This window comes from Muntiacus reevesi, chromosome 5 (assembly GCF_963930625.1).
Source record: "Muntiacus reevesi chromosome 5, mMunRee1.1, whole genome shotgun sequence".
Classification (NCBI taxonomy): Eukaryota; Metazoa; Chordata; class Mammalia; order Artiodactyla; family Cervidae; genus Muntiacus; species Muntiacus reevesi.
In genome coordinates this window covers 38322197-38391901 of record NC_089253.1, presented here as the reverse complement: position 1 = coordinate 38391901, position 69705 = coordinate 38322197, and the positions used below count along the sequence as shown (strand labels likewise).

Sequence of the window (69705 nt, the reverse complement as noted above, 5' to 3'; positions counted from 1 at the left end):
CAGTGGTAAATAATCCGCCTGCAAAGCAAGAGACTCAGGAGATGCAGGTTCAATCTCGAGATCAGGAAGATGCCCCGGAGGAGGGCATGGCAACCGACCCCAGTATTCTTGCCTGGAGAATTCCAGAAGAACCTGGCGGGCTATAGTCCACAGGGTCGCAAACAGTCGGACATGACTCAAGCCACTTAGCACACACTCCAGGTGGCAAGAAGGTTCAGCTGCCCTTCTCCCCTTGTTGGGATGAAGTAGCTGGAGACAGTGGCCTAGCCCTGAGCCCTGTCCTTGCTTTCCCTCCTAGGGGATCCTTTGTTGGCCTTCATCTTCCTCACCTCTCTGGGCGCAGCTGGGGCAAGCGGAGGTTCTAACCCACTCAATCCCCTGCTACCTCACAGGAGCTGAGACCAGGCGAGGGCCCAGGGAGAGGGTCAGGGGTCAGTAACTGACCAGTGATGGCAGCTAAAGACAGGGTGAGGGCCACGACTCTTCTCTCCTATTGCCCATGTGTGAATATGATGGGGCAGGGGCATCAGCAGCCATCTCCAGCTGCTTAGCTGCCAGCCACGCTCCTCTACCCCTACACACACTCAGGGAGGGGATTCCAGGACGCCTCAGCAGAGACAGCTCAGGCAGCCCTCAGCCGTGGTTTCCACAAGCTCTTACTGGTTGTCCTGGTAACCGAATGCAGGTGCTCCGGGTACCAAGGAGAACTCAAAGGCCTCTTCAAACCCGTCTTTGGACCCTGGCCAACCTGGTCCCACAAATATTACTGAGTGATTTCCTACGAAGTGTTAAATGAAAATAAAATGCTAGCACATCAGGAAACTATAGTTAGAGTTCTCAAAGTGTGTCCCCCAAACCAGAACGCTGGCATCAGCATCACCTAAGACCTTGTTAAGAAGCAATTCTCTGCCCCCAAAGCAGACCTGCTGAGCTCTCAAGCCCAGCAGTCTGTGCCTTAACACCCCCTCTGGTGATACTGATGTGGGCTCAGCTTTGATCCCTGCTGCCCTGCAGCATAAACCTTAGCCTGATTTCATGCCCTGTCAGGGGTGAGAAATTGTGTCAGGTGTGAATTCTTAACTTTTAGAAACAGGTATGTTTGTCTCCGGGGCTTGCCAGGTGGCTCAGTGGTAAACAATCCGCCTGCCATGCAAGAGATGTGGGTTCGATTCCTGGGTCAGGAAGATCCCCTGGAGAAGGGCAAGGTATCCTACTCCAGTATTCTTGCCTGGGAAATCCCATGGACAGAGGAGCCTGGCGGGCTACAGTCCACACGGGATTGGAAAACAGCCGGACGCAACTCAGCCACTAGACAACAACAAAATCTTTTGTCTCTGACAAATGACAAAGTGTAGGGGAGCAACCTACGCTCTGAAAAGGAATTTATTTTAAGTAAAAAACAGGGAAGGGTACTATAAGGAGCAAGCCAGCCAACTGAGCAACCACATCCGGTGAGTGACAGGACCCCACTCCCCGCTCCGGGGCCCCTGCTCTGGCCGGGTGGCCATCCCGCGGCCACCCCAACTCCGAATCTCCGAAGGCAGAAGGCCACTGACCTCCACAGATGGTCCCCCGGGGGTGGGGGTGGTCAGGCCAGTAACAGCCCCGACCGAGGGACCTCGCTGAGCGAATGCTGGGGACCCCGGGTTCGAGAGCTCTTTACTCTCGAGGTAGTGTACCTACCTCTGAGAGCTCAGAATTTAACGTTCCAGAGGGCGCAGCGGGAAGCCCATTCTTCGCAAACTCTAGTTCAGGGCCCCACCGGGAGCGGACCGGGCCCCCGAGGGCGCAGCGGACACCGGCTGCCGGCTTCACCTCCCTCCGGCCCCGCCCTCCCTGCCCCGCCGGGCACGAGCGGGGTTGTGCCGCTGCCCCCCACAGGCCAGGGTGTGGTGGCCGCGGAGCCCCGCGGGCGGAGCGCGCCCGCCTCGACGCCGCCCTCCCCGCCGACCCCGCCGGCGAGCTGCGCAGCCAATGGGGGCCGAGCCGCTGCGCCGGGATTGGGGCGGCGGCGGCGGGGGCCGGGGCGCGGGGAGGGGGCGAGGCGAGCGCTGTCAGCGCGGTTATAAGGGAGGGAAAAGTTGCCCGCGGACAGCCGGGCCGGCGCACGCTCGTACGGCGGCCGCAGCGGCAGGGCGGGGCCGCGGAGCAGCGGGTGGCGGCGGAGGAAGTCTCCGATCGCGGCCTCGCTCCCCTCGGGGTCTCCGCTCGGCGAGGTCCCGGGTTCGCCAGGACTTTTGCGCGCAGCCATGGGCGGCGTCGGGGAGCCAGACTGGGGACCTGAGCCGCGGGGGGCGCCGCTGCCCACCCTCCGCTGGGAGCAGATCCGCCGGCACAACCTGCCCGGCGACAAGTGGCTGGTCATTGAGCGTCGCGTCTACGACATCAGCCGCTGGGCACAGCGACACCCGGGGGGCAGCCGCCTCATCGGCCACCACGGCGCCGAGGACGCCACGGTAAGGCCGCCCACCGCCGGCCGGGTGGAGCCCGGTGCTAGGCTGGGGCCTGGTCGCCGGGCACCGTGCCCTGCTCCACCGCGGGTGGGAGCGGGAGGGGTGGGAGCCGGGTGGGGGCTTAGCATCCTTCCTACTCGCGCTGACCTTTGACCTCCTGGCGGGGGACCCAGAGTTGGGAGGGACTGACGGGGGGCCTGATGTGGAGTAAGAAGACCACAGCCCGGCAAGAGGACCCGCACTCCTGGGGGTGGACCCGGGCTGGGCTGCAGCAGATGTCTGTGGGAGGGAGGGGGTCTCAGAGGTGGGTGTGTCCGGGCAGACAGCGCTGGCCCTAGGTGAGGGGCCATGCTCTGGTGTTCCTCCGCTGGGTTCTGGGTCCCCCCCAGAGAGGGCTCTTCATGCTGGGTGCTTGCTGGATGCCAGAGGTAGGGCGGGTTCCCTAGGGGCTGGCAAGGATGTGCCCTCAGAGGCTGGAGGCAGGGCAGCAGAGCTTGGGCAGGGCCTAGAGGTCTGTGGCTTTCCCAGGAGCTGCTGTGAATGGCTCTGAGGGGCAGTGACTCACCTCTCCTGGGCTAGCAGCTGCGTGTGGGAGAATTTTGCCAGTCAGGCTGGGTGGGCCTCTTCGGAAAGCACAGTCACCCCAGGAACAGGCGGGCTCCTGTGGACCCCAGCTTCCCCTCTGCAGCCATGTCGAGACATTTTGGTCAAGGAGGAATGTGGTCTGTCCAGTGGGACCATTTGGCAGAGGAGCCATCAGGGTGAGACTCCTTACCAGCCCCTTTTCCCACAGACCGCCCACCGCCCCCAGCTGAACAATAGGACTTGGGGCCATGACGCTCTGTCCTTGACTATCCCAAATTCTAGGCTGATCACCCTGGGCACCAGGAAACCTTAGTTTCCTCATCTGTAAGATTCCAGGGGATGCATCTCTAACTGGCGGGGCTTTAGATAACAAAAGAGATTGTGTCCTGTCCCAGCCGGGTCAGTGGCCCAGTTGCCAGAACCATCTCCTCTCTGCCCACTGTCTTCTCTCGTGGGTTGGGCGATCTTCCCGGGACTCTTAAGGAAAAACTCTCTCTTCCTCACTTTCCCCGGAAGCTGAGAGGTTAGGGATCAGACATCTCCTGAAACTCTAGAAGGTGATAGAGAAACCCTTCTGCGCGTTGCCAGGGGGCCACGCGGTGGCCAGGGAGTGTGAGCTGACTGCGGGCTGGTGAGTGTGTGACCATCTCCAGGCCTATGCGTGTGTGACTGAGGCCTATGTGTGTGTACATGGTTACACATGCGCGTATTGCTGCCATGGCGTCAGGGTGGGGTGGGGGTGGGCTGGTAAGGAGCTGCAGCTCCTCCCTGCTTCCCTGGGCTGAGCGCTGGCCACCCCTCCAGGATCCTGGAGGTGGCCGCTCTGACCTGGCAGACAGGATGGAGGCTGGCGAGAGGAAGCTGATGAAGAAGGTTTGTGAATCACTTTTTCCTGCTTGGTGCCCAGGCGTGTGCTGGGGACCCTCCTGTGCGGGAACCCCATCATCCATTTAGCTGTAGACCCTGAGGCCCCACGTGACCACTTTCTCACTGATTCCTCACCAACAGGGTCCATTTTCCCATTTCTATTAAAAAACATGCTGTCTGTTCCCTGGGGCCATGTACTGGCTCTGCCATTGGAGGCTCTGAGTGACCTTGAACCAGGCATGTCACTCCTCTGAGCCTCAGTTTCCTCATCTGTAAAGTGGGGACAGCGGGGACAGACAGTGAGCCAGCTGAGGGCGGGACTGCGCCTTTGCAACTCGGTGGCCCCACAGCTGCCACGCAGTTGTTCCCAGTCAGCGTGTGTTGCTGGCTGATAAGTGTGAGTGTGCCCTGTAGACCGTAGAGTGCGGTGGACAGCCATGACATAGCCACCTCTTTGTCTGGTTCATTCATGTCTGTAACAGACTGTGATGTTAGGCCATCTCTAGCTTTCCTGAGGCCCCAGACACTGGGCTTGAGTTGCCACCAATACCTGGTCTGTTCAGGCCAAAGGGGTTATGAAGAGATTGGGGGTGGGGGACCCCAGTTTTTGTCTGTTGTGAGCCCACATGGCAGAGCGGGGCTCAGATCACCCAGGGCCCAGTGTGGTCCAGCCCAGACCCCCAGGCACCCCAGACCCTCCCCTGGAGCACTGGTGGGTGTGGGGTAGCCATGTCGCAGGGGCTATGTTCCCGCAGCCACCTCTTCTTACCAGCCCCTGCAGCCCATCAGCTGTTCTCCTGTTCAGGCCACAGAAGCCTTCCTGCCAGGAAATTCCCAGAGTTCCTGTGCCGTGAAGTCAGCCTGTGGCCATCCTGGGATACAAAGCCGGGTACCCTGGGGAGAGTGCTCTGGGCCCTGAGCCAGGTTTGTCTAAGAGTCATAGGCGGTCTGAGACTAGTGGAGCCAGCCAGGGAGGGGTGAGGCCCAGCTGCTGCTGGTCATAAGTTGACCAGGGCTGGGCGCTGAGCCCCTACTATGTGCCAGGCTCCGAACTCAGCACTTGATTTATAGACAGTCCCTCGTTGAATCCTCATGATACTTCTATGGGACAGGTACTGTTATTATTTCCATTTTACAGATGAGAAAACTGAGACTCAGAGGCAAAATGACTTGAAATTAAGTGATGGGTCTCGGATGTGAATCGACAACCCATGCTCTTAACCACCTGCCCCACTGCCACTTAGCTGTTTATTTCATTCATTCATTCTTCAATTATTAACTCGCTAGATTCAACAGCAGTTACCAGCAAGCATATCCTATATGCCAAACCTTGACCTAACCTCTGAAGATACTGCTATGAACAGAAAATCTGCTGGGAGGGACTTCCCTGACAGTCCAGTGGTTAAGGCTCCACACTTCCACTACAGGGGGCACAGGTTTGATCCCTGGTTGGGGAACTCTGATCCCTCATGCTGCATGAGGCAGCAGAAAAAAAATCTGCTAGGAGGATGTTCCTTGGTGGAGGGAACAGCTAGGGAAAGGCTCAGAGGTGGGGCCATACTCTGTGCGTTCGGGGAATAGCAAGACCATCAGCGTGGCTGGAGCCGAGCAGTGAGAAGGGCCAGCAGTGAGGACCGGAGGTAGCAGGGGAAGCAGGACTTTGGTTTTATTCTAACGGGAGAATGCAGGGCAGAACAGAGCAGACAGGGGAATCTGACATATCCATACATTTTAAAAGGATCCCTAGTGAGGAAGGGGAAGGCAGAGCCTCCCAGGAGAAGAGGGAGGTGTTAAGAGATGATGGGGACCTCCCGGCAGGGGAAGCCACTTGGGAGAGGTGGCCGTTCACCTGGGTCCTGAGATGCAGGTGTGTCCAGGGGAGAGGGCGGGTGATGCTGTGGGCTCAGGGACACCAACGGGAACCATTAGGATCTAACTCCGGGTGGTATTCAGACAATAAACTGCAGAGGTGATTCCAGTGTTAGCCCATTTTGCAGATGAGGAGACTGAGGCAGAATATGAGTGATTTAAAGGGACCTTCTTGGAACCCTCAAAGAGCAGGACCTTTGTCCTTGGGCTTGGAAGGTGGGGTTTGTGTCTGGGACTTGGGTAGGGGCAGACCTGAGCAGATCTGAGGCTCTGGAGTGAGAGTGGGGGACTCAGATGACCTGGCCCCAGGGCCCACACTGCTTCCACCTACCACGCTGGCTGCCTTGAAAGCTGCTTAATGGCCTCTTCCTGTGAAGCGTGCCCTCTCTGGGCTCTATAGGCGTTTTCTGCAATGTCTCCACCCACCCAGGCCCCTGGCGGGGCTGGGGGTGGGGCAATAGTGGGGTTGCCATGCCTTGGGGAGGTGTCAGGATTGTGTGGTGCTGGGCAGGAATGTGGGGATGCTAGCGGCCTAAGCACCCTGGCAGCCCGTTTGCATTTCCTCGTAAGGACACCCAAGCGGCAGTCATGGGTTTCTCAGGAAACAGCAGTGGGAAAGAACCAGAGCTCAGTGGTGGAAAGAGGACCCAGGGGTCCACTTCAGGCCATGGCTGAGTCAGCGGCACCTGTGAGGCCAAGGGTGCTGGATGGAGGAGACCGCCCCCTCCCAGGCCACTGCACTCATCACCAGGGACACCAGGGGTGCTGGGGGGATGGGGCAACTTCCTGGGGGCATCTGTCCTTGAGCGGGACTCTGCTGCTGGGGCAGGAGTTGGATACTCCTGTCCAGAGCTGTGTGCCTTTTGGCCTCAGTTTCCTCATCTATAAAATGGGGATACTGATGGTGCCTCCTCATTGGCTGGAAGGAGCATCTGGCCACTGGGAGTGAGATCCAGCTCTCCTTTCAAATCTTCCCACTCGGGAGGGAGGGAGAAACGAGTTCCTGAGTGTGTCCACCCCCATCCTCACAACCCACTGGCGCCTCCTGAGCCGAGGTTAAGAGGAGCAGACCCAGGCCACCTGAGCCCCCAGCTGCTCCACCCCTTTCTTGATCTGGAACATTCCAGATTCTTTGAAGAAGTGACCAGAAATGCTCCCCGCCCCCACCTTATCTCTGGGGTGGAAGGTGTCCTGCCTGCTCGCCTCAGGCTGCCCAGAACGTGACCAGCAGGGCGCACCTCCACCCTCCTGCCTCCCGCCCATGGGCCTGGATCTCTGGGTGGACCGCGGGGAAGGGCAGCTGAGGCCACGGGGACTGGATGCCGGGCCCCTTCGCAGTGCTCCACCTGCACTGACTCAGTCCTCCAGCAGCCCCGCGAGATGGGCACGAATGATTCCTGATTCACTGATGACCAAGTACAGGATGGAGCAGGGGTGTGATCTTTTCTGCGGCTCCACGGCTTGGCGTGGCTCATAAATGGCTCGGCTCCTACCCTCTGCAGGCTGCCTCCTGAATCTCCCCACGCCTGCCCTTAACCAGCTGCTCCCTGGAGTTCAAGGCAGGCGGGGCTGGGGGCCTGGGCAGGAGCCGCTCTGAGGCTTCCGGGCACTGAAGCTGGGCTGGGTGGGAGCTGTGCCCTGGGAGGGCATGAACCTCACAGGAGATCCCTGGCTCTGAATCCCCACTCTGCCACTGCAGACTCAGGGCGGGTGGCCCCACCATTCTGAGCCTCCATTCCCTCCCCGGCAAAATGGCTCAGACCCCTGTCTGGTGGGCTGTGGAGGGTCGGCTCTTGTCCACATGTTCACACCTGCCATCCTGACCCTGCTCTGTGCAGGGCTCCGAGGCCACTGCTGTGAACAGGGTCTGTCCCTGCCACCTGCAGTCTATGTTTAGAGACACCATTTTAGTTCTAGAAGTTTCACCCAAGTCTGTTCCAAAAACTAGTGAGGGGCCTAAATTGTCACCTCCGTGGGGGAAAGTCACAGGGTTTGCACCCGTGCAAACATCCTGAGAAGATGTTTCCAGGTGCTCCGGGGGTGGGGCGCAGTGTAAGGCTGGGACCTCCTGCAGTGCCCTGAGACTTGGTCAGTGCAGCCCCAGAAATGCCAGGACCACCCTCCTGACCCCCACACCCCGGCCTCTGAGCAGCCAGATCCTTGGTTACTCAGGGTGGTGACCAGCCTCCCACCTAGGAGACCCACCGTCTCCCCTCTGACCGGGAGTGGCCACCCTGAGGCCACAAGCACCATTTTACAGTCAGACCAAGTTCTGGTCCAGCCTTCATCAGATGGAGCTGTGTGACCTTGGGTAAGCGGCTCAGCCTCTCTGAGTCTTCTGCCCATTGAGATTCCTGAATGTTTAAACAGAGACCAAAGAGGACTGGGTCACACGGCCCCAGCCAATAGTCCAGGAAAAAAAAAAAGCAAAAACTGTTTGCTGAGGTTTGGGTCTGAAGCCAGGGATCTACTCTGTTGATGCTCAGACCACAAGAAGTGTAGGCTCTGAGTGCTCACCCAGCCCCAGGAACCTGAGCTGCTTTCCCAGTACCTACTGCAGCACTGCCTTCCCGCCCATCAGTTAGAGACTTGTCGGTGAGCTCCGGGATAGTCCCACCTGGACCTGAGGGGGCTCACCCCTTCCTTACTCACTGTAAGGGGCACGCCTGGCTGGAGGTCTCGGGCGGTCCTGGCTCTGGCCTCTCCTCGGGGCATCTCCAGGCCTGGCTTGGGTACATCTGGGCGAGGGGAAAGGAGTCGGGGAGGTGACCGGCTGCCCCAGCTGCTCGGCTCAAGAGCATGGCCTCGGAGCATCTGGGGTCTGCTGGGTCCTAGGGTGGCCCCAGAACAGACCCAGAGGAAAGGAGAGAAGGGGGACTGGGAGGGTGGACATGCTGGGGCCGTACCCACAGGACACACATCTGCTGTGTGTGTGTGTGTGTGTGTGTGTGTGTGCGCGCGCGCACGTGTGCACGCGCACGCCAGGCTGTGTCTCTCTGGGTGTCTGGGTGACTGCCCGTGTGCATTGTTCCCGAGCGTGACTATGAACCTTTGTGGGTTGGTGTCTGGTTGTGTAGAAGCACACGCTTATGGCACTGAATTTCTGTGACACCTGTGAGCCTCGGGTGTTACACCCTTTGTGAGCGTGCCATGTGCCTCTTTGTATGTGGGCTCCGTGCACCACCAGGGGGGTTTCAGAGGAAATGAGAATCAGAGTCAATGCTCATTCAGGCTTAAAACAGAAGGAAATTCTGACATGCTACACATGGATGAACTTTGAAGACATTATGCTAAGTGACAAGTCAGTGACAAAAGGACACAGACTATATGATTCCTCTTCTAAGTGTCAATACTTTTTTTTTTCCTGGCTAAGCTGCATGACTTGCAGGACTTTAGTTTCCTGACCAGGGATTGAACCTGTTCCCTGTGCAGTGGAAGCATAAAGTCCTAACGACTGAACCACCGGGGAATTTCCTTCATGTCAATTCACAGAGAGCAGCACCTATGGTTTTCAGAGGCTGTGAAGTGAGAGTCGCTCAGTCGTGTCCGACTCTTTGCGACCCCATGGACTATACAGTTCATGGAAATTCTCCAGGCCAGGATACTGGAGTGGGTAGCCTTTCCCTTCTCCAGGGGATCTTCCGAACCCAGGGATCAAACCCAGGTCTCCCACATTTCAGGCAGATTCTTTACCAGCTGAGTCACAAGGGAAGCCCAAGAATACTGGAGGGGGTAGCTTATCCCTTCTCCAGCAGGTCTTCCCGACCCAGGAGTTGAACCGGGGTCTCCTGCATTGCAGGCAGATTCTTTATAAACTGAGCTATGAAGGCTGGGAGAGGTAGAAATGGGGAGCTAGTGTTTCATGGGGACATAGTTCCAGCTGAGGTAGATGAAGAAGTTCTGGAGATGGATGGCAGGGATGGTTGCCCGACAATGTGAATACATTTAATGCCGCTGAACTGTACACTTCGAAATGGTGAAAATGGTCAATTTTATATATGTTTGACTATAATTAAAAAAAAAAAGTTAATGCTCTTGGCTCTAGAGCCAGAAAGGTCTGGAGTCTCATCCCTTGGATTTGCCCAGTTCCAGGCAGGAGAACAGACTCGTTCGGGGTCATGGTGAGCAGGGTCAGCCAAGCACAGGAGCACTCTTCCTCTTAGCTCCCCGGCCAACACTCCCCAGGTGGCCAGCGCCATGGCAGCTTCCTGGGGGGCCCCCTCCCCTCGACCCCCTGTCTCCCAGGGGTGCTTCCCCCGCCATCAGAGCTCTTCCAGTACAGCCCCATCCCCTACTGTGAGCTCCAGGGAAGGGCCCCAAGTCAGCCTTCCCAAGGACCTAGGTTATTCCAGAAGCTACAGCCTCGGAGCCCCCAGGTCCTCAGGCTGGTCCAACCCCCTGGGCCAGGAGGGGAGAGCAGCTAATAGGAAAGGGGAACCCCTCGGGTGAATCCTACAGGTGTGGCCTCTAGGCGGGGGCTGAAGGGGGCCTGAGGTTCTTCTGAGCCCGGCACAGAGTGGTGTGGGGGATGTCGTGCAGTAACTCCAAGGGGCCTGCCTGGCTGTTGGAACACCCACCAGGTGCTGCTAGGCTCATTAGCGAGAGGACAATAGCAGCCAGCAGTCACCTTCCCGGGGACACCCCCACCTCAACTGGCCCCAGGCACTGCTTCCACCGTCCAGGCTGCTGGTCAGCTGGGGCTGGCTCACTCAGAGAGCCTCTGCAAGTCCAAGGATAAAAACCTGTTTGTGAACGACAGAGAGCCAAGGACGAGGGCTAGATCAGGAACACTGAGCCCCAGGTGTGACGTTCAAGTTTACGCACAGTTCAGCGCTGCCAAGCGTGAGCGGTGGGGGTCACTTCCTGACCAGTCCTCTCCTCTTTATCTTTATCCCTCGGCCCTTTATCTTGCCTGAGGTCGCTCTCTTCCTCTGACCCCTTCTGCTTTGCGCCCTGCCCCTACCCCTCACCACCATTACAGAGAATAACAGGAATGTTAGATTGTTTATTAAACTTATATTTAAAAAAAAAACAACACTTATTTTCCCCTCCTGCTTTTCAAATTAGGTAAGTTTAACTGTTCAAGCATCTTCAGGCTGTGTGGTCTTCGGTGGATTTTTTTTTTTTTCCTCCTGGTGGCCCAGTGGTCATCAATTGCCAATTTCCTCACTTGCATGTTACTCACTGCTTATGTTTGTAAAAGCTGGTAGATCTGACATTTGTGACCCAGTAGAAAAGCATAGGATTTTGAGAAAGCTTTACCTCTGATCTTTTTTGGAAAAGTCAAACCCTTTCATGAACGGAAGCAGGGAAAACTTTCTATAAATCCAGATTTTAAAACACCCAACCAAGTTTGGGGAAAGGCCCCACGGCAGGGTGAAGCAGTTGGAGCCCAGTAGGCGAGGGATACCCAAGCAGGGCACCCAGAGCCTGGGCAGGACCAGGGAGGGCTCATGGGCAAGGCTGACTGTTGCTCAGTTGTGACTGCTGAACAACCAGCTGCCCGCCTGCCCGCCTGCCTGCCTGTTCTGCCCTTCCATCAGCAGCCCTTCTGCTCTGTCTCTGCCTGCTGCCTCTGGGTGCTGCTCCATCTGTCTGGCTATCTGTCCACCTAACTCTCTGCTCTCCTTCAGGATGCCTTCCACGCCTTCCACCAGGACCTCAGTTTTGTGCGCAAGTTCCTGCAGCCTCTGCTGATTGGAGAGCTGGCCCCAGAGGAGCCCAGCCAGGATGGACCCCAGAATGTGAGCAGGGCCCCAGTGGAGGCAAAGCCCCTCGTGTGGGGCTGGAAGAATGGGGGCATTGCTGGTAACAACTTCGTGGTTTGCCAGCCCCCCCGAGCGGACAGTTGCCGGCAGAGCTGTAGGGATGCGTGCACCAGCATTTCCTGGGGGACCCCAGGCAGACCCCCTTCCTTGCTCTGGGCCCTGCATCCCCATCTATGATGAGGATTTAGAGGGAACTGAGCTCTAAGGGTTTTCTCTGCTTCTCAGACTCCCCATACCTTTTGTGGGGGTGGGGAAACCCCAAGCTGGGCACTCCATCCCCTTTGGCCACACCCCTTGGACCCTAGGAGGGGCTGCCCGGGAAGACGAGGGTGGGGGGGATGGAGGGTGGGAGTGGGGGGCCTCCCTCGCTTCCTCGGCTGACCGGCTGTTCCACCCCGGCAGATCCAGTTGATCGAGGACTTCCGAGCCCTGCGCCAGGCGGTCAAGGACATGAAGCTGTTTGAAGCCAAACCCACCTTCTTCGGTCTCCTGCTGGGCCACATCCTGGCCATGGAGGTGCTCGCCTGGCTCATGATCTACATGCTCGGCCCCGGCTGGGTGCCCAGCACCCTGGCCGCCCTCATCCTGGCCGTCTCCCAGGTGACCCAGAACTGTCTTGCAGATACCTAGACTGACTAACAGCCACGGCCTGGCACACGTGGGCACTTGGGAAACGTTTGCTGAAAACAAACATTGACCAGCAAACAAAAATCATTGCAGCAAACGAAACATTTCCTTGTTTCTTTCTTTGTCTGTAAACAAAGAATGACTAGCCAGTGGCCCCATAAGGCCAGCTTCATTTTAAGTGAACTAAGGAAGCTCTTTACTTAGTTACCCCGCAGGGAGCCCAGGGTTCAGAGCTGGAAGGCTGCTGCCTGCAGCTCCATGACAGTCTTGCAGCCCCTGGACCTCCCAAGCTCAGCTGTCCTTGTCTCTTAAAAGAGGAATCTGGGGACTTCCCTGGCAGTCCAGTGGTTGAGACTCGGCACTTCCACTGCAGGGGGTGCAGGTTCTATCCCTGGTAGGGGAACTAAGATCCCACATGCATGCTGGGCGGCCAGAAAACAAAAACTAAATTAAAAAAAAAAAAGAGGAAGCTGGCCCACCAGGGTCTAGAGTGGAACGCCAGCTGTCGGGGTGTCCTGTGAGCTGGGAGGGCTGGCTGGCCAGGGCTCCGGGCTGGACCCCCGGTGGCTCCCTGCCACAGCCCTGGACCCTGCGTCTCCCCAGGCCCAGAGCTGGTGTCTGCAGCACGACCTGGGCCACACGTCCATCTTCAGGAATTCCCGGTGGAACCACTTGGCCCAGCAGTTTGTGATGGGGCAGCTGAAGGTGAGGGTGGGGGCGGATGGCGGGCAGCAGGGGGCCGAGAGGGGGCGGGGCTGCACGGGGTGGGCGTGGCCGCGTGGGTGGGCGTGGCCTGTCCCCACCCCTGAGAGCCCCCTCCCGCAGGGCTTCTCTGCGCACTGGTGGAACTTCCGGCACTTCCAGCACCACGCCAAGCCCAACATCTTCCACAAGGACCCGGACGTGACCGTGGCGCCTGTCTTCCTTCTGGGGGAGTCGTCCGTCGAGGTGCGTGGGGGGACACGCTCAGGCCGGGCCTGCAGCGGAAACTTGGTGGCCCCAGAGCCCCCCAGCCGCGCGGCGGCCCCACCCCGTACTCTATCTAATTCTAGGCTGAGCGCCTGTCCCCGGGGTGCCCCCTCCCCACCTCCCAGTGGCTAGAATCCAGAGTTGCCTTGGCCCCTTGGCCCAGCCAGCCCCCTGGCCCTGGCCCGGGGCAAGGAGGGCCTGGAGAGCCGCCCTCCCCAGCGGGCCACCTGTATCCCCACAGTACGGCAAGAAGAAGCGCAGATACTTGCCCTACAACCACCAGCACCTGTACTTCTTCCTGAGTGAGTGTCCCCTTGTCCTCCCGGGAGTGGGGCATGGATGGGGTGGGGGTCACACCAGGGCCTACTTTGTCCACTGCACGTCTCTGGTCACCCCAGCCTGCAGCCCATACGGCCAGAGGCGGTCACAGCCCTGCCTGCAGCTTTCAGAGTTCCTTCCTGCCCTCGGTCAGGGCATCCCGAGCCCTAGGGCAGTTGTTGGGGCCACAAGGTGAGGATTAAAGGGATGTATCAGGCTGGTGCCAACCTGCAGAAGGGGCATGGGGGAGGCGGTGGGGCAAGGACCAGCCTGGAAAGGCTCAGACACTGGGGGCCTGAGTGAGGACCAGGCCTTGTGGGTGATGCAGGCTCATCCCTGCCGGGTGGGACCAGCCTCCAGCCCTCCTGGAGGAACGGAGCCCCCTCCCCCTCCCCCTGGCCGGCCCGCTCTGCACCCCTGCCCTGCTCCTGAGCCCCCCTCATGCCCCTCCTTGCAGTCGGCCCACCACTGCTCACGCTGGTGAACTTCGAAGTGGAAAATCTGGCCTACATGCTGGTGTGCATGCAGTGGATGGTGAGCGGGGGCCCTGCCAGCTCCCCTGGGCACGCAGCTGTGGTGGCGGAGGGTGGGGTGTCGGGGACAGCCCAGTCCACCATTGCAAACAGGTGTGCATGTAGTGATGTGGAACATGTGTGCTTGAGAGCAGGGGGAGTGAGTGTGTGCATGTGTGGTTGCCAGGTCAGGGTGTGCTGTGCGTTTCTCACAGTGAGACATGAGGGTGGGGACCCTCTGGGCCCCCTCTGCCACGTATTTGTCTTCTGCGAAAGGCTCCCTTCATCCCACATCCTTGCATAGCATCCACGGTCAGCCCTTGAGGCTGGCAGGGCGAGGACTTGTCCCTTACCTGGCTGAGAAACCCAGGCCCAGAGAAGGGGTGGTGATGTGCCATTCTAAGGCACATCGAGCCAAAAGGATGGGGATGACCCCAGCTCCCCCTCCCGGCTGCCTCTCGGCCTCCCCATCTTCTTCCCTCCTCTACAGGACTTGCTCTGGGCCGCCAGCTTCTACGCCCGCTTCCTCTTGTCCTATATCCCCTTCTACGGCATTCCTGGGGCACTGCTCCTCTTTGTGGCTGTCAGGTATGGCCAGGTTCGACATGACAATCAGCAGGGCACCCTGATCACAGACCTCAGTGTTTCCATCTGCAGAATGGGGACGGCAGTACTGTCTCCCTGGGCTGTTGAGTGGCAGCATCCAGGGGGTGGCAGGTCTCAGGGAAGCCATCTGGGGCATCCACCCTTTTGAGTAGGGCTGCTCTGGGCTCAGCCTGGCAGTGGCCTCCACACCACTTGGCTGCTTGAAACACTAGTGGGGAGGAGTTGCAATCCCATAGTACAGATTGGGAAGCTGAGGCCCATAGTATAGATGCGGAAGCTGAGTGGTCAGCAGGATGTGAGGCAGTGCCTTGAACCTCCTCTGACAGGGTCCTGGAGAGCCACTGGTTCGTGTGGATCACACAGATGAACCATATCCCCAGGGAGATTGGCCATGAGAAGCACCGGGACTGGGCCAGCTCTCAGGTGGGCAGCTGGGGCGGGGCCCATCCTGGGGGTAGGGGTGGGGTCCCCAGCTGGGAAGAATGGGGGCGCTGATGGGGCTGCTGTGGGGTTGGTGCTCTGTGCCAGCCCCCTCACCCGTGCCCCACCCACTCCTGGCAGCTGGCAGCCACCTGCAACGTGGAGCCCTCGCTCTTCATCGACTGGTTCAGCGGACACCTCAACTTCCAAATCGAGCACCAGTGAGTGCAGACCCAGGGGCGGGGGTGCAATAGGGGTGGGAGTGAGGCCTGAGCACCCCCCACCCCGTGTCCCATCCACTCCAGGGGGGAGGCCAAGACATCTGCCCTGGACTTCCCGGAGGGCCCGGGAGAGTTGGTGAGCAGGTCCAAGGGTGCCAGCACACTGTCTCCCCCGCAGTCTCTTCCCCACGATGCCGAGGCATAACTACCGCAGGGTGGCCCCACTGGTCAAGGCCCTGTGTGCCAAGCACGGCCTCAGCTATGAGGTGAAGCCCTTCCTCACCGCCCTGGTGGACATCATCAGGTAAGGGCCCTCCGCTCACGGTGGCTCCCCGGGGCCCCCGCCCACCCCTGGGGCTCGTCAGCCCCGTCCTGAGCATCCACCTGGCTCTCTGGAGTTCTCGCAGGTTCCTCTCTGGGAGCTGGCATTCAGGGCCTTTCCCATCAGCCTCTCTGCCCTTGATCTGTGACCCCAGCCCCGTCCTTCCCAGTATCCGCTCACACACACAGGCCCAGGCCCGGTCCTCATCAGTGAGCAGAACTTCCCGACATCCCTGCCTTCCTAGAGCTGACATCCGAGCAGGGGGAAACGGAAAGCAAGCAGTTAATTACAGAAAATAAGTAAATGACAGAAAACGTGAGAAAGGGAGAAGTGCTTCAACAAAAAGCAAAGCAAAACCACAGAACCTTTGGGTGGGTACAGGAGAGGAAATGGGGGGTACCAGGCAGAGATGCAAGTTTTAGTTGGGTGGCAGGCTGGTGGTAAGAAGGCAACGTGTGAGCAGAGACAGGAGAAAGGCTGGTCGTAGAGACTTCTGGGGGCAGCAGGTCTGGGGCCGGGAAATAACGGTGCAAAGGCCCCGAGGCAGGAGCATGCTAGATGTGTGGGAGAGCCAGTGAGCGGAGGAGGGGTACACAGGACTTGGATTTTGGAAAGATGCTCTGACTGCAGGAACGAACTGATGGGGCAGGAAGAGCAGAGTGGGGTTCCTGCAGCTGTTCGGGGGCGACCGGGCTCGGCCCTGGTGGTAGCCTTGACGGGAACAGAGGCCAGAGTCTCAGCCAGAGCTCTTCCACCTCTGTGCCTTAACACAGGCTGTTCCCTTTACTTCGAGGCCCTTCCTTCTCTTACTGGTGTTTGAATTCCTCCTTCATAACCCTTCCCAGCCCGATCCTCGAAGCCCCTGCCACTTGGCCTGGCCCCTTTCAAACACCTGGCACAGAGTTTTCCTAGCAAGTTATTGATGCTTCTGGTTCCCCCACCTGATGTCAGACTGGTGGTGGGCGCATTCCATGCCTTACAAATCTCTGGATCACAGGGCTCAGCAAGAGGAAGCGACAGAGAGAGCCGGGTGAGGAGGGACAGGCCCACCCTGGTTCCTGGCTGGATGTGGCTCGGGCCCTTCCCCCTCCACCCAAGGTCCAGGTTCCACTCAAGTTAATGAGGGTGTAGCCGCCTCTCCCAGCCCTCTCCTCCGGCCCCACCCCAGCTGCCTGCCCATCTCCACTCACACTCATCATCGTGGGGGGAAGAGGTTAATATCTTGCCACTGAGTCCCTCACGTCTTCCCTACCCCCACCACCCAGGTCCCTGAAGAAGTCTGGCAATGTGTGGCTGGAAGCCTACCTCCACCAGTGAAGACCGCAGCGCCCGGGGCCCCAGCAGCCACCAAGCCACCCAGACAGGCTTCCTCACCTGCCTCACCTCACCCTGCCTCAGGCTGGAGACCCTGCCTGTCCTCTTGGGTCCCCTCCCCGTCTGCTCCACAGCCCACGACCGTGGCTCTAGACCCGCCAGGACCAGGGCTAGGGGCCTGGTGTATAAAGACACACAGTGAGCGTGACATGTTTTCCTAGAGCAAAAATTTAGGGGAAAAAATGTTATTTTTATATAAAAACAAACCCAGGTATGTTATGGAGTAGAATATTTGCATGGATCTTGGAACTGGAGTTCAGGTCCTTGGGCCATCAGAGTGTTGGGAGGTGAGAGGGTGGTGATGGATGGCGGCTCTCCGGGTTGCCCTCCTCCCTGGGTCAGGGAGCTGGCATCTGCCCTGAGCTCAGATGCCCTGAGGGCCTGGTCCCTTCCTGTTCTTCACCCAGTCACCAGCAACCTTGGTAGTTCACTTCAGGCTCACCCCACTTTACTCCGTTGCATAGTTGGATAGGGAGGCTTCTCTGGTGGCTCATTGGTGAAGAATCCGCCTGCCAGTGAAGGAGACACAGGTTCAATCCCTGGGTTGAGAAGATTTCTTGGGAGAAGGAAATGGCAAGCCACTCCAGTATTCTTGCTTGGGAAATCCCCTGGACAGAGGAGCCTGGTGGGATAGGGTTGCAAAAAGAGTCAGACCAGACTTAGTGATTAAACAACACAGAGACAGAGACCGAGGCAGACAGGGACTGAGGGCCATGTGTGGGGGCACCCCCCGGAACACAGGAGGGACCTCTGTCTGGCATCTGCATTGGCCTGATGGCTGAGGGGCCTTAGAAGGCCACTGGTGGGGGTCTGCTGCTGAGCTCAGAAGTATACCTGGCATCACCCCAGTGAGGGGGTCCATAGGAGGTGATCGGGATCTCCCCCTGCCCCATGCCTGCCCAGGACCTGGTGCTGATTTCCAGCCGCTGCAGTGAACCATTCAAGCAGGACCCCTGTGTGTGTGTATTAATTTCACTTCAGTTGTGTCTGTCTCTTTGTGACCCCATGGACTGTAGCCCGCCAGGCTTCTCTGTCCATGGGATCCTCCAGGCAAGAATACTGGAATGGGTAGCCATTCCCTTCCCCAGGGGTTCTTTCCGTCCCAGGGATTGAACCCGGGTTTTCCGCATTGCAGGCAGATTCTTTACCATCTGAGCCACCTGGAAGTCCAAGGGCCCCTGGAACGGGGCTCTTTCCGTCCCTGGAGTCTGAGAACAAGGTGTGGTTCTTCACTGAGCCTTGGGCTCCTCATCTGGAAAATGGGTGTGGATGACCTGGGCCTGTGGTGTTTGGACACTTCTGGGGGGGCCTTCGAGCTGGCTGTTGGGGCTTCCTGAAGATGGGAAGGAGGAAGAGCCGGGCTGCTGGACCCCTCTGCTCAGCAGCTCCGAGCCAAGTGGATGGTTTCATTAGAAGTGTCAGCAGCTTGAGAAAAAAATGGAAACGCTGAGCTAGGATTTCTCTGAGGGACTTTCTGGCCCGGGGGCCGGAATCTCCCCACCAGCTGCAGGATTGCCCCCACTCTTTGTCCCCAGGGCCCCAGACTGTGTTTCCTACAGAAAGTGGAAGGGGGCAGGTACTGCAGTTCTTGTCCACTCTTTTCCTGGACCATCCAGTCCCACTCCACACCGTGTCCCGCTTTTCTCTAGAGTCCAGCAGCCAGGGCGGGGGAAGTCCTGGACTCCAGGCTGTGACCTTGGGGAAGTTAGGCAATCTCTTGGAGTGGTAGTGTGACCTCCTAGGGTGACAGAAGAGATACCTGTGGAAGGCTTTTTGCTGAGAGCCTGCAGCAACAGGGCTGAGCCATTTATCTTAAAAATGTATACAGTCCATGGCCTTGGGGCCATCACAAGCTCTCACCTGGGACAAGCACGTGGCTGCCTCCCAGCCTGTTTCGTCCTTGAAAGGTACCTCCTACCTTGAAAGTAAGTCCCACTTTCAGGGCCCCTGCCCAGGCTGCTTGTTCTTTTTGTGAGTGTCCCCTTCCTGTGGTCACCTGCTGACTCCTGGTGCCCTGTGGGCCCTGGGATGGCAGTCCCCCAGGGTCAGTGCCTTTCCGGTGGCGACCCTGATGCCCTTATCAGGGAAATACTAGTGCACTAGACTCAGGGTCAGCAGACTGTCCGCGCTTCCCCCCGCCCCCCCCCCCCCGCCCCAAGCCAGCAGGAATGCTGAGCCTGCAGCACCTCCCAGGGGCACCTGGGATAGCGGCACCGATGTGGCGCAGGCTGTGCTCCGTGCTGCCCCTGGTGGTGGCCGAGGGCACTGCGCCCTCACGCCTGCAAATGGGTAATCGCCTAGGAGTAACTTGTTTAATTGCTTAGGAATAACTTATTTAAGGCGGCTTCCCTGGTGGCTCACAGGTTACAGTGTCAGGCTGCAATGCGGGAGACCCGGGTTTGATCCCTGGTTCTGCAAGATCCCCTGGAGAAGGAAATGGCAACCCACTCCAGTATTCTTGCCTGGAGAATCCCATGGACGGAGAAGCCTGGTGGGTTACAGTCCACGGGGTTTCAAAGAGTCGGACAACGACTGAGTGACTTCAAAAAAAAAAAAAAAAAAACCTTGTTTAAAGGACCAAGTGATTTTGGTATCACTGCAGACAGTGACTGCAGCCACGAAATTAAAAGATGCTTGCTCTTTGGAAGAAAAGCTATAACAAACATATGTGTTAAAAAGCATAGACATCACCTTGCTGACAAAGGTCCATAGTCAAAGCTATGATTTTTCCAGTATTCATGTATGCATGTGAGAACTGGACCATAAAGAAAGCTGAGTGCCAAAGAAATGAAGCTTTTGAACTGTGGTGCTGAAGCCTCTTGAGAGTCCCTTGGACTGCAAGGAGGTCAAACCAGTAGAATCTGAAGGAAATCAGTCCTGAATATTTATTGGAAGGACTGATGCTGAAGCTCCAATACTTTGGTCACCTGATGCGAAGAACCGACTCATTGGAAAGGACCCTGATGCTGGGAAAGATTAAGGGCAGAAGGAGAGGGGGTGACAGAGGATGAGGTGGTTGGATGTCATCATTGACTGAATGGACGTGAATTTGGGCAAATCCCTGGAGATGATTAAAGACTGGGAAACCTGATGTGTTCATGGGGGTCGCCAAGAGTCGGACACAACTTAGTGACTGAACAACCATAAAAGGACCACGGGGGAAGCCCCCTGGCCTCAATTAGCCATCCCTTTGCCTACTGCCTGAAATCCTTCACTGGTGGGTCTTCTTTGCCCTTGTTCCTCCTTGTCCCTTATGCTAGAATCCCTGGAGCCAAGTCATCCACCCCTCTCCCTAGCTGAGTTCCCCCTCTGTGTAGGTTTCTTCTGCAGTCCCAGGGCCTGGGCCCATCTGTACAAAGGAGGGAAGGGCCTTGGTAGAGCCGCAAAGAAAAGCCATGTCCCTGCTTTATGGTCTGCACAGTCTTGGGCCCAGAAGAAAAGCAAAAGTCTTTAGGGAGGCCTTGTTCATTTGCCCCTTCAATCAGCCAGCATTTATTTACTTGGAGTCTTCCAGGAGATGGCCTGGGCAGATTGGGGAAATGGAAATTCACAAGAACCAGCCCATGCCTGTAATGTTGGGAGTGGCTGGTAGGTCACATGCCTGAACAGGCAGTGGGTTTCTCCCCCCACCCCCTCCCCACACCTCCATTCCAGAGCACCTGGCTGCCTCTGTCTCCTTGGCCCTTTCCAAGCCCCCGGTACCTGTCATCTGTCACCTGGATACTTGCTCTTGAAACATAATTTAGAAAAAAGACTCAAATGTCTTCAGAATTCAAAGAAATGTATTTCTAATAGCAGAGGGCAATAGAGACATGATCTGTTTAAGTCCTGGCATGCTAGGCGTTCGCTTGTTCTGTTTATGATGGGCTAGTTCCGGTCCTGGGGCCCGCCTCCACCCTCCAGGCCCTGGTTCCTTCACAGATGGGTGTAGGTACCCCACTGGATCCATAGCTAATCTTTTCCACCTCAGACTCGGACCAGGTGGCTCTTTGAGAAGCTGCATCCCGTCCAGAGGGGCACACCTCTCCAGGGATGGCACGGCTGGGACAGCTGAGTTTTGATTGCCTCAGGGCTCGGTATCACATGAGCGGTGGCCTGTTACTCCCAGGGCAGTTACCCAGTCCAGGTGGCTGCCACCTCCGCCCTGCCCCACTTGGCTCACCAAAGCCCTCCTCTTGGCTCCCCGTGGGTCAAGAGGGTCTGAGTGACCCACTGGAAGCCTGGGAACTTGCCAGGCTAGTGACCACCGCTGGGGCTCTAGGTCCACACCCAGCCCGGACTGCCCTGCCAGCCCCTCCTCTGGGCCCAGTGCCCAGCGCATGCCCACGCCACCCACAAGGCTGATACACTTTTATCAGAGTAGACACCTTGCCATGGGGAGCTCTTATCCCCTCCGCAGGGACTAACTCCCCTCGTCTCCACCCACTCCACCCAGCCCCTCGCTCCTCTGGGGAGCAGTCTGACTCTGATGTGGGGCAGGCAGAGCCCAGGCTCTGGAAAATGGCCCTTCCCTTGTGGGGCAGCCCTGCCGGGGGAAGGGGAGGGCCAGGCGGGCTGAGGGGCTGAAATTCAGCTGCCCAGTCCTTTTCTTCTGGCTTCAGCCTCTCCCTCTGTGAATCGAGGTTTGGTTCTGTGACCACCCTGGGGGGGCTGAGTCTGGCAGAGGGTGAGGATGAGAAGCCCATGGTTCTGTGCTGGGCAAGAGCCTCAGCAGAGTGTGGGAAAGGAGGGGCAATTGGGCAGAGAGCAGGAATGAGTCTTCCCCAGTCCCTGGCCCCAAGGGTAATGTGTGAGGACAAGTTTGGGAGTGTGGGGGAAGAAGTCACAGAAGGTCTAGGCCCCCATCAACCTGGGCCAAGATTTACCAGATGCCCTGAGTGGCAGCAAAATCCTTCCCACCAGTCTCCCCCTGCGGGGATCCTGGTGCTGGGCCCAGACTCGAAGGCCTCTGATGGGTGCTGGGGCAGGGCAAGGCCAAGGGCTCACAGGGTGTTGCGAGATGACCTATGCCCACTGGGGAATCACACACTAACCGGCTCAGCTGGGTGTCCCTGCCAGCTACACCGAGGTCACAGGTGAAGCAGCAGAGAGGACGGGGGTCTACTCTTGAGCCCTCCCCCACCCTGCTGGGAGCAGATGCAAGGCCAGGTGGGGAGCTCCTGAGGTTCTGGCTCCCCCGAAGCCTCTTGGCACTTCCCTGGTACTCCCAGCTTGATCTGCCAAGCTGAGCCAGCCCAGAGAGGAGGGCAGAGAGCAGGATAGGGGCCACTAGCAGGTAACTGCCCTGGCACGTTCCTTGGGACTCTTCCCAGGCTTGGGGGACCCAGTGAGCCGGTGAGTGGGCACAGGAGCTCTCCTCAGCCCCTTCTGAGACTCTGCTCCCAGAGCTCGGTACACTGACCAGGAAGGGGTAGGGCCGAGGTTGGCAGAAGCCAGCGACCTGGGGCCTGCGGGTGGTCCCTCAAGAGGAGGGAGATGGTGAATGAGCATGTCAGGAAGGTGGCCTCTGCCCCCCAGAGACCTTTGGAAAGCCTCACTCCACAGAGTCCCCAGGAAGAGGAAGGAGGGCTCGCTAATCTGAACCATTTGCCCAAAACTCCCGGCCTGATGTGCACTTTAGGGAAGGGGAAAGGAAGTTCTCTTTGAGCAAAGGTGTGGGGGTGGACTGAGGAAAGTGCTCCCAGCCCAAGGCAGGCCCCCTTCCCCATACTCCATCGACACCCCACCCAGCATTGGCGAACAGGACGTGGGAATAAAATCACTTCATTTATTTCCAAAAGTGTAGAGGTGGGGAAGCAACATGATAAAAATTAAGGTCAGTTCCCTATGGATCCATTCTGCCTCAGGGGAGGGACAGTGGCTCTTTGGGCCCGCGTGTTCTCAGCAGGAGGGCTTCAGGCAGGCCATCCCTCATTGCCATGGCAACCCTCAGGTCCATCACCAGCCAGAGCTGGTCCCTCCTGCCCCGCCCTCCCCTGGAGTTATCTACGGGTTAGTGGGTTAATTTCCAAATGCAGCAGCTCTGGATCCTCCCAGTGGCCGCCAGGTTCCCCACCCTCTCACTTTCCTGTCCCCACAGCTGTCTGGCCTTCAGCCCCAACCCCTCCTTGTCCCATTGGGTACCCCCACCCCCACCTCACCAAGTTCCCAGCTTCTCGGGGTCACCCTCCTCTGGGGCTCCTTCCTTCTGTCTCCTGACAGTCAGGGCCATGGAGGCCTCAGTGAGTGAGCTCAGCTCAGCCCACTGTGGGGCCTGGGGAGGCTGCAGAGGGGCTGGGGGGTGCGAACAGGCAGATTGTCCCAAGGCCCAGTCCCACTGCCACCCCCGGCAGAACACATCCTGTAGCAAAAGGTTAAAAAATGAGTAAAAGACAACGAGAGCGTGATAGAGTGGGGAAGAGCGTGTCCACGCGGGCAGCCCCAGCGTGGGGAGGGGCTGTGCAGAGCTTCTGGGCTCCAGCGCCCACTCGCAGCCTGGAGGGCCTCAGTCCCCACCAGCCAAGTGGTCAGGGACTGGCTGGCACCGCCTGGCAGGAACGGAGCGCTCCGGGGGACAGTCCAGTTGCTCCAGAATCTCGGGTCTCCCGACCAGAACAAATATCTGAGCCTACAGGTCGGCTGACCCCTGACCTGGTCATTGCTTCTGCTGAGCTCATCTGTGGCCCCACCCCCATGGACCCGAGGTCACAGGCTCTAGACTTGGGAGGCGGCAGGATGGAACTGCTCGAGCCCTGGGTCAGAGGGCTCTGGTGGGGCCCGGACGCTTCCCTGGGCCCGGAGGCTTGATCTGGCTGCAACACGGGTGAAGGGAGCCTGGCGTCAGGGCCAGACATCTGAAGAGAAAGTGGGGCCTGCAGGGGCGCCCCCAGTATGGACCCGGCGGTGGGAAGGAGACCCGGGGAATCCAGCACATCACCCCACAGAAGGGCAGAGGGTGGGCGGTCGTCCAAGGCGGTGGGGCCGGCCTGCAGGCTCAGGGAGCCATCCCACCTGCGGACCTCAAGAGCAGGGAGAAAAGAGGGTGGTGTGAAGCCCGGAAGCCAGGCTGCAGGGGCTCACAGGCCTCAGCCGTGCGCGTCTGAGGCTTCAGGATGGAGGGTGGAGGCGGGGCGGGACCCAGGAGGGAAGGTGTCAGAGGGAGGCGTGAACGCCTGGAAACCAGACAGCAAGAGAGGAAAAACGAGCCTCAAGTCTGAGCCGCGAATCACAGCCTCCTGACACCTCTCTGAAGAAAACCCCGCCCTCCCCTTCGGCCACCACCCCCACCGGCTCCCCCCAACCGTCCCCGTGGGCGCCCCGAGGGCTGCAGCTTCATTTGTGGAGGTAGGCGTCCAGCCACAGCTGCCCAGACTTCCTCAGGGACCTGGGGAGAGAAGGAAAGGGGCGGTCAGGGAGCAGGTGGACAGAGGCCAAGGGTCGACTGGGACAAGGAGCCCCAGGGAATCGGGCTCTGCCGGCCTGGGGGCCTCCTCCCAGCTCTCCGTCAGGAGCCCAGGGCCCCCCGGGGGACCCCTGGAAGGACCCAGGGAGAGACCTCGTCCAACCCAGACAGAGGCCAGGCAATCCCCAGCGACAAAGAGGCCAGGTAGGGGCACCCGTGCCAGCAGGGCCCCTCTGGTCTCCACCTCGGGCGGTCCCACGACCACGTGCCTCCCAATCCCCTCCTTGTCCCCCAGGGACCTGGGGTGTCTCCGACACCCGTGCCCACCCCTCCTTACCGGATGATGTCTTGCAGGGCCCGGAGCAGCGGCTTCTCTTGGTACTCAATGCCGTGCTTGGCGCACAGTGACCTCACCAGGGGGGCGATCTTATACAGGTTGTGCCGGGGCATGGTGGGGAAAAGGCTGGGGAGAGTGTGTGGTGGGGGGGGCGTGAGGGCTGGCCCACCACCTCCACCGCCCACAGGGAGGCTGGCCAGGCCCAGGAGACCCTGTCTGTCTCTCCCTGCGTGCCCACAGGGGTGGCTGGCCTGCAGCGGGGGAGGGCTGGGCCTTAGGCTCCCTGTCAATAAACGGACCAGTCACCTGCTCTGCAGGCTCACGGGATCCAGGGAGATGCCAGGGCCCACGCGCAGGGGTGGGTGCCACTGTGATCACATGGTCCGGGGAACAAGAACCCCTCTCTAGGCCTCCAGGAGGCTCGTGGGTGGTGGTGGGGCAGAGATACAATCTAGGGTCATTGGGGGAAAGACAGAGAGAGGGAGCCCCCACCTGCTGCCCTCTGCCAGGTGAGGCTGCTGGCAACTTGCCTCCATGGTATGCCCTCTGCCTACCGCCCCCCCACCCCCGCCTGCGCCTGCGCTCACTGGTGCTCGATCTGGAAGTTGAGGTGCCCGCTGAACCAGTCGTTGAAGAAGGACTGCTCCACGTTGCAGGTGGCTGCTAGCTGTTGGGGAGAAGGGGGTTGAGTGGCTGGGAGCAGAAGCACAAAGGGACCCCTCTCCTTTCCACGAGGCCCATCCTTCCCCGGGTCTCACCACCCTGCCCCGATTTCCCACTGGTCCCTCCAGAAGCTCCCGGTCACCTTCTCCTGCCCAGCTCTGGGCCTCTCAGTGGAAGGACACCGGCAGCCCAGGGAAGGGCAGGACGGCGCCAGGCCGACTGGGCAGCCACGCTCCCAGGGACATGGACCTGGGCTCCGTGGGCCGCCCCCCGCCCCCGGCAGCCAGCGCCGGCCGCCCTCACCTGGCTGCTGAGCCAATCGCGGTAGGGCTCGCGGTCAATCTCCATGGCGATGTGATTCATCTGTGTGACCCACACAAACCAGTGGCTCTCCAGGAACCTGGAAGGGAGCTCAGCTCAGCGTGCAGCCTGACGGCTCAGCCTCCACAGGGTCCAGGGAGTCGGTGGGAACCAAGTGTCCTTCCCGACCCCAATTGGGGCAAGGTGGGTACAAGTGGAGGGGGTTGAGTGGAGCCCCTTGACGAGGGGCCCGGGCAGAAAGTGGGACTTCTGAGGCTTTCCTCGGGGGGGCCTCACATCAAACCCCCATCGGGGTGCTCGGGGGCCGAGGGGTTAGTAGCCAGCAAAACTCAGGCACCTGATGAAGTTGAGGAAAAGGATGGATCCCAGGACACCATAGAAAGGGATGTAGGTGATGAAGAAACGGGTGTAGTAGCTGATGGCCCAGGCCAAGTCCTGTGGAGAGAAACACGGTTAGACGTGGGAGTATCTCACCCTCCTGGGCATGGGGTCCCAACCACAGGTGTGTACACAGCAAGCCTGGTTCACTGCTGAGTGAAGGTGGCCAAGAAACCCTATGGGCCTCCAGGAAGCTGGACACTGGGTCCAGCTAAGGATCCGAGGCCTCCCGGAGGAGGATGTGTACAACAGTCTTTGTGTCTAGGAGAAGGCTGAGAGGTTTTAGCAACATGGAGGGGCTACAAGCTCTGCATTTAGGGAAATCCGCAGGGACGGGAACTAGCAGACACCAGGAGTTGGCAGCTCGTTCCTGGTCCTGGGGATTCTGGAGGTGCACCAACACACCCCCGACACCCGCAGGCTCACAAACTGCTCATCGGCCCCCAGAGGTCCTCACTCCAGCGCGACGAAGGCCGGGGACGCTGTCCATCACCCACCTCAGGACCCTCCCAGCAGCCTGACAGTGCTGGTCCTCTTCCCCTACCCGTGTCTCCTCCCAGCCCCTCTTCTGTTCTGCTCTCTCTTCCTGGGCAAGCACCACCCCCCCCCCCCCCCCCCCCCCCCGCCAACTGCCTCCGTGGCTCTGCAACCATGGCAACCGGAGAGAACTGTCTTAGCTCCAAGCCCACTCTGTCCTCCCCTGCTAAGCCCTCCCATTCCACCCAGAGTAGCCACAGGGACTGGCGACCACTCTGCTCAGCCACCCTGCCCCAGCACTTTCCCACCTCAGGGCCTTTGCACTGACTGTTTCCACCCCCTCATCACTTCTCCCCAGACATTCGGCAGGGTAGCGGTCACAGCAAAGGCTCCTCCACTCTGTTCTCCGTGTGTGCTGTCTCTCCAGTCATGTCCAACTCTTGCGACCCTATAGACTGAATAGCCCCCCAGGCTCCTCTGTCCATGGGATTCTCCAGGCAAGAATACTGGTGTGGGCTGCCACGCCCTCCTCCATGGGATCGAACCAGTCTCCTGCATTGGCAGGTGGGTCCTTTACCACTAGTGGCTATTCTTTGTAGCTTGTAAGTAACTTTCTGAGCTGTGCCTCTGGTCCTCCGTCTTCCGTATGGGAAAAGACTATCCCCCTGAGATTCTACAGGCCTGAAGGTGTGGCAACAATAAGCAGAGCTTGCAAGTCTGAGCTCTGACAACTCTCCTCTGGTCCTGGCACCAGTTTGCTGCCATAGAGACCTTCCTAACATGCAAGCTGGATCACGCCACTGCCATCCGCAAAGCCATCACGAGCCTCCTGCCCCACTGGGGGATAAAGGACGAAATCCAGCCTCCCAGTAGGCTGCATGGGTCCCTCACATGTCTGTCCACCATCCTGGCATTGCCTGCAGCCTGTCACGTCTCCCACGGCCCAGCCATGCCGTGCTGTCTGTGTCTAGCTGGATCTGCCTGGAGGCTCCTTCTCCCCTTATCTGCTCAGCAAATTCATCCTTCATAGGAGCTCTGTTCAGTTAATCTCCACAAGCATGCAGTGAATACCTTCCCTGTGTCAGGGGCTGAGTTAGGTGCTGGAGGCAAACAGAAGTGCTTGAGAGCCCCTTGTCTGAAAGGACAGACTTTAGACAGAGATCCCTTCCATAGCATATGGAAGGGGAAACACAGTTACAGGGGTGACAGCAGCATGGCATGAGGTCCCAACCCTGTCCTGATTTAGAAAGACCCCCATCGGGAGGTGGTGCCCAAGACAGACTGGGACACAGCAAAGGTTGGCCAAGCAAAGAACAGCAGGATGGATGTTTGCAGAAATGACAATGCATAGAAAAGTCTGCTGAGGCGAGCAGGGAGGGGCTATTTTACATATAGATTATATGCTCCACATACGCCAGCCCAAGCGCTCCAGGTCGGGGCAAGAGACCACAGCCAGGTCACATCCGCCTGGGGGAGACTGGCCTCTATCTTGGCGGCAAGGAAGAAGACCCACTGTGCTTTAAACGACAAGAATGTGGTTCCATCTAAATCATAAAAATAGGTTCCTGCCAACTGGAGGTGAGGAAATTCAGTTATTCCAGGAGCTCAGGGATGAAATGAGGGAGGCCCAAACCAGGACTCCTGGCCCTGCCGAGGGGCAACATTCTCCAGGACTCTAGGAGGCAGGGGCAGTTCTGTGCAGAGACTGCTTGGTCATGGTGAACCCAGACTGGTCCCGGGTGTTGGTGTCATTGGCTGGGGAGGAAAGGGGTGGGAAGAGTGGCTCGGAAGGGGTCTGAAGGGCCAGAAGTGAGTGGAGGGCAAGACCTCGGGACGGAGGTGGTCTTTAAGGGTGCATGTGCGGCTAACAAGTCCCTCAGTCATGTCTGACTCTTTGCGACCCCATGGGCTATAGCTTGCCAAGCTCCTCTGTCCATGGGATCCTCCAGGCAAAAATATTGGAGTGGGTTGCCATTCCCTTCTCCAGGGGACCTTCCCAACCCAGGGATCGAACCTGAGTCTCCCACACGGCAGGCAGATACTTTACTGTCTGAGCCACTAGGGAAGCCCTTAAGGGGGTGGGGGAAGCCAATGTTTTAAGTTCTGTTTCTACTTTTCATCACATTCATTTTAATTCCTTTTTTGTGTGTGCACAGTGCAGTAGTATGTACACATACATTAATGGAGGCGTGTGCCTATTAACTGTGGTACAAAATGATACATGACCATGAACCACTAGTGTCAGGGGTGAAGGGATAAAGGTGATAAGGGAGACAGGTGGAGGAGAACCAGTAGAGGCTGGACTTCGAAGCCGACAGGGAGTGTTTCAAGAAGGAGTGGATCGTGGGATCAGATGCAACAGACCTCCAGGAAGTTGAGGCCTGGGGACAGCTCCAGGATGCAGTCACTGGCAATGCTGGTTGGCCTTTGGAGCTGGACAGTTCTCAGCAGTGCAGGGGGGTGGGGGTTGGGGGAGCTGTCCCAGGCATGGCAGGTGCCCATTAGGTGCCAGGTACACTCCATCCCCGCTGAGTTGTGACAATCAAAACTGTCGCCCTGGACTTCCCTGGCGGCTTAAGTGGTTAAGACTCTGTGCTTCCAACGGCAGCGGGCCCGGGTTCGATCCCTAATCAGGGAACTAAGATCCTACATGCTGTGAGGTGTGGCCAAAAAAATCCCCCAATTCTCCCCAATATTGCCAGTGGCTCAACAGAATTCTTCCCACTGAGGACCACCACCCCAGGTCCCATCTGCACTTGGCACCTAAGCTCAGTTACCATAAATCAGAAAATCACAGCACAGAGCATGCCTCTGCCATGTGGGCCTCTGAGGGATGCACTTGCATCTGGTGCTAAGCCTGGTTAGTCAGCTACTGCTGTGTACTAGAAGCCCAAAGTTGAACCCTACTCCCTGGCAAGAGAGCCCTGACCCCAGGGGCCCGATCAAATATCCCTGGCTGGGCCACCTGAGTCAGTTCAGTTATAAAGTCTGATTCCCTTTCCTACTGTGCCTCTTTCATGCTTTGTCCTTCAGGGAACACACACAGTGAAAAAAAAAAGGGGGGGGGGATTAAATATTCATGTCAGGCGTCTGCCATAAAAGCAGATTAGAGTGTCCCGAGCAGCGCTATCCTCTTCCACTATGACTCCTCCCAGGGCTCAGGTGAGCCCTGGTGAAAACAACAGTCACCACAGGGGCAGGAGAGTTGCGTTCCAATTCCCACCCCCTCACTGACCCAGAAACTCCTTCTCTCCGGCCCGGATGTGCCTTAATGGCCAGACACATCTTCCCTGATAGCTCAGCTGGTAAAGAATCCACCCGCAATGCAGGAAGCTCCGGTTCGATTCCTGGGTCAGGAAGATCCACTGGAGAAAGGATAGGCTACCCATTCCAGTATTCTTGGGCTTCCCTTGTGGCTCAGCTGGTAAAGAATCCGCCTGCAATGCGGGAGACCTGGGTTCGGTCCCTGGATTGGGAAGATCCCTCGAAGAAGGGAAAGGCTACCCACTCCGGTCTTCTGGCCTGGAGAATTCCATGAACTGTATAATCCATGGAGCCGCAAAGAGTTGGACACGACTGAGCGACTTTCACTGTGGGTGGCAGGGCCTAACTGTTCCTGAAGCACAGCTGGTACTGATGAAAGAGCATGCCCGACAAGCGTGCAGTACAGGTTTTACCAGCACAGGGCTGGCAGGGACTTCCAAATCCCTCCTCTTCCCCAAACACCCCCAACCGGCTTCTGAGTCCCAGGCTGGCCCTCTTAGCAGAATCAACAGGCACTTCTGCCAATAATACCCAGGGAAGCATGTAAGACAAAGTACTTTGAAGTCCTTCAATTGCCATACAAGCACGAGGACCTGTTACTGAGTGAGCAGTGTCTGGGGTGTGGGAGCAGGGTGAGTCCAGGCGGTGGCATTGGGGCGTTCTCATGCCTGATCCACCCCTTGGTGTCACCTTGGGCAAGCCCCAAACTCTCAAGAGTTTCAGTATCTTCACTTATGAAACCGGGTTTTATAAAACAAAAAAAGACCAGCGATACTGACCGAGTGTCTGCTTGGTCTGGAAGGCAGAGGTCTTGTCCCTGTCCCAGTTGCAGTCCCAGTGAACCCTGTTCTGCCAAAAGCAGGTTCTGCCCAGGGCGACCACTTCCCCCAGGGCCTCCCATCACAGGCACATCATCCTTTTCTGAGAACCACGCCTACGCATCTAAATCAAGTCAAGGACCGTTCCTCTCCAGGGTCCCCGTCTCTCTCTGGAGTGATGGGCAGGATCGTGTCCCCTAAAATGACTCTTCATCCCCGGGACCTCACAATGGGACCTTATTTGGAGACAGTGTGCTTGCAGATATCATGAGTGAAGATGCAGTCATTAGGGAGGGCCCTAATCCATGACTGATGTCCTAAGACAGAGGGGAAACCCGGAGGCAGAACCACCCACGGAGAAGATGTTGGCCATCCGCGAATCAGAGGCAGACGCCAGCCCAGACCATTTCTCACAGCCCCCAGAAGGGCCAACCCTGCAGGCTCCTTGATCTTGGACTCTAGTCTCCAGAGCAGTGAGACAATAAGACCCTGTCGTTTAACAGAAGTGCCACCCAGTGTGCGGCACGTTCTCAGGCAGATTTAGCAAACTAAGTGCCAGGCTGTTCTCCATTTACCAACCGGAGAGCAGTGTGACCTGGACCACTGGGTCTAAGGGGCCTCACGGGGACTCAGGAGGGTGAGGGCTGGAGCCTTGGATGGGTGGACTGTGTGTGACTCATCACTCAGCCTTCAGCAACTTTCTGAGGGAGCTCTGCCAAGGCAGGGGCTCTCCCAGTGGACGCCCTGCCTGGGGGTATCTTTTGGGCTGGGGTGCTACAGCCTCGCTGGCTCCTGCTGGCCTCAGAGCAAGTCCCTTCCTGAGGGTGACAAGGTAGTCGCCCCGGGAGGAGATGCCGTGGGCCGCCCCAGGATCGAGTCGCCCTCCTCCCCACACTCCTGGGTCCCCTGGACTCACCACCCAGTCCTTGCGAACGATCATGGTCATGATGATCTGGTACTGGAAGTACAAAGGGATGAGCAGTGGCGGCCCAACTGCGAGAGAGAGAGAGAGAGAGAGAGAGAGAGAAAGAGAGAGAGAGAGAGGAGAGGGGCTTGGAACGGCCTGTTCCACCCGGCGGGGCTGGAAGATGGGGAGGAACTGGGAGGGCAGAAGCCAGGATGTGGTGCCAGCTCTGTAGCTCCCGGGCAGAGGAGACTGGAACCTTGGCACCCTGAGAAGGGGGCTGGAAGTACCCTCTGACACCCTGCCCAGGAAGTCCGAGTGTGGCATCCGGGTGTCTGGGCCAGTGTCCCTTCTGTGTATCACGGGCCAGGATGGGTTTGTGGCTGTTGTTACTCTGACAGCTTTGGCGTCACTTTCTGGGTCTGGAAGGGTGTCAGGTGGGAGTGGGGATGGACGGCCACACTGGGAAGGCGGTCGGGGTGTGGTTGTGGGGCGCCCCGGCACTCACTCAGGAAGAAGTACTCATGCTGGCGGTTGTAAGGCAGGTATTTCAGCTTCTTCTTGCCGTACTGAGGAGAGAAGCAGAGGCTGTGAGCCCCCAGGACCCCACGGACCCCCACCTCCCATCTCTCCTCCACCCGCTCTGCAGTCCCTGCTCCTTCCTCCCACCCAGGGAAGCTTTCTGTCCCTCTGCACCCTGGGCCCCTCTGGGCTCCCGGTTGCTCCGGCCAACACTTCCTCAGCCTTTGCTGGGCACACCAATCCCAAGCTGGCCTCTCAGCTCAGGTGCTCCTCTGGAAGTTAGTGCTTCCAAAGCTGAACCTCGGGGTCAAGTCACTGCCCACGGCCACACAAGAAGTGGGCTGGCAGGGATCTGAACCCAAGAAAGCAGACTCAGAGCCCATGAGACAGGCAGCGAATAAATATTTGTTGAATGAATGCACCACGAAACAAGGAACTGGGGTGGTGGGGGAGTGTGCTGAGGCACTCAGAGGGAGCTCCTTGGCCAGCTTGCACCCCTTTGGAGACAGAAAAGCCCCTGGGTCCCCTTGAGGAGCTCCCCAGAGCCCTCAGTGGCTGGGAGAACCCAGGTAAGGGCTGGGGAAATTGTTACCAGTTACCAGGTTGAGCATCTCGTCCCTTGAGCCGCCTGCAATTTCCAGGCTGAGGCTTACCACTTTAGGTTCCAGGCCAGAGGGGGTTACCACAGGGACTCTTCAGGACACACCTGGTCACCTGGTCTTACCCCGGGTACTCTGATGCCCAGGCATACCACTCAGGAGGGCTGAGAGGTCTGGCTGGGGTGTGGACATCCTCACTGTACAAAGCGAGTGTGAGCCAGGATGGGGGTGGGAACGAGGAGACCCACAGCCCCACAGGGTCCCCGCAAGCCCCTTAATTCCAAAGTCCAGCCCCCCGAGGACCAGCCCACCCTGCTCCTTGGGGAATGAGACCGAAAGATGCCGCCCACAGAGGGGGACCTGCTCTTGCCTGCAATGCTGGGGGACTGTTCAGAGAGCCCAGGCTTGGGCTCTGCCTCGCACCAGCTGAGACTCGGCACAGGTCACTTAGCCTGCCTGAGCCCTGCTTGGCATCCAGTTAAGAGGAGTCAATGAGAACACGGGCATAAATGCCAGGGACTGACCCCTGGGACATGGCTCTTTACCTGCCCGCCACCTCCCGCCGCCCCCAGCTCCGAAGGTCGGTGCCACCCTCATCGCATGATGTCCACTCCTGCTTATTGCAGTCAGGAGATCAAAGCATGTTACATAGGGAGAAACACGGATGTCCTCTTGGCCAATGCTCCTGTTCTCCAGGCGAGTACACAGAGATGGAGTGAGTGCCAGCATCACAGGGAGGGCCCACGGAGGAGCTCTGAGTGACAGCAGAGCCAAGTCTGTCCCCAGGGCATTCATCCTGGCACCAGTGACCACGGGGCTGGCACACCCCGCTGAAACACTGTCAGAATCTATCTGTTTGGTCCGTGTGGCCTCCTGTGCCTTGGCAGGGGTCTCCCCCAATCCCCAGAATGCACGAATCCTTTGCACAAAGGCTGTCGTTAAGGCTGAGGCTCAACCACTGGTTGTCCAGTGGTTATGAATCCACCTGCCAATGCCGGGGACGTGAGTTCAATCCCTGGTCGGGGAACTAAGATCCCACATGCGTCAGGGCAACTAAGCCTGTGTGCCATAACTACTGAAGCCCATGTGCCTAGAGCCCTCAAGCAGCAACAAGAGAAGTCACCACAATGAGAAGCCCTTGCACCCCAAACAGAGTGGCCCCTGCTCACCGCAACTAGAGAAAGCCCATGCACAGCAATGAAGATCCGGCACTGTCAAATAAACAAAATTTAAAAGCTCTTGCCTACTGATTGTCAGTCGGGAGGAGTCAGCCTTTGGACACGAGTCTGCCCTCTGCACCCCAGCCCCTAGGCTGCCAGCCTCTGAAATAAAGGGAACTTTTCTTTCTACCAATCTTTCCTCTTATATATATTTTTAAAAAAAGATTGAGGCAGTCCCTGGAGAGATCCCAGTCAGGGCACCCCAGACATAGTCCTGGACAACGTTGCAGGGGAGGGAGGGATTAGAGGCACCCCGCTATGTGAGTGGTCTGGTGGTCTGGGTTCTGGGGAGCGTGTGCTTCACAGAACAGTCCCTCGCTCCCTCCCAGAAGCCAGGAAACAGGCCCAGACTTTGCAGGCTTCTCTAGCCCTGATAGGTGCCATCCTCACCACACCTCTGCCCCACAGGTCATCCCAAGGGACAGCCCCAGGCCCAGAGGAATCTCAGGCTGGCCCAGCTCTATTCTGGGAGTGAGCACTAGGGGCAGGATAGGCTGGCAGAGGGTCCCCACAGAGGGACTCGGCAGTGGGCACCCCGGGAAGCTGGTTTGAAGCTGCATTTGCGCAGTGGGCACCCTGTCTGCAGTGATCCCTGGTGCCCTGTAGGGGGTGACAGGAGATTACCGGGCTGATGCTCCCTGGCCAGTCAGCACTGTCAGCTCCTGCGTGCATCCCTTCAAGGGCCGAGACTGCCCTGTGGGAGCTGCCATGTCACTGCCCCCAGGCAGCGGCTGGCCCCTCTGCCCACACCTGAGGGCTCCAGCTTTGGGGTGGGGGGTTCCAGATTTGGAAGCAGTTTGTTATTTGAGCAAATTGTTTTGCAGCCCCCCTTCCCCTGCCATGAGATTTGGGTTTGTTACGGGTACTCCATAGATCTGTTGAGGGCCGATGGATGATGGGGCGATGAAAGCCCTTCAGGACTAAAGGCAGGTCACGGTTACAGAGGCACCTGTGTGCCGCGATACACGAACCGTCACAGGGCATCTGATCCCATCCGGATGACCTCAGCTAGGGGGACTGCAAGATCGCCTGTCAGTGTGAGGCTGACCCAGGGCGCTAGCTTCCCCTCTGAAAACCAGCAAGCACAGAGGGGATTTGGGGATGCCAAGTCAGGCGTGGGCCCAACCTGGTTTCTTGACTTTCCCATGCTCAGCTCTCTGCAGCCCTCGGTTGTCTGCCGTGAGTGCAGGGAAGGAAGGGGAGAGGTGTCTTAGGATAAGAAACCCTCGGAGGAGGGGCTCTTGGCTTCTTAAGACATCAGGAAGCTGGTGGGATCCAAGAAACACAGACCCCTAGCGTCCAGCAGGTGGTGGCCCCGGGCAGGGCCTTGGAGGACCTGGAAGCCCTGGCTGGGAGTCATTCAGCCAGGGTTTGGATTGTGGCACTCACTGCCTTTTCTAGCTGTAGCCTTGAGCTAGTTATTTCACCTCTCTGAGTCTCGGCTGTCCCATCTATAAAATGGGCTGGATGAGAGCTCCTGCCTCACGGTTAAGCAAGGATTAAGTGACGCCCCACATGTGGTGCTCAGCATGGTGCAGGGCCCAGGGACTAAGCAAGAGTCAGCCTCCCCCTCCACGGGGGCCCACAGGCCCTGGGGGGAGCCTGTAATCCTCTCCCCTGCAGGAAAGTCCTCATCACACGTGAAGAAAGCCTGGGCTCTGGGGCAGTCACAGGGAAGACGCAGACTCAAACTGCAGGTGAGGCTCTGGGTGGTTTGTCGTCCAGACCCCGAGGTGCAGTGGCACATGCAGGACCCACTTTGATGATGTGTCCTCAAGCCGAGGCTGAAAGGGATGCAGGTCAGAGGCAGTGGCAGGGGGAATCCTGGTGGCCTGGCTTCCCGGAGGCCCACGACCCTGGGGCCCTGGCCAGCTGACACCCCAGTGCTCCTCCCCTCCACAAACCACGAGGCCCGACTTGGATTACGGGCTGAGGGGGTGCCAGGGGCATGTACAGGGGACTTATCAGCCTTGGAACAAAATATCTGAGCAACAAGGGCCTGCCTTGTCCGTTCAGGGTTGGGGGAGGGGGGCAGCTGGAGAGCTCTGCCTGCCTCTGGGAAAGTGCAGACTCACAGGCAGAGAAACGAGGAGCCGGCCACGGCAGGCACGCGAGGAATGGCAAGACTCCAGCCCAAGGGCCCCGGCTGCTCCAAGGGAATACTTGGCCTGTTCGCAAAGGTAGTCTGGAGGGTCAACTGCTGACAGGCCATGGGGCAGGGAGAGCCTCCCATGGGGTCTGAAAAGCAGGCTCTCAGGCCCAGAGGCAGGCGGAAACACTCCTGGCTTCTGAGAATCCACTTACAGCGCTCCAAAAAAAAAAAAAAGTGGGCAGCGGGGAGCAAAAACAAGACTACCCCTGACATCACCACTATTCAATTCTGTTCTGAAGTTCTAGTAACGTCATAAAGCCTAAACCAGAAATAAGAGTGGAGAGCTATTAGAAAGTGTCTAAATTTTCACTATTTTCCAAAAATATGATTGTCAACTCAGGAAATTCAAAAGAATCAACTGAAAAACAACTAGAATCACAAGCAGACATCAGTGGACCCTAGCTGGACATAAGATAACTAACCAAATGGCAACAGTTTTCTTGAATACCACAGAAACCCCTATATAAAATATAGACGTTATTTAGGATTCAGTTGAAAGAAATATGGTCACAAGACATATAAAGAAGAGGAAAAGCTTTCTAAGAGGTATAAAAAAGAGACTCAAGTGTAAATGGAGAAAGATGTCATATTTCTGGATGGAAATGATGCAAATTTTTTCTGGAAGGGGCAAGTCAGTCCACGACAAGCTCTTAGTGAGTTAGAAGGAGCCACGGATGCCCAAGTCACTCAGACAGTGTCCTGCACTGACCTTCCAAGCAGCATGGTCCTGGCGACACCAGGAATCCAGGAACAGCTGGCCTCTTCCCGAGTATGTGAGAGAGCGCTTCACAGAGCACTATGGTCATGGACTTAACGTCAATGGCAACGGGATGGCCAGATCCCCCAAACTTCCACTGCACCTCCCAAAAGTCAGCACTTGAGAGGCATCCAGGGAGAGATGTTGGAAGGAGTTTCACAGCTACCACACAGAAAGAGACGCCTTGGCAGCATCGCTGGTGAGACTAGGTTTTATTGTCAGGAACACAGAGAGTGCTTGTCAAGCCAGTCAACAGTTCTACAACATGAAGCCTCCCTACCTAGAAAGCGAAGACTTTGTCTTTTTATCACATGGACTCCACTTAATCAGTCCTACTAATCTAGACACCTCAAATCAAAGCGAGCAAACTCGTTCTGAGGAGGAAAATGCAAGCATGTATTTTGGCAAAGAAAATCCTCGCACTTCAGAAGACTCGTTAGAGTCGCTTGGACTGCAAGATCAAACCAGTCAATCCTAAAGAAAATCAACACTGCTGGGAATACAACCAGTTCAAGACACTGCTCCTTATGGAGGGTAAAAGTGCCTCTCTTGGCAAATGCTTATCAGGCCCCTACTCTGCACAGTTTGGTCACACTTAAGATCTACATAAAAGCAACAGGGATCTTCTAAACTTTGGTTTACATCATCAATGTATTTCAGAAAAGTAAAGCTTCTATAACATTTTTTTTTTTTCCACCTAGAAGCTCTACTTAAAAAAAAAAAAAATTAAATGAGGAAGAGTCTTTAAATCCTTTAAAAGCATTGGGCATGGCTTTATTCAAAGACTCAGCAACACCAAATTTTCCTGTCTTAGAAACACAACAGAGCACTGGACAGCCCCAGATGGAGGCTAATGCACTTGGACTCCAGCAAAGAGGCCCACATTTGGTGAAGAAGCCAGTTGCAGGAAAACTATCTAAGTTTGAATTTTTGTTTTTAAAAAAGATATGTGTGTCTATGTTTCTTCACACATAGAAAATACCTGGAAGGATTAGAGACTGCTGTCAACAGTGGTCACCAATGTCAGGGGCATGACAACTGGGGCACAGCAGGGATGGGAGAGGTAACAGGCGACTCGCTTCTCAGTCTGGTCAATTACTGCTACTATTTAAATGCTTACAACAGGTATGTCTATACTTATAATAAAAAATAAACTAATATAAAACCAAGGCAGGGACTTTCCTGGTGTCCAGGGGTTGGGAACCTACCTAACTGCCAATGCAAGGTACATGGGTTTGATCCCTGGTCTGGAAAGGGACCCACACGCCGTGGAGCAACTAAGCCCACATGCTAAAACTACTGTGCCCATGTGCTGTAACTACTGAAGCCCGCATTCTACAGCCCATGCTCCACAACAACTGGAGCCACCACATTGAGAAGTCCTTGTACCACAACTAGAGAGAGAGTAAGCCCCCATCACCAGAACTAGAGAAAACTAGTGTGCACCAACAAAGACCCAACACAACCAAAAATTAAAAAAAAAAAAAAAAGACTTTGCCTTCCAGTGTAGGGGGTGAAGTTTCGATCCCTGGTCCAGGAGCTAAGATTCCAGATGCTTTGTGGCCAAAAACCCAAAACATAAAAAAAAAAAACAGAAACGACAGTCTAACAAATAAAGACTGTAAAAATGGCCCACATTAAAAAAATAAATTAGTTAATTAAATAAATAAAATAAAGACAAGGCAGTGTGATGGAGTGGAAGGAAATGGCTCAATTGTCAGATCTGGGGCCTCATCCTAGAATGGCCACTAAACGATGTAACCCTGACCACATGCCCTCCTCCTGCTGAGCTTCACTTGACATCTGTGGTGAAGCAGGTGGAACCAGACCCTGTGGAGGTCCCTCCAGCATCGGGGACTGTGACTCTCCAAGTAAGGTTTCCTGGAGCTGGTCTTTGGGAACCAAGCATGAGCTTTGGAGTTGTGCTTTCCTGCCAAACTGTAAGGAACAAGCTAGGAAATGCTCTTCCCCAGCCCATGGGCGTCAAGGAGGTATCCAACACTCTGATAAGGAGCTGCCTTTGTTTTTTAGGAGGCCATTCCATAGAAATTCCAGCTGGAATGACTCAAGGTGTCCAGGAAAGGTTTCTGTGTAAATATCAGACGCAGAGGTGTCTGTCTGACTCCCCACCCTACGGTCCCTCCCCTGATTCCTGCGCAAGCCAAACACTCCCGTGGCCACCCTGGCCCCTTCATCGTACCTCGATGGGCTGCCATTCGCCCAGGACAAACACGTGCAGCATGTTCACATCGGGGTCCTTATGGAAGACGTTGGGTTTGGCATGGTGCTGGAAGTGGCGGTGGTTCCACCAGTTGGCAGAGGCACCCTGTCAGGGGAGGAATAGCGATGAGCAGGGCAATCCTGGCAGCAGGGGCAGGGGGGGCCAGGACCCGCACGTCTTGGGACCAGATCCTAGCAGGTCCGATACTCAGGTCCCTAAAGTCAGAAATTGACTCTGCCAGTGCTGAGTCCAGAGTGCTGGGCAGCCCCTTGGCCAGGACTTCTGCATGGAGCCGGTTTACTCCACCCCTCCACCCTGATCATAAGATGGTGCTGGTGATGGATGGAGAGGCAACCACTTCAGCACACGTTGGGGGGGCCTCAGCTGTCCACCAGTCCTGGGGGGAGGCTAACGCCCTCATCCTCTGCTTGTCTCTCACTTGCGCCTGTTGTGCAGAGGGGAACACTTCCACTTGGGGAACAGTAAGAAGTGGTCCCTTACCATATGGGCCCAGCACTGTGCCCTTAGGTATGTGTACCAAAAAGAAACGAAAACATGGCCACACAAAAACTTGTACACAAACATTCCCAGCAGCATTATTCAAAATAACCAAAGCTGATGCCCTGATGAAGGGATAAACACTATGTGGCAGATCCAAATGGAATCTTTTTTGGCCATGCCATGAAAAGGTTTGACGTACTGACACGCACTACAGTATGGATGAACCTGAAAAGTACGACGCTAAGTGAAAGAAACCAGCCTCAAAGGAGTCTATTTACAATGTCCTGCGATTTCATTTACATGAAATGTCCAGCATGGGGGAAATCCATGGACAGGAAGATGAGTGCTTACCCAGTTCCAGGGTTGGGATGAGGGGTTTGGAAGTGATGGCTAAGTGGTGTGGGGTTTCTTTTGGGGGTGATGAAGATGTTCCAAAACTGATTTTGATGGAGAGTGCACAAATCTGTGAATATACTACAAGTCACGGATTTGCACACGTAACTGTAGAGCTTGTGAATTAGATCAAGAAAGCTTAAAAAAAAAATGAAGACCACAAATGGCTCCTGCTCTCAGAGGGCCCAGAGAGTAACTGGCAAGAGACAGCCCCACAGCCAGAGGGGCCACTGCACTGATAGGTGACCGCTGAGTCATGTGGGTGAGTCACACCATGTCCAAAAGAGTTTAATAAACAATCACCAACACAAGCAGGTAAGAGCTTTCCGGTTCCAACAGGCAAATGATAATCCCAGGGAACTCCCTGGCAGTCCAGGGATTAGAGTTCCAAGCTTTTACCACCGAGGGCTAGCTTCAGTTCCTGGTCAGGGAACTAAGATCCCACATGCCGCACAATGTGGCCAAAAATAACAAAAAATTATAATAAAAGTACGACTCTAGGAGACAAGAAGCATTACATGAGTATTTCTTTCAAGGCCACGAATTTCTGTCTCACCAGCTTCAACTCCAGATGTATTTTGAGGGCATGTCCCTCCATGGAGTCACCCAGTCATACAAAGAAGGAAACAAAACTCCTCTGACTTGTCAGCCTGAGTGTTTCATGGGTGAGCAGCTGCTGGATCAATCAATGCTTTGGCCTAGGGTTTGGCCATCTACAAAAAGGCCTAATTGCAATAACAAACATTTTACTTGGAAGATGTTTGGGTACAAATGCAGTCCCTGGACCCTAAGGGCCATGGGCAGGAACAGCTCTGAGCAGCTGTGGCCTTTGCAATGACCTCAGGTCCCTGGGCCTCCAAACCCAACAGAGCAAAAATAAAAAATAACAGCAAATGAGAGCTTAGAGGATTGGGAAATGAGACAATACATTGGTCTTTCTAGCCAAAAGGAGCCAAGTTCCTGGGAAAACCACAATGGAGTCCATGGTACAAAGGAATTAAGGAGCAAGGTATGTGAAACATGCGGTTTAGAATACACCAACCAAGAGATGTTTGTTGAATGAATAACTGGAGGAAAGAAAAATGGGCTGTGAGCACCTTAAGGATGAGATGTGGCAAGGTGGGGCCACCCCCGAACTTGGCATGGGGTGTAATGATGAAGTAGCTTTTGATGGTGCTCTTCTCTGCTGATTCTCTTCCATTCTTCTTCACTAGGCCCAACTTTACATACCATTCCTGGGACAGGGCAGCCCTGCCTGCCTTGGAGCCATGATTCAGTGATGCCTATCCCGGGAATGGAGCAGGGAAGGAGGCCAGCCCTTGTCTACCAAGGGAGAGTAGGGCCTCCCTCCACACTGGGGTAGGGGGCCCTCACTCCACACTGGGGTGCTTCACCCCACACTGGGTGAAGGAATGTGCTGACAGAGCTGTAAAAGTTTTGGGAGGCCACTCAGAAGGTCTGTTCTTGGGCAGCATACTGGGTAGAAGGGGGCAGACAGAGTGAGGGTCCCTTTTCTGACAGAGGCCGAGTGACGGCCTTGGGGGAAGGGAAGCGTGAGCTGTCACAGAAGCGGAGAGAAAGCCTCCTTGGTTGGTGCCAGCAGGGGTGGGCAGAGCCATAGTAGAGCCTCATTAACAATATTTTCAAAAATCTATCACCCTTTTGCTCATCTTTTTGAAACGAGAGAACTGCCGAGTTTGACGATCTCTCTCAACCAAGCGACAGTCAAGTAATTTTTAATTAAGTTGAAGTAAATTAATAATAAATTTGGTTTCAGTATAAATAATAAACTTAAACTTCGTCTTGGGGCTTTTTATATACCACCTTTCCAAATTTTAAGTAGCTTTCAACTACTTTAATTCTCTGGTGAACAAAATTCAACCAGTTTAAAAAAAAAAAGAGAACACATAAAAACATGTATGTAAGATACAAGTTGTCCTTCGGTTTCATATTCCAATAAGTCTCAAAGTCCTAATATTTATTTAAAATGTTGGCATTTTGTTCATTGTGGATTTTTTTTTTTGGCATTAATTTTACTTAAACAAACAAACAAACAAAAATTGCATGGCAGCCGGGATAGGAGGGGAGCTTTGCGGAAGAATGGATACATGTATATGTATAGCTGAGTCCCTTTGCTGTCCACCTGAAACTATCACAACATGTTAATCAGATTATACCTAATTAAAAGCTTTTAAAATATTGCATTAAAATGCTACTTATTTCATTCCTGATTCTTTTTGTCATTGCTTGAATTTTGCGTTCCTGGGACACACTTGTGTGCTCACTTGCCTCACCCTAGTCCCAGCCCTGGTGACCCCAGATAAGGCTGAGGAAAGACTTGTGGGTTCCAAAGATTTCCATTTTCAGATGCAGTCTAGATGGTGCCAGGCCTGGCAGTTTGCATTTTATCATGAGTGCAATGCCAAATAGACGCTCACCCTCACAGAACCATGTCTGTACAAGGTTAACCCCAGGAAGAAATGGCCACCGGAAGTGACATGGGGAGAAATGGCCACCGGAAGTGATGGGGACCAAAGGAAAAGGCGTAGTCGGGAGGTGGAGCCCCCCCCCCCCACCCCCACCGAAATCCCATGGCAGCGTGGGCTGGCATTAAGAAGCAGGTCCCAGCATCCTGAACTCCCGGCACCCCGTTCAGGGCCCTCAGTGGGCTGAGCTAAGACGTCCAAGTTGGTGGGGTCCTTGAAGACTATAATAGGACCATGTGCCCACCACGTGCCAAAGCGATGCCGTGAAAGCCAGGATGCTCTTGGCTCTGGGGCACCCCTGACTGAGCTGTCCGGTTACACCAGTGGCTTGGACACAGCACGCAGGACACAGCTAGCAGGGAGCTGGCAAGCCATCAGCAGAACCCAGGGCCCTGACCTCCTAGAACCTCCCAGCCCGAGTACCCTGTCACTCCAGATTTCACAAATCAACATTCTACAAGGCCAGTCCCCTGTCCCGACCTCATCTTCTGACACAAGAGCTGTGTCCCAGAGCCCTTCAAGGTTACACAGGCATCAGGGGGGACAGGCCCTCCCGGCTCCCACCCAGAATCTGGAAACAGGACAAAGTGCATCTTTGTTAAGTGTGTAGGGATAACCTGGGTCTGGAGTGAAATGTTACTCTCAACACCGAGGAGGGTTTTCTCCAACAGAAAAGGGAATAAAATGAAACAAAGCGCTCTACTATGTGCATCCTTCACCCCTGAAGTTCTGGAAAGAAACCAGGTTCTCAGACAGCTCCAGGCTCAGGGCCAGGCAAACTGCTTACTAAGAAACTGGTTACCAGTTCAGTGGTAATTCACTCCCAACCAGACCCTGAGCGGACAAGTGAAAGACTGGTTGTTGTTGGGTCGCAGGGGTTGACATTCAACCCAGACACGTAGCTTTTCCCAAGCCAAGGTAGGGAAGGACAGGAGTCTTTGCAGCTAGATGCTGCTGGGGTAGTGCTGGGCAGGAGGATGAGAATCTGTTTCAAAGGGAGACTTGGCAAGGACTTATTTCCAAAACCAAAGAGATAATGCCTATCACATGAACACAAGGTTGCTGGCAAGTCCAGTTCATCTTTGTACAAACTTGCCAAGCTACAAGGCTGTTGCAGGTCTGCCTCCTGATCTGTAGGGTGATGAGACAGCTACCTGCCCTTCTGGGTTTTACACAATTCTTGCCCTTTGGCTCAGTACACTGTTTGAAGTCCCTTATCTAAAGACTTAAGAGAAACATGAGGTCTCAGATATAAAACATCACCTGATGGAGGGAGCATACCGATGTATCAAGAGAGATTGTTTCTTCAGATGCAAGCTATTATATATGGAATGAATAAACAGCAAGGACCTACTGTGTAGCACAGGGAACTGTATTCATTATCCATAATGGAAAAGAATATGAAAAAGGGATGCAGGAATGTATATATGCTTGCGTGCTAAGTTGCTCAGTCATGCCCGACTCTTTGCGACCCTATGGACTGTAGCCCGCCAGGCTCCTTCTTCTGTCCAGGACATTCTCCAAGCAAGAATGCTGGAGTGGGTTCCCTTTTCCTTCTTCAGGGAATCTTCCTGAACCAGGGATCAAACCCTCGTCTCTTACATCTCCTGCATCGGCAGGCGGATTCTTTACCTCTAGTGCCACCAGGAAAGCCCACCAAGGAAGCCCACATATAACTAAATCACTTTGCTATACAGCAGAAATTAACAGAATATCGTAAACCAATTCTGCTTTAATTAAAAAAAAAAAAAAAAGAGAGAGAGAGACTGCTTCTTTACTGGCTCCAAACTGAAAGGAATTTATCAGTAAGTCTTCAGGTAAGGAACAAATGTAATTAACTAAGAAGCATGTGCCTGTTTGCACAACCACTACCCTAGTTTTGTGTGTCTAGTGTGGTTAGGAGACAGGCCTTGGAAGCTCAGAGAAGCAGAGGGTTGGCAGGTCCTGCAGCTCACGCAGGACACTGACCAGAGTGGTGACCTGGTCCAAGGGAAGCGAGATGGCAGTGTGCCCACCACTAACTGATGGAATGGATGCCCAGGGTGACCAATATTTACCTTTAAGTGACCGATGATGAACTTGTGGACGAGGTGGTTCCACATGGACTTCTGGTAAACAGAGAGGTGGCCGTAATCGTGTTGTAGCCATCCAGCCTGGGCCTGGGGAGAGAGGGCCATGGAGGCTTTCAGAGCATTGGCACCTAGGCACCAGGCCTCTGCCAGCTGGGGGAGGCAGGGGGCGGGGGCTTCAAGTGACAGGTGAGGATGTCACGCCTCACCTGAGAGGTAGCAAGGACGAAGGCCGTAATGATGGTTGGAATCCAGCCGTTGCCAAAGTAGAAGATAGTGAACCAGGCGATGCTCTCCATGGCGATGATGTGGGCCAGGTGGAGAAGGAAGAAGAGCTGGTTGCTCTTGAACAGGTTCATGTCCTCAGCGGTCTTCCTCAGGGCCCGGAAGTCCTCGGTGATCTGGGACTGTTGAGCCAGAGCACGAGGATGGAGTCAACCGCCCAGCCGCTCCAGGGGGGACCAATCCACACACCCAAGCCCCAGAGGAGCCCAGTTGCTATGCACTATAACGGCTGCTGTTGCTCTGTACCTGCCTGGACCTGGCACAGCCTTGGAATTATGTGTTTGTCCACAGCCAGTTCAGTGGCAGAAAAAGGATTTCACTCAAAATGCTGTCCATTTTGTGTAGCAGCATTATTCAAGATAGGCCAAAGACAGAAATAACCCAAATTCTATTAATGGAGGAAGGGCTGAATAAAATGTGGTGCATACATACAATGGAATATTACACAGCCTTCAAAAGGGAGGGAAATGATGACACATGCTGCTAATGAGCAAACCCTGAAGACACTGAGCCAAGTGAGATTAAGTCAAACATGAAAAGACAAATATTTATGAGTCCCTTTCTATGAGGTATCTAGAAGAGATTCTTCAGTGGAAAGAATAGTGTTTACCAGGAGCTGTTGGGAGGGACAGATGGGTAGTTAATGTTTATTGGAAATAGAATCTCAATGTGGGGTGATGACAAAGTTCTAGAGACAGATGGTGGTGATGGTTGCACAACAGTGTGAATGTACTCAAAGCCACTGAACTGTGTATTTCCAGAGAGTTAAAATGGGGAATTCCCTGGTTGCCTAGTGGTTGAGATTCCACCCTTTCACTGCTAAGGGCCCCAATTCAATCTCTGGTAAAGGAAGTGAGATCCTTGCAAGCTGCCCAGCACAGCCAAAATAAAATAAATATTTAAAATAAATATTTTATTTAAGAAAGGTTAAAATGGTAAATTTTATTATGTCTATTTTACACCATTTTTTTCTTTTTTTAAAAGTTTAGGGACTTCCCTGGAGGTCCACTGATTAAGACCATGCTTCCACTGCTGGGGATGTTGGTTTGATCCCTGGTCAGAGGACCTAAGATCCCACATGTGGTGTGGCCAAATACATGAACTAAATTAAATGATAAAGAAGCTTATGTTTTCCACTACCTGACATGCACCCCTTGTTCTGAACACTCTGTCAGACAGGAGAGGGCTCAGTGCGCTGGGCAAATGGGAAGCAGAGTCAAGGGTGGGTCTGGGAAAGAGGGTATCACTGAGAGAAAGAGGGAAGCTAGGAGGCAGGAGCAGGCCATGAGGGGGAAGCAAGCCCAGATATAAGGGCAAGTGACTAGGGAAGAGAGAAACCCTCTGTGCCCAGCCTGGCACCACTGAGACCCCAGAGGAAGAGACTAGGAATGAATTACTCCAAGGACGGGGGTGGGGGGCAAGCCTAAGCTGGCACAGGAGGAGGCGGGCTCACCAGGGCCAGGGGAGTCCTCCCTGACCCCAGGTGACGAGCAGTGGTTCTCCCTGGACAGGCACAAAGGCTCCTACCCCGTACCCTACACTCACCATTTTGGGGTGATCCCCTCCACGCCACCCCAGCCCTCCCCTCCTTCCTCATCTGGTCAGACTCACATTCTTGCCGCGGTCCTGGCTGGGCTCCTCAGGGGCCAGCTCGCCGATCAACAGGGGCTTCATGAACTTGCGCACAAAATCAAGGTTGCGGTGGAAGGCCAGGAAGGCGTCCTGGAGAGCAGGGGGCAGGTGGTGAGTACCTCTACCCCGGCTCCGGCCAGCACCTCCACCCCAGGGAGGGCAGGGCTTGCCAGCAGAAGCTCTGCGCCACTAGGACAACAGGACACCAAACGGGGCATCCATGATCCGCCCCCAAGTGTTCTCTGAGCCTCCTCCTGGCGGGTCCCTCGGCGCCGGATTCCCATGGAGATGCCACTTGCAGCTGCATCGTGATGAGGGGCCGCTGAGCTCACCAAGGATGTTTACCAAAAAATGTGCCCCTCCAGGGATGCGGGCTGGGCAGGGCTGGGAACCAAATTCTCCGAGGGCTACACTGCCACCCACCATGAAGTACATATGGCTGTCAACAAAGAACAAGCCTGGAGCTTACCACAGGTATGCAAAATATGCTTAGATGATGCTATACCCAAAACAGATACATGATTACATAAATGCATTGGTGGGAGGAGCTCTTTCATATTTTGAAAAGGTATGAAAATAATTATGAAGATTATGAAAGCTTTTTTATGCAGATCTCTAAACTGTTATGTGTTAAGCCTGTGGCATCAGGCCTTGCTTTATCTGCGTTACTTTCCAAACTCTCTAATACTGCTGCATTGCTTTTAAAATGAAAAGAATGAATGCTGTGCCTTTTCATCTTTTTTTCCAATTATTAAAGTTTTGGCAAATTCACAAAATGTACAGAAGAATAAAGAGGAAAATTAATACCACTCAGAGAATGACTACCACTGCTAATATATCAGGATTTTTTTCCCTAGTTTTTTTCCTATACATGTATGTTACATAAAACAAATATAGCATTTCTCTTAGAGATGAGCTGACAATAGAGTCCCCTACCCCCAGAGTATGCAGTGTGAGGTCACAGTGATAAACGGTGTTCACCTTGCATCAAACTAAGCTTCAAGGTGCACCTGAAACTAACATAATACTGTGTGTGCCTGCTTAGTCAATAAGTCATGTCTGACTCTGTGCGACCCCTGGGACTGTAGCCCACCAGGCTCTTCTGTCCATGGGATTCTCCAGGCAAGAATACTGGAGTGAGTTGCCATGCCCTCCTTCAGGGGATCTTCCTGACCCAGGGATCAAACCCACGTCTCCTTCATCTCATGCATCTCCTGCAGTGGCAAGCAGACTATTTACCATTGAGCCAGTTGGGAAGCCAACATAATACTGGACATCAACTGTATTTCAACTTAAAATTAAAGAAAATCAAATTTTGAGACTTTGCTTGGAGAGAATAAATCAAATGACACCATGAGAAACAACTGGAAAAATCAATGCAGTTGTAGAACATTGAGGATGTCTGTGTGTGTGTAGGAGGTGTGGGGGAGGAGGGGCCATAGATTGAAAGAGACAGAAAAAGGTATAACAAAACACTATAAAAACTGCAGTATTTGATTTGAAAGCCTCCTGTTTGGGGTGGGGGGAACCCAGCAGTTCTCCAAGACATTCTGGGGTTGAATGAGAAATTTGGAATACGGACAAGACAGCTGGTCATATTAAAAGAATCACTATTGAACTTCCCTGATGGTCCAGAGGTTAAGAATATGCCTGCCAGTGCAGGGGACAAGGGTTTGATCCCTGGCCTGGGAAGATTCCATATGTTGCTGGGCAACTAAGCCCACAGGCCCTAGAGCTTGCTCTACAACAAAAGAAACCACTGCAATGAGAAGCCTACACCTTGAAACTAGAGAAAAGCTGGCAAGCAGCAACAAAGACCCAGCACAGTCATAAATAAATAATATTAAAGATTAATAAAGAATCAGTATTAATTTTATTAAATGTAACCAAAGTACTGAGATCCTGTTAGAGAATGTCCCTGTTCTTAGAGGATGCTGAAATGGCATAATAATGATGCAGTTTATTTTCATATTATTTTCATACAATTCAGCAAAAAACAATGCATATATGCATAAAGAGGAATATGAAATGTGGCAAAATGTTGAGATTAGTGAATCTTGGTTAAGGATATACAAGTGTTCAATTCTTTCAACTTTTTTGTATATTTGGAAATTTTCATAACTTAAGAAAAAACAAGGAAGAAATGAGGAAGATGCTGACAATTCATAAAAGTGTGTTCAGCCCCCGTGCCCAAGTATCTCACAAGGGTAATTGCCAGTCTTCTTCCGTTTCCTGGCATCAAGCCCTTCTGCCTGGTCTTTATTCTATTTGTGTCTAGAACAGACTGACAAAGCAACACTTTGTACAGAGGAAAACTGGGCCCGGAGTCTTTTAAAAATGTCTGCACCCCTACCTTGCTGAACCAAAAAGGACGGTAGCAGAGGATCTGAGCAAGTACCCCTTCAGAGAAGAGATGGGCTCCTATTGCAGGGGCCTGGATCAGAGAGTGAGGAGTGTGGGGTCTGCTCTGGACCAGCAGGTACCTCCGCCCCATCCCTGCCTCCATCTCCTCTGCATGTGGCCTTGGTGGTAAGGCAGTGAGCGTGCGGGCGTGCTAAGTCGCTTCAGTCGGGTCCAACTCTTTGTGACCCCATGGACTGTAGCCCCCCAGGCTCCTCTGTCCATGGGATTTCCCAAGCAAGAATACTGGAGTGGGTTGCCATGCCCTCCTCCAGGGATCTTCCTACCCCAGGGATCGAACCTGCATCCCAGGAGGCTCCTGCATTGCAGGCAGACGCTTTACCACTGAGCCGCCGGGGAGCTGGCCTGCAGTGAGCACAGCCTTCCAAAGTCAGAGCTGAGAAAAGCCCTGTCACTGCTTCACCTCGAATGACACCACAGCTTTTGAAAAAAGGGAAAGTTCTCGGTATGGCAGTTTCCTGACGAACAACGGCTGATAATAATGAAACAATCTCTACTCTGCAGGCCATCGCCTCTCACCCAGCGCCCATGGCCTCCCCCAACCAGGTCCAGGTCACATCTCCCAGCCTCTGCCTGGATTGAGGAACCTGGTGAAGCAGATAAAACTCCTGTCCTGACCGAGGCCACCCCTGGGCCATCTCCAGAGGCCAAGGGAAAGGAACGGCCACAACGTGCCAGGTGGGGAGAAAGGAAAGTGGTCTCCATTACCTCCCTGAAGCCTCAAGCCCCACTTTACAGATCAAGGCACTGGAGCCCGGGAAGGTGACATTCATTCAAGTGGCATTGTTGTTTAGTTGCTCAGTCATGTCTGACCCTTTTGGGACCCCGTGAACTGCAGCCTGACAGGCTCCTCTGTCCATGGGATTCCCCAGGCAAGAATACTGGAGGGGGGCGCCATTTCTTTCTCCAGGGGATCTTCCTGACCCAGGGATCGAACCCAGATCTTCTGCATTGGCAGGTGGATTCTTAGCCACTGAGCCACCAGGGAAACCCTCAGGGTCAAATCCAGGTTCACCCGACCCAGGGACCACGTCCCCACAAGCCTCACATAGGTTGAGAAAGCCAAGCTCTGTTAATTGTCTCACTGTCTATGGCAGATGCAGCAGCTTTCCGAGCAGGCCTGGTGGAAACTACCTGGGAACCAGCCAAGCTGGTTACCACGCTCTTCTGCCTGGCGACCTGCTTCCTCAGCATCTCAGGGCTGGCTTGTCCCAACTTACCACCCCATCTGAAAGAACCACGCCCTAGTCCCATGCTTTCTAAGACATCACCCTGCTTTACCTTCTTCACAACTGTTATCAAAAACCACAAGTTATATTACTTGCTCACTTCTTTATTGCCTGTTTCCCCAACTAGAACATAAGCTCCACCGAAGGGCCAAGCCTGTCTCGTTCACTGCAATAACCTCAGTACCAACGGCGATGTTCCAACGATGTGGGGTTCACAGGATACCACAGCTGTGCACCCTCTCAGCTCAGCAGACTTTTCCACTCTTCAGCCATTTTGCACCTCTTGTGCTTCCAGAATATCATTGCCTTCTTGGTGGCTGAGATTATGCAGGTCAGCCACTGAACCATGGATTTTGTGTACCCATGAATCTTTACTTGTGCTGCAGTTCCTAGTTTAGAGATGAGAAAAAAGACTGATGGAGGTGAAGCCAGTGGGTCACGCTCCAGGTGCACCTAACTCTAGACTTTTCTGCTTTTCACACAAAAGTGAAAGTGATAGCTGCTCAGTCGTGTCCAACTATTTGTGACCCATGGACAGCAGCCTGCCAGGCTCCTCTATCCATGGGCAAGAATACTGGAGTGGGTTGCCATTTCCTCCTCCAGGCGATCTTCCTGACCCAAGGATTGAACCTGGATCTCCTGCATTGCAGGCAGATTCTTAACCATCTGAGCCACCAGGGAAGCCCTGTTCATACAAAGGCCTCGATCAAAATGAACTCCCTCCTCCTGAAAGTTGACCACTTTTTGTGTATCCCCCTTACAAGTGTCACAGGTGCGCCTCACAAGGTTGCAGGGGGCTCCCAGCAGCTGCCTGGTTAAAGCATCTGGCTGACACAAGGTAGGCCAAGGGGCAAGAGAGTACAGACCAATCCAAATGTTGACTTTGGAACAAGGACTGGAAGCAGGCTTTATCCTTCTCTGGCAGGGAGATTGCAACCAAAGAGTTTACAGGAAGGCCAGGGACGCAGGTGAAGGTGAGGGAGTGGCCAGCGGTTGGGGAGCAGGGGATGCAGACCCACCCCCAGGAGGGTAGATGTGTGTATTAGATGCTCGGGAGGTTAGGCTGTAGATAAAGGACCAAAACACCCAGATTCCCCAAGGCAAGACCTTCACCAGTTCCTACTTCCACCATCTCCCAGTTCCCATGCCAGCCCTTTCTGCATGAAGAGATCCTCCCTGCCCAGCCCTCACGCACTGAGCAGAACTCACAGCTCCTCCTGCACTGACCATCAGGTGTCACGGCCTATTTCTGACTGTGTCCGCCTCTGCGGCGTGCTGTGTGTGTGTGTGCTCAGTGGTGTCTGACTCTTTGCAAGACTACAGATTATAGCCCGCCAGGCTCTTCTTCTGTCCATGGGATTTTTTTCCAGGCAAGAGTACTGGAGTGGGTTGCCATTTCCTACTCCAGGGGATCTTCCAGACTCAGATCTCGAACCTGCGTCTCTTATGTCTCTTGCACTGGCAGGTGGATTCTGGGAAGCCTCCCAGCTCTGCAGAGCAAGATGAATCTCTAATCCAGCTCCCCATATCTGGGCACATGGCCAGGGACTGGGGAAGCTCAGGAGAAGGAAACTCAGGGTGGCCCCAGGCACAGGGACTCTCCAGAACAAGGGGTTACAGAGCGAGATGCAGAGGAAGGACCCTTTATTCTCAGCTGGATCCAAGGATGCTGACTTCCTTTCCACAGTGGGGAGATTTAAGCAGGATGAGGGTGGGGTGGGAAGCCCCTGTGCCACATCCCCTCCAAGGGAAAGAAGCAGTGGAGGCTGGGGTGGGGGTGGGGGGCAGAGGGCTCTTGACGAGAGGGTCCCTGCTGATGCCAGGCACAGGCAACCCAGGCATGAAGGAATCACAGCAAGGAAACACATCTCAGTAAAATGCAGAACATATCAGCAGTGCTGGGGCTGGGTACACCACCTTCCAAAGGCTGCAGCCAGCAGGAAGTGAACTGCTCGGACAAAGATCTAGCTGAGGGGGTGGAGCTGCCCTCCAGGCACAAACACCAGAGGGATTTCATGTAAATATCTTTTACCTTTGGCAGCAAAGCGGTCACCAAGTTTCCTCTGCTTCCTGCTTGTTCTTTTCTGGTTTACTGAACTCCCTACTATGAGGACTGGTTCCAAATTGGGAAAGGAGTACATCAAGGCTGTATGTTGCCACCTTGCTTATTCAACTTATATGCAGAGTACATCATGCAAAATGCTGGGCTGGATGAAGCACAAGCTAGACTCAAGATTGCTGGGAGAAATATCAATAACCTCAGATATGCAAATGACACCACTCTTACGTCAGAAACCAAACAGGAACTAAAGAGCCTCTTGATGAAAGTGAAAGAGCAAATAGATGGGGAAACAATGGAAAGAGTGACAGACTTTATTTTCTTGGGGCTCCAAAATCAGCGTAGTTGGTGACTGCAGCCATGAAATGAAAAGACACTTGCTCCTTGGAAGAAAAGCTATGGCAAACCTAGTAGTAGAAGTAGTGCAGTTAAAGTCACTCATTAGTGTCCGACTCTTTGCGACCCCATGGTCTATACAGTCCACAGGATTCTCCAGGCCAGAATACTGGAGTGGGTAGCCTTTCCCTTCTCCAAGGGATATTCCCAACCCAGGCATCAAACCCAGGTCTCCCACATTGCAGGCAGATTCTCTTTACCAACTGAGCCATGAGGGAAGCCCATGACAAACCCAGACAGCAAATTTAAAAGCAGATACATTACTTTACCAACAAAGGTCCATCTAGTCAAAGCTATGGTTTTTCTAGTAGTCATGTATGGATGTGAGTTGGACCATAAAGAAAACTGAGCGCCGAAAAATTGATGTTTTTGAACTGTGGTGTTGGAGAAGACTCTTGAGAGTCCCTTGGTCTGCAAGGAGATCACACCAGTCAAGTCTAAAGGAAATCAGTTCTGAATATTCATTGGAAGGCCTGATGCTAAAGCTGAAACTCCAATACTTTGGCCACCTGATGGGAAGAACTGACTCATTGGAAAAGACCCCGACCTGAGAAAGACTAAAGGGAGGAGGAGACAGGGACGACAGAGGAGAAGATGGTTGTGTAACAGGACGGAAAGGGGCAGGGCACAACTTTTAAAAGAATGACATAACCCAAGGACACAACATAAACCAATTAGAATCCAATGGGATCAAAGTGGCAGGCAAGACTAGATCTTAATCCTTAATCCTCAAGTGAAATGACACACCCAGAGGTGCCATGATAGTTCCACAGCACTGTTAAAAGACCAAGGAGTGGGCGGTGGCCCAAATCCTGGAAATCTCCACCCCCTCCACAAAATAGCTGGAATAATCCTCCCACTCTCATTAGCATATGAAATTACCCAGCCTATAAAAACTAACCACATCAAATTTTGCGGCTGGTTCGCCCTCTGCGATGGCCCTTCTCTCTGTATCTGAATAAATCCACTTCTTAACCTATCACTTTGTCTCTCACTGAATTCTTTCTGTGATGAGACATAAAGAACCTGAGCTTGATTATGTCCTGAAACCAGGTACTGTGTGTTTTGGCTGTTTCAAGTCCCACGCAGGGTTTTGGCTGGTTTTGAGTTCCAGCCACGTGGGTTCAAGTCCCAAAATGGGTTTTGGCTGGTTTGAGTCCCAGCCATGGGGGTTTGAGTCCCAATCTGAGGTAAACGGCTTCAGTTGGATGGTATCACCAACTTGCTGGACATGAGTTTGAGCAAGCTCTGGGAGTTGGTGATGGACAGGGAAGCCTGGTGTGCTGCAGTCCATGGGGTTGCAAAGAGTTGGACATGACTGAGTGACTGAACTGAACTATTATGCATGCTAGGAACCTGTATACCCGTGTGCAGGACGCTAAGCGCCCCACAGTAATGACCCTGCACACCAGTGGAGTGTTCTGAAATTTAAAGAATGACTCACCCACAGCCAATGTGAGCCTGACGATAAATAACTTTCCCATTTCATAGACCTGGGAAGTGAAGTTCAGGGTTAAGTGTCTTGCCCAGGATTCTTAAAGCTAGAACTCAAACCCAGGTCCTCTGCCTTTCAAACCTGCAGCCTCCTGACTTGAGGAGGCCAGAGATTCATTCCATTTTCAATCTGTTGCCTTTTCCCAAGAACAGCCTAGGAGAAAGTGAAAACAGGAATGAATCTTGACCTCTTCTCACCTTCCCTGGGTTCCCAGAGGCGACGGATGCAGACAGGGTAAGAAAACGCACTGTGACAATGCACTGAGGTGGGGCAGCTGGGGTCTAGAGGTAAAAGTTCCAGATTCAATCTCAGTTTGAAAGGAGAGAAGCAAATCCAGCAGGTGCATTCACTACCTTTTAATTAATCACCTTTGTGCCCAGGACCAACTTGGAGCTACAGAAATGCTGGGGGAAATGTGTGATGAGTAACTGTAATATAAGCATGCTTAATTGTGTATGATTCTTCACCCCATGGACTGCAGCCCACCAGTTCCTCTGTCCATGGGATTTTCCAGGCAAGAATACTGGAGTGGGTTGCATTTCCTCCTTCAGGGGATCTTCCTGATCTGGGGATTGAACTCACACCTCCTGCATTGCAGGCAGACTCTTTACCTGCTGAGCCATCAGGGAAGCCCAAAAGTGTATGATGAGTCTTTGTTAAGCATGAAAAATTCTGGGTGGAGGGTGGGAAGGAGGTTTGAGATAAATTATGAGTTTGGGATTAACACATACATATTACTATATATAAAATAGATAAACAAGGAGGACATTACTGTATAGGATAGGGAGCTATATTCGATGTCTTGTAATAGACTCTGAAAAAGAATCTGAAATCTGTATGTATGTATGTAACTGAATTACTTTGCTGTACATTTGAAACTGACACAACATTGTAAATTAACTATCCTTCAGTTGAAAAATAGAAAAAAAAAAAAGTTCTGCAGTGGTGGGACCCTGCCTCTGAAAGAGGAAAGACGCCCTGGAACACAGGCAAGGGCTCCCTTTGCCCACAGCAAGGCAAAGACCAGAGAAGAGCCAGAGGACTAGAGGGGAAGGAACCCAAGGTGAAAACAGGAAGGAAGGAGTACAGGAGGAGGGAAGGGAAGATGGGCTAGGAGGTCTCCCTGATGGTAGATCCTGAATTGTGGTCTGAGTGTTGCCAAGAGGGGCTTCCCTGGTGGCTCAGATGGGAAAGCAATGTCTGTCTGCAATGCGGGAGACCTGGGTTCGATCCCTGGGTTGGGAAGATCCCCTGGAGAAGGAAATGGCAGCCCACTCCAGTACTCTTGCCTGGAAAATCCCATGGGCTGAGGAGCCTGGTTGGTAGTCCATGGGATCGCAAAGAGTCAGACATGACCGAGCGACTTCACTTTGCCAAGAGGAGCTTCCCAGATGGTGCTAGTGGTAAAGAACTCACCTCCCAGTGCAGATGTTAAGAGATGTGGGTTTGATTCCCGAGTTGGGAAGATCTCCTAGAGCAGGGCATGGCAACCCACTACAGTATCCTTGCCTGGAGAATCCCATGGACAGAGGAGTCTGGGGGGCTCCATAGGGTCACAAAAGAATCAGACACGACTGAAGTGACTTAGCAGGCATGCTCCCAAGAGAGCAAGGTTTTTAAACCCAAGATCAATGAGAGCTACTCACTACAGGCCTGATCTGTACAATTGTGCCTTGTGAGCTGTAAAAATTTAGTTTCATTTTTTCTGCTTGAAAGCAGAAGGACCAAATGACAACTGCTTGCTCTTGCTCTTCTGTAACAGGAAAGTCCCCTATTGAGGCCCCAGATTATCTGGCTTCCTTGACTGCCAGCCTCAGGTGAGGATTCTACTGCATCTAGATTGACTTAGAACGGTGCATTCGAGTGCTCCCAGGAAGCTGACCTCTATATACCCATCAACTCTTGCCAAACTTTACAGGACTGTAAATATTCTCACTGCTCCCACTCTGAGGAAGTTCACACCCAAGGGCAAAGCCACTTTCTCAACAGCCAAAAAGTAGTCTCTCCATTCCCAGCCTGTTCCGGTGTCCCTGGAGTCCCCTTTCCAGAGACACCAGACTTCCTGGGTCTTATTCAACTGTGGTCCCAAACGAAGAAAGAAAGAGAGAAAGAGATGGGGAGGGAGAGAGAGATATGGGGGGAGAGAGAGGGAGAAAGGAAACCCAGTTGCTCACTCCACCATTATTCAATAAGATTAATGCATTTCATGCCCCAAAAGTTTTATCTCACAAGGCAGTAAGCTCTGGGCATAGAGATTCTTTCTGTGTCTTGCTACACCAAATGGACCTGGCACAGATTTTAAAAAGTTTCCTCCAAATTCCTCCTTGTTTACTTTACATTCCAGCTGTTACATAATCCTCACTCTTACACTCACTTCTCTGATAACGTAATATGGAAGAATCTTGTCTGTGGTCTACTGCAAGTTAATCACTGAAGGGATGTTTGCCTATAAACTTAAATTATACATAACGGCTCATCTCTGGGAGCCCTGCTTCACAGGTAATGAACATTGAGCTAAAGTATGAATACCTTTGTCTAGCTCCCAGAAAACCTCCTGACCAAACCTGTGAATGACTGCTGGGAACAAGACACTAACACATCCCCTTGTGAGGCTGATGGAAACCAGAAGTGTTCGACTTTACCCCTGCCCCTTCAGTATAAAAGGATCCTGAATTCTAACTCAGGCAAGATGGATCTTTGGGGCAGGAGCCCACTGTCTTCCCAGTTTGCTGGCCTTAGGTAAAAGGTCCTTATTCCTTGCCGCAACAACTGTCTCTTGACTATTAGCTTGTCATACAGTGAGCAGTACATACATACAGTCATACAGTGAGTAGACTTAGTTATGTTGCAGTAAATAACATTCCATTGCATTTATCTAATGCTTGCAGTTTATGAAATGCCTTGCCACCTAAGAAAATAAATAAATAATAAATAATAATAAATATAACACTGTGGAATAAATGGGCTTCCCTTTTCCTGGTGGCTCAAACAGTAAAGAATCTGCCTGTGATGTGGGAGACCCAGGTTTGATCCCTGGGTGGGGAATATCCTCTCGAGAAGCAAATGGCAACCCCACTCCAGTATTCTTGCTTGGAGAATTCCATGGACAGAGGAGCCTGGCGGGCTACAGTGCACGGGGTTGCAGAAGAGTCGGACACAACTGAGCAACTAAAGAAAACAACGGAATAAACACACCAATCCACCAGACCAATCCACAGGCTTTTGACTTTTCCTTCTAGGAAACTTTTCAATGAAGACTCAACCATGGGCAGGAACCTTCAGAACTTATTAATGAAGTCATGGCAGGACTCCAACCAAGAGTCAAGTCTTTACTTAGGAACTCGTCTTAGGCCACCTCCTCACAGGGTTGTATAAAGGTCCCAGTGAAATAATAAACTGATGGTGCTTAAAAATCTTACACCCACCTAAGTCACGATCACTTTCACAGCCCCAAGGGCTTAAGCCAAGTTCACAAGCAGGTAAAATGGGATGGAGCCAAAAGCTATCACTTACCCCCTGCTGGTCAAAGCAAGGAGCCAAGTAACAGCTTAGATTATAGCTGTCTGACCTGCCCCCATCCTTTGACTCTTGCCTGTCCCAAAGAGATAGAAGAGGTAGGGAGACGTAGAACTCCACCCACTGACAGGCCCATAGAGCTTGAACAGCAAAGACCAAACAGCTCAGCATGCCAGACCTCCAGGTGGGATGAGCTAGGTCAAGTTGATCCCTCCCTAGTCACTCTCCCAAGTTCTCCGCGCTGTCAGACTTCTCGGCTTCCGGCTCACGGCCACCAAGAGTGGTCCCTTTCTTTCCTCCCTGCCTCTCCGAGTTCAGGGGCAGGTGGGGGAGGAGGGAGCGCGATAGGGGTGCTGTGCAGTCACAGAGCTGCCGGTTTGGTGAGTCAAGTTGAGGGTGAGATGGGCAGCCCTGGCTCGGGGAAGATCCTAGGGCGCCCCTGCCTCTCCCAGGGAAGGATGAAGGAAGGGCATTCTTGGCAGGATTTGAGAACAGAGGACTATTGAGCTGAAATCCCAGAGTAACCTCGGGTGCAGCCCGATCTGTTGCCAGCCTGGTGCTGCTATAACGTCCCGTCCCAAGGCCCCTCTCCACCTGGGCTTTGCAAACTCCAGCCCTTTTTCTTTCCACCAGTTTCCATCAGCACTGTCTCCTCCCTCCCCTTCAAGATCGCCGACCTCTGCGGGGGGTGCAGGTGAGGAGGGGGGGTCTCGGTAGTCTCAGAAAGCGTGGGAACAGGAGCTGCCAGGCGGGGTCTCCGAGGCAGCCATTGCGGACCTTCTGAGACTGCAATTCCAGCAGGAGCGAGCCCCGGCCGGGGACGAGCTTTCCTTCCCCGCCCCCTTGTCTGGCCGGAGAGTGGGGGACGCGCGCGGAGTCCCACACCTGGCTCCTCTCCCGCTCCTCTCCGCGGGACCCAGGGGCGGCCATCTTCCACGCTGGGGGCGCCAAAGTCTCACGGTCCCGGCGCCCCGGTTTGGGGGAGTTCCCAGGCTCCGGTTGAACTCGGAGGAAGGAACCGAGGCAAGGGTCCGAGCGCGCGCGGTAGATCCTGCACGGATCTCCACCGCTTGGATCTGCCTCCGGGGCTCCAGAATCCGAACCCCACGGCACGCTGACCCAGCTGTGCCACGGGACGAGGATTCGGAGGGGGAGGTGAGCGCCGTAGACACTTTTCCTTCCCACCGGGACGGCCCCCCCAAGCTCCACTCGGCGCTGGAGGTGTTGTCTGACGTCCTGAGACCCACGGCTCCTGCCTCCCACCTTCAGCGGAGAAGGGTGTGGGAGAGGCCCCAGGCCCTTACCGTAGCATCTTCCCCGGCGTAGTGCCCGATAACCCGCTGGCCCCCGGGGTGCCGGCTGGACCATTTGGTGATGTTGTAGACCTTGCGATCGATGACCAGCCACTTGTCGGTGCGCAGGTTGTGCTTCTGAATCTCCTCCCAGCGGAAGGTAGGCATCGGCGCCTCAAGCTCGGCGGCCCCCTCGCCCTGGTTCCCCCCCTTCCCCATGCTGCCTGCTGACCGGGTGGCCCAGTGCACTGAGGTGAGTGCGGTCCGGGCCCTTCTCGCTTTCGGCTTTTGTCTTCTCCTCCTCCTCCTCCCACGACGTCCCCTCCCCCAGCCTCCTCGCCTCGGCTCCGGAGTATCCCTGCCTTTCCTCTCCGCTTCCAAGTGCCCCGAAGCGGTCCCCTCCCTCCGGCCCTCCCTCCGCCCCCCTCCCCTCCCCCCCCACCCCCCAGCTCGCACTGGACTTTTGCCTTCAGAGAAAACTCCTGGGTAGCTCAGGGCCTCGAAGCCTCCTTTGCCCGCCCCTCCGGCTCCCCCCGCCCGGGACTCCGCATCCTCCCGCGTTCCCCTCCGCCTGGGTTTCCACAGTGATCAGCAGAGCGCCTGCACCAATCCGGGCACGTCGCCCCTCCTGCCATTGGCCCAGGAGGATCTTTCGAAGGCCAGCGGGCTGGGGCAGCGGTTCCCGGCTCCCCCGCCTGCCGGGCCACGCGGAGTCCAGAGGGGCCGGGAGGCCGGTTACGTGTCCGAACTCCTCCCTCCCCCCACTCCAGCCGGGGGCCCCCGAGGAGATCCCAGGGGAGCCTGGCGGGCAAGAGGGGGCGGCGGTTGGGGTTCGGGCGCTAAGGCGCACGCCGGCGACCCGCGCTCCCGGGTGTGCACCTGATGCCCGCACAAAGAGGGCCGCGCGGCTCCGCGCGCTTTGCGGTGGGGACCGGCCCAAGGCCGCGCTGGCGGGCGCGCAGGCGCGGCCAAGCCCCCGGGCAGGCTATTTCCACTGGGACCGGCCTGGTTAGATGACGCCCTCCCCTAGCCCGCTGGAATCGGTACTCCAGTATCGCCACATTGTGCTCGCTGTAGACACTGGCGCCCTCCTGCAGCCTCCCTGGGGGAACGCCAGCCTGCGGCTGGCCCAGGGCTCCAAAGCCTGTAATCAGTGGATCTTAGAAAAGAATTGTGGAACCTCTTATGTGCTTCCTTGTGTTCGGCGCCATGGTGGGGAGAGGACGGAGGGGGACGCCATGGTGGGGACGCGAGGACTTGGTTCTGGCCCTGAACTCAGGAATCTCGCAATTGGGAAGAAATGCTATGGAAACGATACAGGACCTCCTACGATGAACTGTTCAGTGCTGTTATACAGACTCCGGGAGATAAAGATGGGGATATCAAAAGAATAGACCTGTGCAGGCCCCCAGCGCTAATGGACCGAGCTGCTTGGGATTAGTGCCCTAGTGAAAGGATTGCCTGGCTTAGAAAGCTGAATTCCTTTACCCTCCCAGGTTTTTGCCTAGTCTAATAACTAAAATGATATAAGATATTATCAGGAGAAAAAGAAACATTTAATAATATGTATACCTCCTGTAGGGCTTCCCTGAAGGCTTAGATGATAGAATTTGCCTGCAATGAAGGAGACCCAGTTCTGATCCCTAGGTTGGGGGAGATCCCCTGGAGAAAAGAATGGCAACCCACTCCAGTATTCTTGCCTAAAGAATTCCGTGGACAGAGGAGTCTGGTGGGCTACAGTCCATGGGGTCATATAGAGTCAGCCAGGACAGAGGGACTAACACTTTCATTTTTCATACCTCCTGTATACATGTGAGATACTCAGAAAAACTGAGTAACTCCCTGAAAATTGCATGGTGAAAGCTCTTCACCCTAAATACCATCTTAGTAAAAAAAAAAACCAAAAGATGTGGGACTTCTCTGGTGGTCCACTGGCTAAGACTCCGCTCTTCCATGAAGGGGACCAGATTGCATCCGTGGTCTGGATCCCATGTGCCAAAGCTAAGAGTTCACATGCCACAGCTAATATTTACAACAACAAACAAAAGATGTTGGGGGTGGAGACCTGTGGAAGGTCACCAGGAAAAGCACAGTAAACAAGGTTAGGTTTTGTGCAGATTTGAGGCCTTATCTTCTGCACTGGACTTGAGTTTGAGTAAACTTCTGGAGTTGTTGATAGACAGGAAGGCCTGGTGTGTTGCAGTCCATGGAGCTGCAAAGAGTCAAGCATGACTGAGCTACTGAACTGAACTGAACTGAACTTCTGCACTGGTAAGTGTTTCTAGAAGTAAGGTCATCTTCCTCTTCCTGGTACATTGAGGGAGGTACCCTAACAGATGGAGATTTCCCCTGTACATGTGAATGCCTCTTACAAAAGGGTAACTTCTACTTAGTTTTCAGAGCTTCTCATGGTCTGCAGTTTCTTAAAAGTAATCAGCCTGAAATAGCCTTATGCCAAAGAGTTAAATTCTGTGGTGGCAAATTTTGTTCCCGTATAGCAGAAAATTCCTTTGAAAATTTCCCAAGATGTCTCACAGCCCAGAAACTAAGTTGATAGATTGGTCCATACCATGTTGAACCAATTTCCCAATGGTGAGACTAGGTCAGTTCAATTAGAGTTATATGTCTCATTTCAGGAGGTAAGTGATGCAACTGGGTCCCCAGAGTTAGCCCTATATTGTGCAGGAAATCAGGTATTTAATAAGAGGAATTTCTTTTTCTTTTTTAACTTTTAATTTTGTATAGGGATATAGAAGATTAACAATGTTGTGATAGTTTCAAGTGAGGGACTCAGCCATAAACATATATGTATCCATTCTCCCCAAACTCCCCTCCCATCTAGGCTGCCACATAACACTGAGTAGCATCGTGTACAAGCAACCATACGTTCGTTCTCCAAGTTTGTGAGTCTTAATATGAGGAATTTCTAAGGAAACAAAGTGAATGGTTGGAGCAAATTATAACCCAATGTCTGAGTCCTGAGAGCTGCCAGTGAGAGCTGACATCAGTTCTAGATGTCAGACTCAAAGCATCTTCACATGGAGTGAGGGCAAATGGTGGCAATCAGATTCTCCTGATTTACAGTTTGAATGTCTGATGATATCATGCATGTTGGTGGCCCATCGAATTTTTCTGAATGGCCCAGACAACAACAAACACAAAGAAGATTGTCTAAACATGAGGTATTGTGGCAATTTCTCTGAAGTTTATATCAAGTCATTCAGTCTGTAGGGCTTCGAGGAAAAGAGCAGCTTTTGTTCTTGGTGATTCCAAGTCAGAAGGTTGGGAGAAAATTGGAAAGTTTATTTTGGAGCATCATAACCAGATATTGAAGGAAACTAGTAGAATTCAGGATCCAGTTCAATTCACAAGTAAATAACAAAATCTCAAAGACAATGAACAGTACTAGAGTCTGATATCTACAATGAACAGTACTAGAGTCTGATATCTACAAAGGTGTGCTATTGAAACAATTTTTCTCTTTAAAATCACCCTGTTCAGTCACTAAGTTGTGTCCGACTCTTTGCAACCCCTTGGACTGTAGCACAACAGGCTTCCCTGTCCTTCACTGTCTCCTGGAGTTTGTTCAAACCCATGTCCATTGAGTCGGTGATGCCATCCAATCATTTCATCCTCTGTTGCCCCCTTCTTCTCCTGTCCTCAATCTTTCCCAGCATCAGGGTCTTTTCCAATGAGTCGGCCCCTCGCATCAGGTGGCCAAATATTGGAGCTTCAGCATCAGTCTTTCCAGTGAATAGTCAAGGTTGGTTTCCTTTAGGATTGACTGGTTTGATCTCTTTGCTGTCCAAGGGACTCTCAAGAGTCTTCTCTAGCATCACAGTTCAAAAGCATCAATTCTTTGGCACTCAGCCTTCTTTATGGTCCAACTGTCACATCCATACAAGACGACTGGAAAAACCATAGTTATACAGACCTTTGTCGGCAAAGTAATGTCTCTCCTTTTAAAGATGATGTCTAGGTTTGACACTGCTTTTCTTCCAAGGAGCAATTGTCTTTTAATTTCATGGCTGCAGTCACCATCCACAGTGATTTTGCAGCCCCCCAAAATATAAGCTGTCACTGTTAACTACTTTCCCCCCATTTATCTGCCATGAAGTGATAGGACTCGAAGCCATGATCTTAGTTTTTGGAATGTTGCATTTTAAGCCATCTTAAAATCACCTTAATTTCTACCAAAGATAGACAAATTAAGGCCAGTTTGTTTGCAAAAGAAGTATAGCCTCATCAGACTTGGCCAGATTATATACTAAGTGCAGCAAGAATAGTGATTGATCATGTAGGCTCTCTAAAATCTGGTTTGAGGGAACTTTACATAAGGAACCTTCAGAGTGAAATTTTCACAGCTTCTTGAGGTCAAGAAGCCAAGCCAAGGACCAGCCATTGTGAAAATGAATTAACAGAAACCTCATTTAAGATGGAGTTGGGAGGTCAGAAGAGGGAGCTCTCATGCCCCCATTCAATGTCAATCGCAAACCGGATAGAAAGTACTTTGACTGTATAGTCATGGGGTCGCTGAGTCAGGCACGACTGAGTAACTTGTACTTTGCATCTCCACCGGAAGAAGGTTACTACTTAACGCCCAGCAGGAGGAAGGAAGAACTTCTCCTGCCCTGCAACAGCCCCAGACAACAAGAGACTGTCACAACTCAGCCAATGAAAAGTCACTACCTTTCAAACTTTCTGTTTCTTCCAATGGACTCTTTGTTTATATCAGCCCCTCCCAGCTTCCCTTTCTTTTCTATCAAAGAATGATTTTGAAACTGCTAGGTGGCATTCAGCAAGAGGCCAAGTGATAGCTAAGAAGTGATTTATCAGATTAGGACACTTGTGGTACTTACAAGTGGGTAGGAGAGAGGATGTCGTGCCCTGAGTGGGCTACAGTTTTATAATCAAAGGAAAAGTGTGTGTGTGTGTAGGGGGTGGGGTGGGGGAAAGACCACTTTATTCCTCGTTCTTGAGTAGACGTCATGATTCCATCATCAGTTCCTCCTCTGGGTTGGGCAGTGGAGTTTTCATATCCCTACATGGTCAAGCCGGGACTGTCATGGCACTATAGAAAAATAATTTTGGGTCTCAGTACAATGAGGAACTTTCACTTTGAAGTGTCACCTTTCCAGAAATTGTTGTTTTTTATGTGTGCAAAGAGCATGTCCTAGAGGTCATTAACTTACTGAGCTCACCGGACTGAATGTGGGTCTCATGCCACCATTGTTTTATTGTTTTGAGGCATGTCTCCTGCCTCTGTTTCATGGTTTTATGGTTAAGCAAACCTGTTTTCTTGAGTGATCATTAACTTACTGAGGTCTCCCAAAGCCCCCTAAAGTTCCCTCTGTAATTGCCTTAATGGGATTTCTGAGCTAACTATTTGATTATCCTACTCTGTCCCTATCAGTTCTCCCCTTTGTTCTCCAGATTTGCTTGTGATTTGCTGTAGGTTGTATGTACCAAATTGCAGTTCTTTGCTGTTCCTATATACACCCATTTTGCTGGTAAAATAACTGACTTTTGTTTTAGGGCAACACCATCAGACTCTCCTGCGATACCTATAGATTTGAGTGAGTCCTCTATTTTTGAGGTTCCCCTAAATATTATGAGATTCCTGCCCCTGCCAGGAAGTGGCAGATGAAGGCCTTATTCATCTGGTAAGCTTGCTGGTAATCTTGTAAGTAAGGTGCCAGGCCAGCTTTGTGAAGGGGCTTTATTGGTTCCATAAAGTCAACCTGAGTTCTTTAAAGCTGTCTGGTCATATCTGAGTCTCTGCACATCTCTCAAATATGGCATTCCAGTCAAAGGTTTGGTACTATAACCAGTGTTTCTCGTTGTGTCCTGTTATAAGAACAGATTCTTAGAAACTAAGAGTTTCTGAATTCTGGAGGGATCTGGTAGAGAGAAGACATAAATGTTTCATCTTTGTTCACAAGATATATTTTACTAAATTACTGTAAGTCATAGATAGCTTAAGAGAAAAAAGTTTCCTTAAGCGTGGAGAGCGTGCATGTGTGTATGCACGCTCAGTCGTGTCCAAATCTTTGCTACCCCAGGCAGGCAGATTCTTTACCACTGCACAACCTGGGATGCCTAAGTGTGAAAAGACAAAACCTTAAAGAACCTTAAAGCAATAAAACAAAGTCACAAAAATTATAATCATTCTTATCAGTTTATTCAATTCCATATTATTCATTCTTGATCTCTTGTTAGCAATTTTATGAATTCAGTTTTTCCTTAGGGTTCTGTTAATTCTTATCCAGTTCAGTTTTATGGTCTTAAAGTTATAGGAAATGTGTATTTGTCAGAATTCCTTTTCTTGAATCTCCTTGATTCTGCATACGTATACGTTGGAGTGTTTTGCTTTTCCTCTGGATCCATTTAGTTTAGGAAAAATTCCTGCTGGATCTGAATATCAGCTGTCATTATGAGTTCAGCCAGACTGGTGGCCTCTCACCTTATTTTCTTTCTGTCTTTTATCGAACCATTAATCTCAGGAGGTAATCCACAAAAACTTTAGAGAATTCTTCCTGCATTTAAGGCATTCTTTAACTATGGCCTTTAGCTTGGCCTTTGACCAAGGAGTGACAGTTATCTAAGAAAGACTGTCTGCAACCTCAAGTGGTTTTATTTTCAAAAATAATTGTCTAATAGTCTCTTCAGAGTGGAAAGGGAATTCAGACAAAGGATTACTAGGATAAGCACTCAAAGGAGGACAGAGAGGAGCAGTAGGAGTTAAGTTAATCTCATGGTTTTTTTTTTTTTTCTTCTGTAAATTATCTTTTAGTTTAAATTTCTTCCATTTGTTTGTTTGTTTCAATTTATTTAGTTATTTTAGTTTTGGTTGTTCTGGGTCTTCATTGCTGCAATTGGGTTTTCTCTAGCTGTGGCGAGCAGGGGCCACTCTTAATTGTAGTGTGCGAGCTTCTCGTTGCAGTGGCTTCTCTTGTTGCAGACCATGGGCTTCAGCAGTTGCAGCACACAAGCTCAGTCTCTCTGCAGCACATGGAATCGTCCTGGACCAGAGATCAAACCCATGTCCCCTGCATTGGCAGGCGGATTCCAATCCACTGTGCCACCAGGGAACTCCTAACCTTTTGTTGTGATACCTCTTGTATCTTTATTTTTCATTAGCCTTTTACAACAAATCTTTCAGGAGGCTATTTTGGAACCTTTGGGAGGCTTCCACATACCAATTAAAATAGGTATCCCTCTAACTGATTTCAGAAGCCCTTGCTTGTAAGTGCACTTCCTAAATGGTCTTATCTAATCAGAATATTCCCCATTTTGGTCATGGTGGTTCTAGGCTGCAATTTCTCTGAGGGCTGGCAGCAAAGGTCTAGGGTCAGAACCTAGCCACAAATGAAATGTAACCCACATTTTCTGCCTAGCCAGACATGCTAAGTCATTTCAGTCATGTCAGACTTTGTGACCCCCGTGGACTGTAGCCCGCCATGCCCCTCTCTCCATGGGGATTTTCCAGGCAAGAATATGGGAGTGGGTTACCATGCCCTCCTCCAGGGGATATCCTAGGGATTGAACCCACACCTCTTATGTCTCCTGAATTGGCAGGCGGGTTCTTTACCACTAGCACCACCTGGGAAACCCTAATCAGCTTTGAAGCGAAGTGAAGTGAAGTTGCTCAGTCGTGTCCGACTCTTTGTGACCCCATGGACTGTAGCCTACCAGACTCCTCCATCCATGGAATTTTCCAGGCAAGAATACTGGAGTGGGTTGTCATTTCCTTCTCCAGGAGATCTTCCCAACCCAGGGGTTGAACCGGGTCTCCCACATTGTAGGCAGATGCTTTACCCCGATACAAAAGAAAAAGTTAAAAAAAAGAGAAATGATTAAATATACAAACTTTTATTTATACAAAATATAAATGGGCTGTGGCCCAGTTCTTGGAAATCCCCAACCCTTCCCCCAAATAGTTGGAATAATCCTCCCATTCTTTAGCCTATGAAATTACCCACCCTTATAAAAAGTGACAACGCTGTGCCCTGATGCCTCTCTCGCCTTCTGAGATGGCCCTCACTCTGTCTACAGAGTGTGTATCTCGAGTCTTCCTTTCTTTCCTGCAAGAGGCGTCCACAAAAGAGTGAAAAACATGCAGACATCACACGATCCAGAAAGTTCACTCTAAAGACAGCCTAAGAAGTAAAACCCTTTCTTGCTACAGGCAGTAAAGAATGATGTGAAAATGTATCTCCAGTTTCCCGATAGCAAGCCGGGTGCCTCCGGTTATGGAACTGCTAATCTTTGACACCTGACAGGTGCTCCCGGCATGGAATTTTTTTCTTTTTCTTTTCTTTTTTTTTTTTTTTTTAGCACTAACAAAGCAACAGAAGTTGACCAGACAAAGGCCTCTTATGGACGAGGACACCTTATGACAAAGTCGCGTAAGAGCTGGCAAAGTTGAACAGAGAGATTGCGGAGAGCCCAGTGGCAAGCCCAAGTCATTACCTGAGCATCTGACTAACTGACTGATTGGATCCACAGCTCATGTGAGTCCATTAGATGCACATTGTATGTGCTCCTCCCTGCTGGCAAGAGACTTGACAGAGTATTCTCCCTGGGCATAAAGTCACGCCCTCAGGACATGGATGACAGAGACAAAGAAAACAGCAATCCTCCCTGGAAAGAAAGGGGTCATTAGAAAACTCATAACATTCTTACCAAAATCCAGGAGCGCCAAGGAACTAATTCCACAGATATTTTCTCCTGCTAATCTAAATTTACATAAAGAAAAGGACTCTCGCCTCTCATTTCCATCAGATCCTGCAGGCAGAGATCCAGGAGACTGATGTGATAAGAATTCTTAATTTCTGCCAGCTTTTGCCTGAAGCCCCAAGTTCTCTCAGCTACAGCAGTTGATTACACAGATTAAACTGTGTAGGGGTCCTCTTTCTATCCCCTTCTGATGTCTATGTCAGAAGCTTTCTCTATCTCCTTTATACTTTAATAAAACTTTATTACACAAAAGCTCTGAGCGATCCAGCCTCGTCTCTGGCCCCGGATTGAATTCTTCTCCTCCGGAGGCCAAGAACCCCGACGTCTTTGTGATTCAGCAACAACCTTTCATCTTGGGGGCTTGTCCGGGATCCTTCAGGACAAGGATGGTGTGCTTTGCTCATGATGTCTACTCTGCGAGCTCAAAGAAGCCTCCAAAAGGAATTCGAGTGGTCCCTCACGCTCGAATTTCTTTACATTCTTTAGGGTTATATAACAAATGTATCCTGCCTGAGGACAGTCTTTGGATTAAACCTTCTGGCTAATTCTGTTATCTTAAAACATAAAAAAAATAAAAAATAAACTGTGTAAACCGGGGAAGCATTTTTTTCTTTTACCCTTCTAGGGTCTTTGACTAGTCTAATAATTTAACTGATGTAGGACAGATTACCCTGGTGGGTCAGATGGTAAAGAATCTGCCTGCCAATACAGGAGACCTGGGTTCAATCCCTGGGTCAGGAAGATTCCTTGGAGAAGGAAATGGCAACCCACTCCAAGATTCTTGCATGGAGAATTCCATGGACAGAGGAACCTGGCAGGGTACAGTCCATGGGGTCGCAGACAGTTGGACAGGACTGAGTGACTAACACACATACAAGACAGATTAACGGGCTTCCCAGGTGGTGCTAGTGGTAAAGTGCCAATATAGGAGACAGAAAAGAAGTGGATTCGGTCTCTGGGTTGGGAAGATCCCCTAGAGGAGGACATGGCAACCCACTCTAGTATTCTTGCCTGGAGAATCCCATGGACAGAGGAGCCAGGTGGGCTACAGTCCATAGGGTTGCAAAGAGTCACACACGATTGAATCGACTTAGCACGCAAGCACGCAAGACAGATTAACAGGAGAAAAGCAAACAAAAAAAGCTTAAGAACATGTATACCCCCCGTGTGGGGCTTCCCTGGCCGCTCACCGGTAAAGAATCGGCCTGTCAATGCAGGAGATGTGGATTCAGTCCCTGGGTTGGGAAGATCCCCTGGAGAAAGAAATGGTGACGTACTCCAGGATTTTTGTCTGGGAAATCCCATGAACAGGGGAACCAGGCAGGCTACAGTCCCTCGGGTCGCAGAGTCGGACATGACTTAGTGACTAAACAACAGCAGCACCTCTTGTATACGTGGAAGATCCACAGGAAAAATAAGTAACTCCCCAAAATGGCAGAAATCCTCACCTTAAACATCATCTTCAGCTGAAGACAAAAGGTGTCAGAAAAAAAATTTTAAAAGAGAATTCCCAGGTGATCCAGTGGTTAAGACTCTGTGCTTCCACTGCAAGGGACATGGGTTTGATCTCTGGTCTGGGAACTAAGATCCCTCTTGCCCTGGGTAGCAGCTAAAAAAAAAAAAAAAAATAGAAGTGTTGGTGGTGGAGAATCAGTTTGGAAGGTCACAAGGAAAAGCACAGTGAACAAAGGTTAGATTTTTCTGCAGATTGAATTCTACATCTTCTGCACTGATAAGAATTTCTAGAGGTAAGGTCATCCTCCTCTTCCCAGAACACAGAGGGCGATACCCTTATAAATGGAGATTTCCCTTATATACATGAATGTCTCTTATCAAAGGGTAACTTCTACTCAGTTTTCAGAGCTTCTCCTGTGTCTGCAGTTTCTTAAAACAATCAGTCAAAGAAACAAATTTTGGGGTCGCAACTTTTGCTCCCCCATAGTAGTAAGAATGGGGAAGAACGGAAGACAGCGTGGCGACTGAGTTAGGAGTGAACAAGCGGTCCTCATATTTCAGTGGGGTGATTTCCAAGTCCCAGAGTTGTGGCACCCTCAGATGGTAAAGAATCTGCCTGCCAGTACAGGAGACCTGGGTTCAATCCCTGCGTCAGGAAGATTCCCTGGAGAAGGAAATGGCAACCCACTCCAGTATTCTTGCCTGGAGAGTTCAATGGACAGAGGAACCTGGCGGGCTACAGTCCATGGGGTCACAAAATCAGACATGACTGACTGACTAACACACACACACACACACTCCTCATTAGCATC

At 53.2% G+C, this 69705-nt stretch overlaps 2 protein-coding genes across 2 annotated transcripts; one reads left to right on the top strand and one right to left on the bottom strand.

The window, feature by feature from the left end:
• The first annotated feature begins 2027 nt into the window (after window positions 1-2027).
• Window positions 2028-17125, top strand: FADS3 (fatty acid desaturase 3). The gene is made up of 12 exons (XM_065937477.1): window positions 2028-2456; window positions 11408-11518; window positions 11945-12142; window positions 12773-12874; window positions 12995-13117; window positions 13380-13440; window positions 13914-13990; window positions 14459-14556; window positions 14901-14997; window positions 15136-15215; window positions 15394-15519; window positions 16803-17125. Exons 1-12 carry the CDS (start codon window positions 2250-2252, stop codon window positions 16852-16854), a joined length of 1332 nt encoding a protein of 443 aa, XP_065793549.1. The 5' UTR covers window positions 2028-2249; the 3' UTR covers window positions 16855-17125.
• A 5539-nt stretch (window positions 17126-22664) lies between these two features.
• FADS2 (fatty acid desaturase 2) lies at window positions 22665-59082 on the bottom strand. Its single transcript, XM_065937474.1, has 12 exons — window positions 58712-59082; window positions 46271-46381; window positions 44584-44781; window positions 44363-44464; window positions 38905-39030; window positions 31963-32023; window positions 31467-31543; window positions 25951-26048; window positions 25596-25692; window positions 25217-25296; window positions 24630-24755; window positions 22665-24274 (listed from the first exon to the last, which is right to left on the bottom strand). The coding sequence occupies exons 1-12, from the start codon at window positions 58916-58918 to the stop codon at window positions 24223-24225; spliced, it is 1335 nt and encodes a 444-aa protein (XP_065793546.1). The 5' UTR covers window positions 58919-59082; the 3' UTR covers window positions 22665-24222.
• Between the last annotated feature and the right edge of the window lie 10623 nt (window positions 59083-69705).

Bases quoted from the DNA above. Each gene is read 5' to 3' on its own strand.
- FADS2 (XM_065937474.1), bottom strand. From the start codon at position 58,918: ATGGGGAAGGGGGGGAACCAGGGCGAGGGGGCCGCCGAGCTTGAGGCG. The intron at 32,024-38,904 runs GTACGATGAAGG...TTCTCTCCTCAG, and splicing joins GCGAATGGCAGCCCATCGAG to TACGGCAAGAAGAAGCTGAA. The intron at 31,544-31,962 runs GTGAGTGCCGGG...TCTCTCTCGCAG, and splicing joins GCATGAGTACTTCTTCCTGA to TTGGGCCGCCACTGCTCATC.
- FADS3 (XM_065937477.1), top strand. From the start codon at position 2,250: ATGGGCGGCGTCGGGGAGCCAGACTGGGGACCTGAGCCGCGGGGGGCG. The intron at 13,991-14,458 runs GTGAGCGGGGGC...CCTCCTCTACAG, and splicing joins TGGTGTGCATGCAGTGGATG to GACTTGCTCTGGGCCGCCAG. The intron at 15,216-15,393 runs GTGAGTGCAGAC...TCTCCCCCGCAG, and splicing joins AACTTCCAAATCGAGCACCA to TCTCTTCCCCACGATGCCGA.